At 39.0% G+C, this 72,089-nt stretch overlaps 1 long non-coding RNA gene across 1 annotated transcript; it reads left to right on the top strand.

Moving 5' to 3' along the window:
• The first annotated feature begins 42,942 nt into the window (after nt 1–42,942).
• On the top strand, nt 42,943–59,953 carry LOC307195666. Its single transcript, XR_013830912.1, has 4 exons — nt 42,943–43,334; nt 48,042–48,123; nt 50,397–50,487; nt 57,624–59,953. It is a non-coding gene; the product is annotated as an uncharacterized lncRNA (long non-coding RNA).
• Nucleotides 59,954–72,089: the final 12,136 nt, after the last annotated feature.

The raw sequence follows: 72,089 nt of genomic DNA, 5'->3' as shown, positions 1-72,089 counted from the left end.
GAGTCTTACCTCCTGCCTCCCATGTGGTCACGGCCATTTAAAAACAAGTCTCTATACCAGGTGTGTCATTCAATTACGGCCTGTATTCCAAATCCAGACAGCTGCCTATTTTTTATGGCCTATGAGCTATGAATAATTTTCACGTTTTAACTGGTAACATTTTAAATGGTTACCTAAGTACCTAAATAATATCCTCAATTTTGCCTCTTTGGTCTACAAAGCCTAAAATATTTGCCATTTGGCTCCATAAAAACAGGATTTCCAGCTCTGTTCTAAGCTATCAAGATCTTCAATGCACTCTTAATATAGCTATAACTCTCACACATGTACCACCCTTCCTTCATGGGTCCTGGAAATTTCGACTGCACACTTCCAAAATCAATCACGCACCTAAAAATAAGTTGTGTACATTTAACCTAGCATACTTAACTCTTTTCTTTTAGGAGAGTTTTTCAAGTAATCTTGCCCACAGTATTCTTCAGAACTTCATTAATAATGGCAAAAAATTGGGCTTCCCTGGTGGCGCAGTGGTTGAGAGTCCGCCTGCCGATGCAGAGGACACGGGTTCGTGCCCCGGTCCAGGAAGATCCCACGTGCTGTGGAGCAGCTGGGCCCGTGAGCCATGGCCGCTGAGCCTGTGCATCTGGAGCCTGTGCTTCGCAATGGGAGAGGCCACAACAGTGAGAGGCCCACGTACCACACACACAAAAAAAGGCAAAAAATTAAAACAACTTAACATTCAACAAAAATGGGAATTGTTCATAACAATTATAGAGGCACATACAGTAGAAAACTATAAACTGTTATTGAAACAGTGAGACATAACTTTTTATTCTTAAAGAACTATGTTTATTTAGGTTCCTTTTGTTTAAATAACTATATTTCTGTGTATGTATGTATACAGTCATGTATTTATATACACATACATTATTTGTATATTTATAGAAACATATGAAATACATACCTATACACATACCTCTGATTTATATTTGTATACATACACAGGAATATAATTATATATTATATATTTATATACATTGAACTGAAAGCTGGTGGTATACATATATGTCGTGTATAAATGTGTGTCTACGTGCATGTGTAGAAAAGCAGGTTGAGAGATATGGAAGCATGAGTTAGGGTTCAAGATTTTAAAAGTAGTTATGTGTAGGTAGTGAGGTTAAGGCCCATTTGATTGAAAATATTGCATATTTTTACATCAAGTGTTGTGATGACCAGATTCCTATGTAAATAAATTATAAATAGCTATACATACTCGTATGTGTAATGTATAATTAAAAGATATATAGTTTTATATATGTATTATATTTATATTATATAATACAATTATCTTATACTAATACATTATATATTGTGTTATATAGAATATATTAACTATAGTGTATTATATCAGATAGTAATAATTATATATTTCTATATTATGATATAATTGTTTTATAATCAATATTACAGGCTATATCATATTAATATTATGAACATATTAACCATATAAATACATTTATTACTCATATATTTTGTATATAATATATGCTAGGCAAAAATCTATGTTAATATAATACATAATTGTTATACATGAATATAAATATTAGTATATTACACTTATACATCAATATAATATTTAATATTGGTATATTTATATTATTTTTAATATATACATAGCTAATGCTCTTTAAAGCCATCTGCTACAAGTAGAATAAGACCAGGAGTAGGGCCAAAGCAAATTGTAAAAATATTAGATTACTTATATTCATTTATATGTCATTTTCCTGGAATCTGCACCTGGCTATTAGAGAGGACACACAGCAAAATCAACAAAAAGTGCCCAGGACATAGGATCCTTTATTCATTGGAACCTCAAAGGAAACACAGTGCTATTCAGTCCCCCTTCAAAGAGCCAAGAGCAAACCTTGAAGCACCCAGTAAAGGCCAATTCAAACAAAAAAGCTTTTCCACTTAAACTGGAAAAAGTTAAGTTCCCAAGAGACCCCCTACATCAACCACTGACGCTCATTTGGCAGTAAAAACAATAATGTTCACCAAACAACAAGAAACGCAAAACAATAGGAGTTTTACCAAAAACACAAAAAAGCAGCTAATTAGTGTCTTTCCTCTTTGAAAGAAGGGGGTGGGAAGTGGGCAGAAGACCTGATAGGAAAGATAAAAAGAAAAGGAAAAGGAAAATAACAGTTTCCAGTTTGACACTCAAGCTGTCTTCTGCATCCATTTCGTCAAGACCACCAAGTTAATGTGGAGGCTTTTTCCTCCTTCCCTTTTCTTTTCATGAGACTGATCACAACCAGCACGGCAGATTCCATCGAATTAAGGAATGCTGTTGCCTACATGTGTGAATGAGCTGTGAGTAAAGTACTGAAGTAGAGGACACCTAAAGTGAAACGTCTTCATGAATGTCCACGTGGCTGAGCAGCAAGTTAACTTTTCATACATGTGCTAAAGAAGAAGAGTTGGGTTTTACTTTATTTACTTTTCCCTGGACTGTGTTGAATGACTATCATCTACAAGTTCAGCCTACTTTTTGCTGAGGATTAATGCACTGGGAGAGCTGAGAGAAAACTGAACAGTAGAGCTGTCTTTTTCTTGACCAGTTCACCTTAGTTTCCCAAACTCTAAGTCTTTCCCTAATTCTTTCTCCTTTTTATTGTAGTAAAATGAACATAACACAAAATTCACCATTTTGTTTGTTTTTGTTTGTCTTTGCGGTACTAGGGCCTCTCACTGTTGTGGCCTCTCCCGTTGCGGAGCACAGGCTCTGGACGTGCAGGCTCAAAGGCCGTGGCTCACGGGCCCAGCCACTCCGCGGCATGTGGGATCCTCCCGGACCGGGGCACAAACCCGCGTCCCCTGCATCGGCAGGCGGACTCTCAACCACTGCACCACCAGGGAAGCCCAAAATTCACCATTTGGATCATTTTACAAGTCACTGTACCATTCAGTGGAATTTACTACTGTCACAATGTTGTGCAACTATCACCACTGCCGAGCTGCAAAACATCTTCATCAACCAAGAGGAAACATACACCCATTTTGAGGAGTCATTCCCTATTTCCCTCTCTTCCAACCCCCTGGCAACCACTGATGTATAATCTTTTCTGTGTGTATGGATTTGCCACTGCTGGACATTTCATATAAATGGAACCATACAGTATGTAGCCTTTCGTGCCTGACCTCTTTCACTTAGTTGCATCCATGATGTAGCATGTATCAGTAATCCATTCACTTTTATGGCTGAATTCCCTGATCCTGTTTTCTTCATACTGTTTGAATAACAGTTGGCCCAACACAATTCTGGTGCCTGTTTTCTAGCTCTGCCCTGTAGCTCCCTAGTTTCATGACACGGGGCAGCATAGAAAGAAAGACCCAAGGAAGAAAACAGCTAAGATGAAAAGGAAAAAAAACATTTCTCAAGAGAGCCAAATCTAAGCTAGATCCTCTCTAGGGCTAGAATATCCAGATCTGCTCAGGATGGGGATTGATTGTCAATTGCAAGAGTGGAAGAGTCAAAAAGAGAGCAGACCCTCAGAGGGCACAGTGTAGGGCCTCATATGCTTCCCTGATCATGTTAAGTATTCCACCCTTGACAGAAGGGCTCTTTTAATGCCTGACCCTGTATCTCACTGGGTAAAGTAATGTAGTAGCAAGGAAGGGGAAGTCTGGAACTCTCTGTTAAAGTGGACCACCATTTTCTCTGTGTTAACACTAAGTCTTAACTGTATCAACACACAAGCCTCTTCTGTTTTTCTCTATACGAAATATTATACCACATTTCATTTTCTTTCTTCAAAATCAAATGCTTAATTTCTTTGTTACAACCATTCCTCTGCTTTTCCTATCCAGTTATACGCATCAGAAACCTGGGCTCCTTTTGGGTACGTTCTCCTCCTACACACTGCAGCTGATCTATTATTTATAAATTTCTTAGACAAATAATGTTGAGTTACACTATGTCTTGGTAACTAAGAATAATACTGTGTAAAATTCTAATTCCCTACACCAGATATTTTTACGTATGTAAAACAGTTATTATATTAAGCAATCTGTAATTTGTACACCAGTATATTCCTCACATAATCTGAGATTTGCATATTCTAGTTCCTTCCAATTCTTCACCTTTATCTTGTGTACTTTCTTGCCTCTTCAAGCACAGTATATTTCTTCAAGCTTCTCTAGTGCAGAAAGCTCTTTCAGACACTTAGACATCATTGAAAAATGTTTCTTCTCCCTGAAAAGCCCACTCTCCTCAACAACGCACTCAAACTTCAGTAAAAACATTAGTCCCTCTCAAAGGATTTTTTTTGTTAATTTTTATTTCATTTTATTTTATGTTTTTTTACACTTTTATTGGAGTATAATTGCTTTACAATGTTGTGTTAGTTTCTGCTGTATAACAAAGTGAATCAGCTATATGTATACATATATCCCCATATCCCCTCCCTCTTGCACCTCCCTCCCAAACTCCCTATCCCAGCCCTCTAGGTGGTTACAAAGCACCGAGCTGATCTCCCTGTGCTATGCAGCTGCTTCCCACTAGCTATCTAGTTTACATTTGGTAGTGTATATATGTCAAGGCCACTCTTTCACTTAATCTCAGCTTAACGTCCCCCCACCACGTCCTCAAGTCCATTCTCTATGTCTGCGTCTTTATTCCTGTCCTGATCCTAGGTTCATCAAAGCCATTTGTTTTTCTGATTCCATATATATGTGTTAGCATATGGTACTTGTTTTTCTATTTCTGACTTACTTCACTCTGTATGACACACTGTAGTTGATCCGTCTCACTACAAATAACTCAATTTCATTTCTTTTTATGGCTGAGTAATATTCCATTGTATATATGTGCCACATCTTCTTTATCCATTCATCTGTCGATGGACACTTAGGTTGCTGCCATGTCCTGGCTATTGTAAATGGTGCTGCAATGAACACTGTGGTACATCTCTTTTTCTAAATTATGGGTTTTCAGGGTATATGCCTAGTAGTGGGATTGCTGGGTCATATGATAGTTCTATTTTATTTTTTTAAAGAACCTCCATACTGTTCTCCATAGTGGCTGTATCAGTTTACATTCCCACCAACAGTGCAAAAGGGTTCCCTTTTCTCTACAGCCTCTCCAGGATTTGTTTGTAGATTTTTTGATGATGACCATCGTGACGAGTGTGAGGTGATATCTCATTGTGGTTTTGATTTACATTTCTCTGATGAGCAGTGATGTTGAGCATCCTTTCATGTGTTTGTTGGCAATCTGTATATCTTCTTTGGAGAAATGTCTATTTAGGTCTTCTACCCATTTTTGGATTGGGTTGTTTATTTTTCTGACATAGAGCTGCATGGGCTGATTGTACATTTTGGAGATTACTCCTTTGTCAGTTGCTTCATTTGCAAATATTTTCTCCCATTCTGAGGGTTATCTTTCCATCTTGTTTATGGTATCCTTTGCTGTGCAAAAGCTCTTAAGTTTCATTTGGGTCCCATTTGTTTTTATTGCTATTTCTCTAGGAGGTGGGTCCAAAAGGATCTTGCTGTGGTTTATGTCACACAGTATTCTGCCTATGTTTTCCTCTAAGAGTTTTACAGTGTCTGGAATTACATTTAGGTATTTAATCCATTTTGAGTTTGTTTTTGTGTATGGCGTTAAGAAGTGTTCTAATTTCATTCTTTTACATGTAGCTGTCCAGTTTTCCCAGCACCAGTTATTGAAGAGGCTGTCTTTTCTTCATTGTCTATTCTTGCCTCTTTTATCAAAAATAAGATGACCATAAGTGAATGGGTTTACCTCTGGGCTTTCTATCCTGTTCCATTGATCTATATTCCTGTTTTTGTGCCAGTATCATAATGTCTTGATTATTGTAGCTTTGTAGTATAGTCTGAAGTCAGGGAGCCTGATTCCTCCAGCTCTGTTTTTCTTTCTCAACATTACTTTGGCTATCCAGGGTTTTTGTGTTTCCATATAAATTGTAAAATTTTTGTTTCTACTTCTGTAAAAAATGCCATTGGTAGTTTCATAGGGATTGCATTGAATCTGTAGATTATTTTGGGTAGTATAGTCATTTCCACAATGTTGCTTCTTCCAATCCAAGAACACGGTATATCTCTCCATGTGTTTGTATCATCTTTAATTTCTTTCATTACTGTCTTACAGTTTTCTGCAAACAGGTCTTTTATCTCCTTAGGTAGGCTTATTCCTAGGTATTTTATTCTTTTTGTTGCAATGGTAAATGGGGGTGTTTCTTTAATTTCTCTTTCAGATTTTTCATCATAAGTGTCTAGGAATACAAGAGATTTCTTTGCATTAATTTTGTATCCGCTACTTTACCAAATTCATTGATTAGCTCTAGTAGTTTTCTGGTGGCATCTTTAGGATTCTCTATGTATAGTATCATGTCATCTGCAAACAGTGGCAGCTTTACTTCTTCTATTCCAATTTGGATTCCTTTTATTTCTTTTTCTTTTCTGATGGCTGTAGCTAAAACTTCCAAAACTATGTTGAATAACAGTGGTGAAAGTGGGCAACCTTGTCTTCTTCCTGATCTTAGAGGAAATAGTTTCAGTTTTTCACTATTGAGGATGATGTTGGCTGTGGGTTTGTCATATACGGTCTTTATTATGTTGAGGTAGGTTGCCTCTATGGCCACTCTCTGGAAAGTTTTTATCATAAATGGGTGTTGAATTTTGTCAAAAGCTTTTTCTGCATCTATTGAGATTATCATATGGTTTTTATGCTTCAATTTGTTAATATGATGCATCACATTGAGTGATTTGCATATATTGAAGAATCCTTGCATTCCTGAGATAAACCTCACTTGATCATGCTGCATGACCCTTTTAATGTGCTGTTGGGTTCTGTTTGCTAGATGTTTGTTGAGTATTTTTGCATCTTTGTTCATCAGTGATATTGGCATGTAGTTTTGTTTTTTTGTGACATCTTTTCTCGTTTTGGTAGCAGGCTGATGGTGGCCTCGTAGAATGAGTTTGGGAGTGTTCCTCCCTCTGCTATATTTTGGAAACGTTTGAGAGGGATATGTGTTAGCTCTTCTCTAAATGTTTGATAGAATTCACCTGTGAAGCCGTGAAGCCGTCTGGTCCTGGGCTTTTGTTTGTTGGAGGATTTTAAATCACAGTTTCAATTTCAGAGCTTGTGATTGGTCTGTTCATTTTTCTATATCTTCCTGGTTCAGTCTTAGAAGGTTGTACTTTTCTAAGAATTTTGTCCATTTCTTCCAGGTTGTCCATTTTATTGGCATAGAGTTGCTTGTAGTAGTCTCTCATGATCCTTTGTATTTCTGCAGTGTCAGTTGTTATTTTTCCTTTTTCCTTTCTAATTGTGTAGAATTGAGTCTTCTCCCTTTTTTCCTGATGAGTCTGGCTAATAGTTTATCAATTTTGTTTATCTTCTCAAAGAACCAACTTCTAGTTTTATTGATCTTTGTTATTGTTTCCTTCATTTCTTTTTCATTTCTTTCTTATCTGATCTTTATGATTTATTTCCTTCTGCTAATTTTGGGTGGTTTTTTTTCCTCTTTCTCTAATTGCTTTAGGTGTAAGGTTAGGTTGTTTGGATTTTTCTTGTTTCTTAAGGTAGGATTGTATTGTAATAAACTTCCCTCTTAGAATTGATTTTGTTGCATCCCATAGGTTTTCGGCCATCATGTTTTCATTGTCATTTGTCTCTAGGTATTTTTTTATTTCCTCTTTGATTTCTTCAGTGACTTCTTGGTTATTTAGTAGCATATAATTTAGCTTCCATGCACTTGTATTTTTACAGATTTTTTCCCTGTAATTGATATCTAGTCTCATAGTGTTTTGAAAAGGAAAGATACTTGATACAATTTCAATTTTCTTAAATTTACCAAGGCTTGATTTGTGACCCAAGATATGATCTATCCTGGAGAATGTTTCATGTGCGCTTCAGAGGAAAGTGTATTCTGTTGTTTTTGGTTGGAATGTCTTATAAATATCAATTAAGTGTATCTGGTCTAATTTGTTCTGTAAAGCTTGTGTTTCCTTATTTATTTTCATTTTGGATGATCTGTCCATTGGTGAAAGTGGAGTGTTAAAGTCCCCTACTATTCCTGTGTTACTGTTGATTTCCCATTTTATGGCTGTTACCATTTGCCTTGTGTATTGAGGTGCTCTTATGTTGGATGCATAAATATTTACAGTTGTTATATCACCTTCTTGGATTGATCCCTTGATAGTCTTTATTTTAAAGTCTATTTTATCTGATTTGAGAAATGCCACTTCAGCTTTGTTTTGATTTCTGTTTGCATGGTGTATCTTTTTCCATCCCCTCACTTTCAGTCTGTATTTGTCCCTAGGTCTGAAGTGGGTCTCTTATAGACAGCACATATATTCGTTTTGTTTTTGTATCCATTCAGACAGTCTGTGTCTTTTGGTTGGAGCATTTAATCTATTTACATTTAATGTAATTATTGATATGTATGTTCCTATTACCATTTTCTTAATTGTTTTGGGTTTGTTATTGTAGGTCTTTTCCTTTTCTTGTGTTTCCTGCCTAGAGAAGTTCCTTTAGCATTTGTTGTAAAGCTGGTTTGGTAATGCTGAGTTTTCTTAACTTTTGCTTGTCTGTAAATCTTTTAACTTCTCTGTTGAATCTGAATGAGATCCTTCCTGGGTAGAGGAATCTTGGTTGTAGGTTTTTCCCTTTCATCACTTTAAATATGTCCTGTCACTCCCTTCTGCCTTGCAGTGTTTCTGCTGGAAGATCAGCTGTTAACCTTATGGGCATTCCCTTGTATGTTATTTCTTGCTTTTCCCTTGCTGATTTTAATATTTTTTCTTTGTATTTAATTTTTGATAGTTTGATTAATATGTGTCTTGACATGTTTCTCCTTGAATTTATCCTGTATGGGACTCTTTGTGCTTCCTGGACTTGATTATTTCCTTTCACATGTCAGGGAAGTTTTCAACTGTAATCTCGTCATATATTTTCTCAGACGCTTTCTTTTTCTCTCCTTCTTCTGGGACCAATGTAATTTGAATGTTGGTGTGTTTAATATTGTCCCAGAGGTCTCTGAGACTGTCCTCAATTATTTTCATTCTTTTCTCTTTATTCTGCTCTGTGGCTGTTATTTTCACCATTCTATGTTCCAGGTCACTTATCCATTCTTCTGCCTCAGTTATTCTGCTATTGATTCCTTGTAGAGAATTTTAAATTTCATTTCTTTTGTTGTTCATCATCATTTGTTTGCTCTTTAGTTCTTCTAGGTCCTTGTTAAATGTTTCTTGTATTTTCTCCATTCTATTTCAGAGATTTTAGGTCTTTACTATCATTACTCTGAATACTTTTTCAGGTAGACTATTTCCCTTTCATTTGTTTGGTCTGGTGCGTTTTTACCTTGCTCCTTCATCTGCTACATATTTCTCTGTCTTCTCGTTTTGTTTCAGTTACTCTGTTTGGGGTCTCCTTTGCGCAGGCTGCAGGTTCATCATTCCTGCTATTTTTGTGTTTATCTCCAGTGGGTGAGGGTGGTTCAGTGGCTGTGTAGGCTTCCTGTTGGAGGGGACTGGAGCCTGTGTTCTGGTGGATGGGGCTGGATCTTGTCCTTCTGGTGGGCAGGGTTCCATCCAGTGATGTGTTTTGTGGTGTCAGTGAACTTAGTATGATTTTAGGCAGCCTCTCTCTTAATGAGTGGGGTTGTGTTCCTGTCTTGCTAGTTTTTTGGTGTGGGGCATCCAGCACTGGAGCTTGCTGGCCATTGGGTGGAGTTAGGACTTAGTGTTGAGATGGAGATCTCTGGGAGAGCTCTTGCCAATTACTACTACATGGGGCTGGGAGGTCTCTAGTTGTCCAATGTCCTGGACTCGGATGTCCCTCCTCAGAAGCCCAGGTGCAACACCTGGCTGTATCACCAAGACCCTGCCATCCACATGCCTTGAAAGAAAAGGAAGAAAAAAAACAGATAGAACCCCAAAACAAATGGTCAAAGCAAAACTAAACAGATAAAATCAAACAAAGAAACATACAGATGCACACACTCATTAAAAGAAAAGACAAACAAGCAAACAAAAAAACAAAAATAACAGAAAAACGAACAGACAGAACCCTAGGTTAAATGGTAAAAGTAAACCTAGACAGACAAAATCACACAAAGAAACATACACACACACACACACACACACACACACACACACACACACACACACACTCATTAAAAGAAAAAAAAGGAAGAGAGCAACCAAACTCATAAACAAATCCACCAATGATAACAAGCACTAAAAATTAAACTAAGTTAAGCATAAAACCAAAAACAAATCAGATGCAGAAAGCAAACCCCAAATCTACAGTTGCTCCCAAAGTCCACCACCTCAATTTTGGGAACATTTATTGTCTATTCAGGTATTCCACAGATGCAGGGTTTATCAGGTCGATGGCAGGGATTTAATCCACTGCTCCTGAGGATGCACGGAGAAATTTCCCTTTCTAACCTCTGCTCACACAGCTCCTGGGGTTCAGCTTTGGTTTTGGCCCTGCCTCTGTGTGTAGGCCACCCTCAGGTATCTGTTCCCTGCCCAGACAGGAAAGGATTAAAGCAGCGGCTTATTAGGACTCTCTTGATCACTCAGGTCGGAGAGGAGGAAAGGTATGATAGTCATAATTGGAATGCGGGGTGAGCCTGCAGGGGGAGAAGCTGGCGTGACATTGCAACAGCCTGAGGCGTGCCTTGTGTTCTCCTGGAGAAGTTGTCCCTGGATCATGGGACACTGGCAGTGGCAGGCTACACAGGCTCCTGGGGGAGTGTGGTAGTGTCCTGTGCTTGCACACAGGATTTTTGGTGGCAGTGGCGACAGCATTAGTGGTCTGTGCCTGACTCTGGGGTCTGAGATGATAGCTGCAGCTCATGCCCATCTCTGGAGCTTGCTTAGGTTGTGCTCTGCTGTCTGTGGGCACACAGAGCAGGAAGCGCCTCTCCTCGCGCATCCCGAAACAATGGTTTCTGGCCTATTAGGCAGGTCCAGACTTTTTCCTGGACTCCCTCCCGGCTAGCTGTGGTGCACTAACCCCTTCACACTGTCTTCACTCCGCCGACCCCAGTCCTCTCCCTCGGATCTGACCCCCGATCCTCAGCTCCCAGTCCCCAGCCCCCCGGCGGGTGAGCAAAGCATCTCAGGCTGGTGAGTGCTGGTCAGCACCGAGCCTCTTTGCAGGAATCTCTCCGCTTTGCCCTCTGCACCCATTGCTGCACTCTCCTCCGTGGCTCTGAAACTTCCCACACACACACCCCGCCCCCGTCTCCGCCAGTGAAGTGGCTTCCTAGTGTGTGGAAACTTTTCCTCCTTCACAGCTCCCTCCCAGAAGTGCAGGTTCCATTGCTATTCTTTTGTCTCTGTTTTTTCTTTTTCCTTTGCCCTCTCCAGGTACATGGGGATTTTCTTGCCTTTTGGGAAGTCTGAGGTCTTCTGCCAGCGTTCAGTATGTGTTCTGTAGGAGTTGTTCCACATGTAGAAGTACTTTTGATGTATTTGTGGGGAGGAAGGTGATCTCCACGTGTTACTCCTCTGCAATCTTGAAGGTCTCTCTCAGATTTTTTCTTAATGGAAAACACGTTTGTTCTTTCACTCTTAGTCTCATAAAATACTATACATTTTTTGGATAGTATTCATCACAGAAAAATATGTTATTGTGAGATTTTATTTCGCATCTCTCTCCTCAGTACTTTGTAAGCTCCATGATAACAAGAATCAAATTTCCTAATGAATACCTAGTACTAAATTTGAAATACATAAGCATCTTGCTAAGATAGGAATTCAAAAATAATTCTATTGAATAATACTGATTTTGTATAAAAATATTTATAGAGGCATTACTTACAAAAGCAAAGGACAATAAAAAATGTAAGTATAAAAACTGGGGAAAGATGGAGTAAATTAAAGTTTATACCTAGGATTGAATTCCAGTCATTCACTACACATAGTGTTTCAGAAGAAATATTTAACAACATTAGTATTCTCAAGCATGAGAAAACATTATACTGTTTTGGTTATCATTTTCCTCTGGGCACACAACCCTCCCTATTGACAAAACTAAAATGAAATAGAATATTCTTATCATGAGCTGTCCAGACACTGAAATAAATACCCAGTGTAATTTTTTGCTCTTCAAGGAAACCTGAAGTCACATGGCTAAGTACCTGAATAGTCCAGAAATGGAGTACAGACATATATAGACCATCCAGTTTTACAGGGGGTTATCATAAAAGAGGACAGAATGGAGGAAAAAGCACTTAGTTTTCTGTAAAACTAGGCCACAGAGATGCTTGATGTATGGAATTACTGTGGATACACCTGGAAAACTGTCCTGTGTCCATTGGGAGCTGTGTCCATTTGGAGCCAGTCCTCTGACATGGCTCCCAATGGTCCAGTGATAAGGTGATTTATCTTCCTTAACTGTACACAAAGTGGTAAAAAGCATGATAATTACAATAAAAAACTCCCTTTCGTAAAGGTGGACAACGGGAAAATATGCAGTTGTCTATAATATACTTTACTTGTTGGACAGGGATACAAAAACTTCCTGTTCTGTCAGTGAAGTGATTTTCATAGCTTGTGAATCAGAGAGCTTTTATTCTCCTCTCTCAGAGTATAGCCATGTCTGTTGTCTCTGTGACCTTAGAGTGGACAGTGTAAAATTTCTTTTCTGGGTCTGCACCACTTTAGCAATGTACTTTCTGTAGGTGAAAATTCTTGGGACTAGTGTTCACTTTAGAAGGTTTAGCAATCATATATTCTAACCAGGCTTGGGGTCACTTTGGTATACATTTCTTCTAAAACTAGTTATACAGTCTACTTGTTTTCAATTAACTGCATGACTACTAATACACAATCAGCAATTATTTGGGCCTATGAATCTGGAAGTTTCTGGTTTATGATAACAAGCTCTGTGCTCTGTCTGTGCCATGAGACCTTAATGTAACACTTTCCTTTCCTCTTGGTCTCAGTTACCAGGTGATTTAACCGACTGCCTCTGGCACGAATATCGCTGCTTTAGACAGCTGTATCTTCACAATAATCAGACTGTGCCCTTCATCAGTCACACAATGCTTTACAGGAGGTGCTTGGAAGAGGTTTGGGGGGAACAAGTGTTTTGTTCTAATCTTATTTTCTCTCAAATTCCCAAACGTTTAGAGTATCGTTCTTACAAGCCTTAGCTTTTCTAAATTATCCAGGCCCCTGATTACTAAACTTCCAAATGTTTTGATTATAATCCATAAGTGAAGATGACCTCTCTTAGCAGAGACATATTTTTCTCGCTCAGATTTCATATGAGTCACTTGCAGACAAAAGTTTTCTCATATTTAAGGTGTTATGTAATGCCAAAGAAAAGATTCAACCTAGTTTAATCTCATAAATATTTCCTACTAGGATTCAGGATGACTCAGCCATCATCAAAAGTTGATACATCTCAATATACAATAGGCAATAGTTAAACAGAACTTTTCTGTAGAATAACTAGTATTTTCAGATTCCTGTGACAGAAAAATATTATCCTTATTGCCTTGTAACAATTTTACTCAATTCCATATTTTAGAATGTTATTTTCAGATTTCCATTTCTAACACAAATATTTTATTCATTTAGGATGCTGACTCAAGGAACTCTGATTCAAACAGCTTAAATATGATTGCTATGATTAAGCTGATACAGAAGAAGTCTAGGAGAAAGACAATCTTCAGAATTTATCAATTTAGGAGCTCATTAGTATTATAAAGGCTCAAGTTTTACTATCTCTCAGCTCTCCTGGCCACAGTATTGATGCCACCCTAAAATTGGTTCTGTACATACTTGTAGAATTACTGCCAAGAATGATCATGATTACCTGCATTTTCCTTCACATCAGTGATAGAAGAAGAAATGTTTCTGGAAATCATTGCTAATTACAGAGAAATGATTTTTCCAAAAGCAAATTTCTTTATGATTCTCTGTGATCTGAATTTCACTACATTTCTATTCCTGAAAAAAAAAAAAAGATCACTGACAAGTAGAATGACAGCTTAACCAGAATGTTTGATGAATGGCACGTTATTGGTTTCCAATGTGTCATCCACAGCCTATGGATATCCAAGCTGCCTGTGGGAAGGTTGATATCTAATCAAAATCAGAGTTGTATGTAAAAGGAAGCAATGCTATGGCTTAAGCAAACAACCATATCTACTGTGAGGACACTAGGAAATTACTGGATTTCTTGATAAAAAAATGTATTAAGGCTTAGGACATGAAGATTGATAGAACTGATGGAAATATAAGAGCAGTACTACCCCATAGGTAAGTACAGTAATCATAGGGACTCCATATATAGTTTTTCATGATTACAAGACATTCGGGAAATTCAACTAATTTTAGATGTATTTTCTTTGGAGAACTATGTTGTATTTCTTCCTACATTGTTTTACTATATTATTAACAGATATTGTTCCCAAGAACACACATTAATAGCTCTACTACATACAAATCTCATATTCTTAGAGTCTGTTTCCAAGGGAATTCTATCTGCTACAGAATCTGATTGGGCAATTAGATATTATCGCATTATCCACTACATGGTGTTTCTAATAGGATGAGTTTCTGATGATGAATAAACTCCTGGTCTTCCTTATTCCTGTCTGTACATGGTGGATTTTACCAAGGTGCTAAAAAGAAAACAAAATTGATATTAAGAATATAAACATACCTTTTACAAAATATATAAATAAGTGTATTAGAGTAGGTCTTAAAAAGAATACCAGTCCACAGTATTACTAGAGAGAGGATAAAATAACATAAAAGTTAATACATTGCTGAGACTGTAAGACGATAAGGCAGGCAATTAATTTCTCCCACCAAAGAAATAAAACACAAAACAATAAAAATAACAAAAGATGACTTGTAATCAGAGAAGTGATTTTAGTCAAAGAAATCTGAGACTGTCTTAGAGGAAAATTCAATATCAGTTTAGGAAAAACTGACTAAATCATGGACTTTTGCTAAGTTGGGGATGAATCTTACACCTGTATATTAAGTGCAGTCTCACTGGGGGCTAAAACAGGAGGGTACAAAAATGTGCCTATCACTAATGGAAGGCTGTAAGAAATCATATTTTTATGCTGTGGCTGGGGGTTAATAATAATATGCCCTGCATGTTTGCAATTACAGATCTCACTTGGGTCTGAATTTCAAATTAGAAGTAGATCTCTAATCATAAAAATCATATATTGATAAATTGAAGCTAAGCTCAAGATAGTTTCCCAGGTTAATAGTGTTCCTTGGAACCCAGAAGAAGCACATTTAAACCTATTTTAGAGGAAATTATTCTCTACTTAAGCCCTCAGAATTTCAACAAACTAAATTGAAAAAAAAATGACCTCAATATCAAATATGAACTATAGATGAAATGAAGTCAAACATAAATAAAAGTCAGCTAAAAAAAAGAACTGATATACATACCATGTCTTTCAATAAATCCAGTGATTTTTGAAAATTCAGTTCTAAATGTAAAGAAATTATATAAAATATTTTATAAAATAAAGACAAAATCAAGAAAAAGTCTAGATCTATTTGCAAAATATCCAATGAAGTTCTTAAGAAAGAAAAATGTTAAAATTAAAATCACAATAAATACATTAAACATGAGATTTAATTTAGCTAAATAGACAATTATTATTATTTATTTATGACATACCCAATTTAACAGGACATAGAAAGTCTGAAGTAGAAGTGACAGAAAGAATCTAAGGGGAGAATACTGATCAAAAAGAAATGGATTTAGTTATAATAATATCAGAAAAAGAAGTCAAAAATACTATCAGGGATTAAAAGATATTTACTATGATAAAATGTATGAATCATTAAGAAGACCTAGTAACTCCAGCTTCTCAAGCTTCTATAAATATAGCAACTCAGTCTTCACAAGGGAAAATTGAAAATCCACAAACTGGGAAATGTTCTCACACTTCTTTCACTTAATGCTATGTCAAAAAATATTTATAGATATAGATAGGTAGATGACAGATAGATGAATGAATGGATGTGTGTGTGTGTGTGTGTGTGCATGTGCACATGCATATGTGTATCTTATAAGAGTCTTGAATCAGCAACTGAATTATTGAATCTGACACTGACCTGGAGTAACATTCAGACACTTCAAAAACATCTAGATAAGTGGTCTGAGGTATCAATAACATCTATTAAACAGAAATGATACCCTCTCAAGTTGTTAGCATGAGAGATATAGAGGTCAGGTGATAAACTGAGTTCTGACCCAAGCCCAACTCACAGTGTGCTCACTGGTTCATAATGAAATTTGTGGATATTTATCCCATTCCTGATATATAAGTGGAAAAAACACAGTTAGTGATAGAACACCCCTTGTCTTGCTTTTCAAATTTGTGTAGGAAAGCCAAACGAAACTAAACTGAACTTGTCTCCCATTCCAACAAGCTTGAAATCAACAGCAATACTGCATTTCTGGAATTATTGAAGAGATGTGTATTACTGTCAAAGATACGAAAAATGTAGTAGCTGTGATTCCTGGATCTCCCCATTGAATTTGCTTACATGGCTTTAGCACAACAGTGATGGATCGTGGCACATAAACATGGACTCCTGTATATTTAACAGGTGGCAGCCTGATTTTGAATTGAAACTGCTATGTCTACATATGATACCCAGACTAGAAAAGCTTGTCATAGACATTATCATTGGAGATTTAGGTGTGCATCTATTGGTTTGGAAAACAATAAATATGTAAATTTTCAATCTCCATTAAGTGTGTGTGTGTCTATGTGTGTGTGTTTATATGGTAAGGACCAAGGACGATAGTTCCACCTTCGTGGTTTTATATAAGTATTATGTCAACTCTCTTGCTTTCCATATAATACTGTATATAGGGCATTTATGATCTCAATAATCCATAGAAGATACCAGTAATTTGCTATATTGATTACATCAGAGTGCTCATTTAACCCCTTTGGGTCCCCACGGGAGTGGAGGAAGACTGGACAGAGAGGGAGAAGGGGCCATTGAAGGTACAGTATTTACTATGGGATTTAACTCCTCAAAGGCCTCCCAGTAGCTTCAGATCTTCTCAAGAACCCTTCATGTCCTGCTGGTTTGCAGCAAGTGGCTCACAGCTTCAAGGCCTCCTCTGCCAGATGGAGAACTATTTCAAACATCCTGCCTCTATTTTGTACTGTAGCAATGCAGACAGCAAACCTGACCCCATTTTCAGGTTCTAAAGAGAAATTCTAAGTACCTGAAAGACTGAGGATCATGGTGGCTTTTATTTAAGATGTGGAGATAGAGAGCACATACCTGGACTTGGGCCTGCAGCAGCACCAAATTGCACCAAGAGTTCCCTTTATCTTCTCTCGCATCTCTGTTTCTCATTTTCTCTCTGCTGGATTAGCCACGGGGACTCCAAGTTCTTCATTGTGTGGTCCTGGTACCAGGATTCTCCTGGGAATTATAAAGCTATTCACCTTCTACATCGAGCACTTCTTATTTTTTCCCCAGAAGCATAAGTCATCCTTAAGAGGGGTCAGGGTGCTAGCTCTTAAATATATTTTAGGCATCCCTTTGTACATTAAATTCTCTTTCGGAGACTGCTCCTGACATGGGGTTCACCGTGCTCCCAGCTGGCCTCCTGAAGTTCTGCCCTGCCTTCCCCACCAGGTACAGTTCAGGAGCTGCCTACCTCAGGGTGATAGGTTCTCTTCTAGTTGCTTTATTCCTTTCCGTTTTACATTTAGAGAGTATAATTGGAATACATAAACTTCTCTGTGACCAGAGCTTTATTTGCAACCCACAGGTTTTGTTATGGCATATTTTCATTATCATTCAATTAATAAAATTCTAATTCCCATTGCGACTTTATCTTTGACCTACATAATGATCAGAAGTATGTTTTTAATATCCAACTATTTGGTAAAATATTGGTTGTATAGTTTTAAATTTCTTGCTTATTCGGAGTCTTGTTTTATAACCAGAATGTAGTCAATTTTATAAATGTGCCATGCGCACCTAAAAATTTCTGCGTAATATATATATTCCATCATTGTTGGTCCAGTGTTTTATGTAAATTTAGGCCAAAGTTTTTAATGATGGTATTCAGATCTCCTATAATCTGCTGATTTGTTGCTGTCGTTCTATGTTACTGATCTAGGTAATTCAGATTTTTCTATTTCTACTTAGATTTTTGGAATTTCCCTTCATATATTGCATTGAAGTTTAGATTTATAATATATTCCTTGTAAAGTAACAGTGGGTTTTATTATCCTGCCTTATCGCCAGTGATACTTTTTGCTTTCAAATCTATGTTAACATTAAAAAATCTTCTTCAATTTTGCTTACTGTTGTTATGACATAATTTTTGAATCCTTTCATTTTCAATCTGACTCTTGTCTCTTGTAGGTGGCATAGAATTCGGTTTTTTGTTTGTTTCAATAATCCTTGTCCTTTAATTTGAGTATTTACAGTTAATGTATTTTCTTATAGACCATTTACTCCTTGTTTACTATTTGTCCCACCTTGTTATGTTCCTTTTGCTCTTCTTTCTTCCTTTGAGATTTCTTCAAATTCCATTTTCCCTTGTATTAGCTTGTTATTTTTGCATAAGTAGCAGTTACACATGTACCATGACTTATTAGCTCTTTTACTGCTTCTCAAGCAATGCTGAGATCTTAAATTTCTTTTACTACTTTTTCCTCTTCCATTTGTTTTAATGCATTCTAATTTTTGATATATTTTATTATTACTCTTTTGTGCTGTTAAATTTTATTTAGGTTTATCCACTTATTTATCCTTTCTGTTATACATAATTCTTTATAAAGTCCTTATTTTCATCTGTGATAATCTTCCTTCTGCCTGCAGGTCTCCCTTTATAATTTAATTCAGTCAGTTCTGATGAGAAAATATTTTCTAAATTTTGTTTGTCTGCAAATTTCTTTATTTCATCTTTCCTTCCAAACAACATTTTCTCTGCCTCTAGAATTCCCAATGGGAAGTTCTTTTCTTTAGCACTTAAAAATGTTATTCCATTATTTTCTAGTATCCATTCAGTTTCACTGAGAAGTAAACTGTAATCTTAATCTTATTGTTCCTCTGAAAGTAATCTCTCTCTTTTTCGTCTGGCTGCTTCTAAGATGTCATGTTTTTCTTTGCCATTCATGAATTGTACTGTGGTGATCTTAGGTGTGGTTTTCTTTGTATTTGTTCTTGTTGCGTTTTTTTAGTGCTTATTGAATTTATGGCTCCATATATTCTTTTTAGTTTTAGAGAACTCTCAGCTGTTAACATTTCTGAAATATTGTTTTCACCCCAATCTCGGTCTCCTTTTTTCTTTGGACTCCAGTTTACACATATGATAAAAATGTTTACTGTGGCCCATATGTCTCAAATGTGCTTTTGTGTCCTTTTTATTCTTTTCGTTTCCCGTGCTTTAGTCTTAATATTGTTACTACTCTATCTTCCAGTTCACTTACCTCTCTTTACCTGTGTCCAATCCACTACCGAGTTTTAAATTTCGTATAATTTTTAATTCTATCAGTTCAACTTCAATCAGTTTATAGTTTCTAGTTGTCAAGTTAAATTCTTCACCTTGTCATCTATTTTCTTGAACTTGATAATATTTACCAAAATATGTATGAAATTTAATGTTTAGGTCATCTATGATTCTGATTCTGTTTTGTTTTTTATTCTAATTCTCCTTTTCTTGGTAGTCTTGGTTGTTCGTCAGTGAATACCAGATTTGGGATATGACAAGTTGTAGAGAATCTGAATGACATTACAGTTGCCCTTTGAACAACCTGTGTTTGAACTGCACAGATCCACTTATACATGGATTTTTTTTTTCGATAAGTAATACAGTACTACATGATCTGTGGTTGGTTGAATCCTCAGATTCAGAACCACAGATAAGAAGGGCCAACCATAAAGTTATATGTGGATTTTTGACTGCACAGGGAGTCAGCGTCTCTAACCCCTACATTGTTCCAGGGTCAACTGTATTTTCTTGAGGAGAGAATTTCCTATTCTTAGGTAGGGAGCAGAGGGGAAGATCACCTCAGTCACTGGACCAACTGCATACTCACTTTCCTAATTTTTAAGATGGACACACGAAAAAAAGTTCCACCTGTATATGCCACCTAACTCAAGCTTTTGGTAAGGATCATATGAAGTAATATGTGAGTGTCCTCTAAAAATTATAGGACTTTAAAACATTACTTTGTAAATCTATCTTACTTTTTTTAATATGAAACCTTTTAGGAATACCACAGTATGGTTGAAACATATTGGAGTTTAGGTTCTGAAATTTAGGATTCACATTTTATTGGACTTACCATGAGCCTTTCTTATAATTGATGCCAATAATGAAGTAAATAAGGGGAACTACTGTAATCATGCAAAGTAATTTTAAGTTGTTATTAGAAACAAAATTATTGTGTTAGTCTATGTCAGAAATGCTGATTATAATATAAGCAATTAAACAGTGTTGTATTAATAGAGGATAATTGTATTCAGTAAATAGAACCCTTCTCATATTAAAAGGTAGAGTATGATTGTTTTGGGGGGCATTGAACCGTGAGAATTTCCATCAAATTTATTTTAAATGGAGCAAAAACTTGCCTGAAAAAGTCCTTATATATGAGTGCATAAAAATAATATAGTTTCAATTTCAAAACACAATTTTTTTAATTTGGGTTATTTTATTTCTAAGAAACCCTTATTCAAGTTTCAGTCACTATATTTCTATATAAAAATCACAAGTGACATGTGTTGCTTCTGCTTAGATAATTTAACAGAGGGAATGCCTTTAACTCTCTCTCTCTATCTCTCTGCTCCCCCACCCCCTGCATCTGCCAGCTGGATGTCATTTCCTAAAAAACAAAAAAATCAGCAGCTGTATGCTGAGGATGATCCGGTATCTACCATCACCACTGACTTGCTTTGGACTCTTATGTGACCCAGGAGTAAATCTATTTTGGGGTTAAGCCACTGAGAGGTGGGGGTGACTTATTAAAGCTATTGGTATACCCTAATTCTTAAACACCTTATCTTCATTTAATCAACAAATATTTACTGAGCATCCACTAGGTGACAGGCACCCAGGGGAAAGGAGAGGACAAAACAGACAAGATTCTGCATTTACAGGGCATAGCTTGTGTGGAAGATACAAACATATATTTATGTAATCAAAATAATTTTAGATTATGACTCAACCCATGAAATAAGTAAACCAGGTTATAGAGTAGCTTGGTATCCTTTGCCTGAGCAAATGCATTGTTTAGCTACAAGGGGACTTTGAACATAGCATATAAGTGATAGGTCTAGTAAAATAAGTATTTATTGAATTGAAATTATTTAATCTCTTCTGGATGAGCCACCATTCCATTTGTAGCAAATCACAGCTGTCAGACGTTTTCTATCCTTCTCTTTTCACCCTGTATCTCCATTCTAGAAGTGATCAGTGAGCATCTTTCTAAAGTCTTGCAGAGATGTAGAATGGAGCAGCAGGTGAAATATTAATTTCAGGATATGGGATATGGGAACTGGCTAGAAAAATATCAAAGATTGGTCATTTTTTCCCATACTTCCCTAGTTCCACAAATATACCTGTTTACTGCCCCAGAGCTTAGCTAAAAGGGAGAAAAGGAAGGCAGGAATATATACTTCAATTTTGTAGTTACAGACGGAGGAAAACTAAACATGGCTCTAATTGTGATGTGGGAAAATTTGCCTTTTTTTTTAACCACAAATTTTTTGTTTATTTTTATTTATTTATCTTTTTACCACTTACACCCTGTTGTTTTGTGGACTTTCATATGAAATGTTTGAGACAAAAAATATTTTAATTGGAGATAGGAATAATTTTGTTTCCCTCATTCTGGATGGATAGTGACATAAAAAATTATCTTGTATTTGGACAATTACTTTTATAAAGCCAGTGACTGTTATCATATGACTGGCATTTAGGTAGAGATTTCATTTTAAGTGCTGTCTTCTGGAAAGAAGAAACACATTATTGCACTGCAGGTTAGAGTTGGTGCTTCTTCATTTAGAAAGCTATTTTACTAGATTCTCCTTTGGACCAGTTAGCTGAGAACCAAGTCTTTGGCTTTGCTGCCAGCAAATAATAGACTCTACAAGGATTGTTTTTAAATCATTTTTCATCTGACAGAAGTGTCATGTTAACATTGTCAACTGAAAAAAATGTGCAGCCTAAAAGTTGAGAATTATGTTTTATTTGGTGGACAAAATTGAGGACCTAAGTTGGGGACACAGCATCTCAGATAGCTCTGAGAGACCGTTCAGAAGAGGTAAGGGAGAAGCCAGGATATACAGGACTTTGCAACAAAGACCAGGCAGTTTGAATGTGAAAAGATTACTGTTAATTAAAGAAAACCAGGTATCTCAAGTTAAGGAATTTAGTGCTTTTCTGTGTATGGGAACATGCAAACGTCAGGGCTCATTGAGATTATTCCTTTGATATGCATCTCAGCTATCTGGGGCCAGTCCTGTGCTTTCTCATCTTCAGTGTCCTCAGGATGCACCTTCAGGAGGTGGCTGTAGCAGTTGACTGGTAGATGGCAGGCATCCTGTTTCTATCCCGAGTTCCCTCAGGGCTCACCCTCAGGCTGCTGTAATGTAATGGCTTGAGGCTGCAACATCCTTTGTTTACTGATATGGAAGGCAACATTTTTTTTCATTGATAACATTAAGTTCAAAAAGTTGTTTTTGTTTAAATCAGTTTATATACTTATAGTATTGAGATGAATATCGCAGTCCCCCAAATAAAGGATATCAACTCTCTTGGCAAATGTATTCTGTTTTTCTGGTAGTATATGGATATTTATTCATGAATATTTGATAGTTTAAATATATTTTGAATGCTCATTAAATATTCATATATTATGCATTCATTGTGTGATAAATTTAATACATGTTAAAACGAATACAACTTTCAATTGAAATAAACTACCTGCAGGTCTCATCCAGAAGCTTTGGTTTTATAGATTGCCCATGTAAGAGGAAAACTCTCAGAGTGCTTGTGGATTCGTGAATGTCATAAATTTCACCGGGAAGAACTGTTCAAGTGCTTCTGCCTGTGGAGTTAATGGCTGGCCTACTCCTCAGCTCCTGCAGTGCCAACCCCTATAGCCCCGAGCCTACTGTGTCCACAGGGTGGGTCTTTACTGAATGTGTAAGTAGACCCTGAGCACTCGCTGTGGGAAGTCTTGTGATACAAAGCCTCTTTCTCAGATTCAACAAAAGATGCTGCTGTGAGGAAAGGTGTTAAGAGGTAGGGGAACATGAAGTGTGATAGTATAGTAAAGTTCATTGAATGGTGGTCATGGGGATTTTCTTATTTTATTATTTGCCTATTCTTGTATAGTAACAGAACTCCTTATTTTCTTTTGGGAACCACTCTTCCAATCAGGTGGTTTCTGCATGCTTGACACCCACAGTCCCCACCCCCCATGGCTCACAGGTGGTCATGTGACTCAGACCTGGCTAATCTGAGTACCACACACTGTCCATAGTGCTTAATCCTCGGTGTTTAATACATGCAAAACCATTGAAAACCTAGAGAATTTGTTTTAATTTTTATTTCTTCTGGAATTATTAGGAAATATGTTGAATCTTTTTGCTGCAATCACTAGCTGTAAGAATCACTTGAATCTAAGAGTCATTGGGGAACACCTTTATTACCACAAGGATTTCGAGTATCTGAAAGGGTGAAGATAACAAAGAGGAAAACGGATTTAAGAAAGACAGAGATGGAGTTGTGTGACATAGTTGGAATCCATAGATTCAGAGTGCCTGACATTTCTCCTGTTCTCTATTATTTCCATTTAGTGTGTGAGCTCCTTTGAGTTTTCAGCATTACCTGCAACTGAAAGCCTCACTCATACAAGAATGTTTTGTTGCCTCATCTTGAAACAGGATTGGAAGTGGAGCAGTGTTTTCTGTTCAGTTTTAGATGGGTTTTTTTCACTATTTTTTTGCTATTTCAAAGTAGTTTCAAATTTACAAAATTTGCAATAATAAAAACAGTGTGAAGAAAAACCATTGTTTACACAGACTATCCAGCTTTACCTGTCTTAACACTCTAGCCAATTTGCTTTGCCATCTATTCTTTATCTCCCTCTCTCTCTCCTCCTGTTTTTCTCCATCTTTCTCTCTCTAACATATATATTATAACATGTTATAACATATATATGTCTTTGTGTATATATATATACACACACACACATATACATGACATACACACACCACATACATACACACATATATGTATATATGTGTATCTATATAAACACACAGAGTATATATGTAAGTAATTATATATATACATATGCACATAATATTTTGAGCTATTTTAGGGTAAGTTACACATGTATAATAGTTTGACCCTTTATCCCTAAATATGTCAGTGTGTGTTTCCTAAGAATAGGGTTACCCTCTTACATTTTCACATCATAGTACAGTTATCAACTTTATAAATTTACATGAATATAATCCTTTAATCTACAGTGCATCTTTCAATTTTGTCAGTTTCTTAATAATGTCTTTATAGAATAACCCCGACCAACTCCTCCAGGAGACAGTCAACTGGGTCTGTGACGAAGCTCCAGTTAAAACTCTAGAAACCAAAGCTTAGGTGAGCTTTCCTGAATGCAAATTCTTCATGTCTATTAGCACACGTCATTGATGAGAGGAGTTAACACTGCCCATGACTTCACCAGGAAAGGACAGCTGGATGATCCATGTTTGGAGACCTTCTAAAGTCTACCAATTGCATTTTTTCCTTTGTCTGATTTTAATTGGTATTCTTTCATTGTAATAGGCCATAGCCATGAGTATAATAGCTTTCAGCAATATTTGTCAGTTTTTCTAGAAAATTATCGAACTTGCGGGTGGTCTTGGAGATCTCTGAACTTGTAATTTGTGTCAAAAGTGAGGGTGATTAGGGAAATGCCCAGACTTTTTAGATGGTGTCAGAAGAAAGGGTGGTATTGTGGACAGTTCTCTAGCATCACAGTATTACATTGACCTGCCCCCACCCCCTGCCCCAGCTATCAGAAGTGCCCTGTGGTACCTCAGACACCTGGAAAAGGTCACCAAACTTCAGTTTGCTTACACTGAAATTGCCTTTACTGGGTGGGTTCTGTAATTTAATCTCAAACAAAAGATTGCTCTCAAAACACAAGCCTATTTCTTTTGTTCTGAGGGTATTTTAATAGTTGTCTCCAAAAGATGTGAGGACATGTACCATATGCCCTGCTCTACTAGATAGCCTAATGACAGTTTTGGGAGAAAGCTTTCTGGGTGCAGCTCTTATTACCTCATTGCTGACTTTATGAGTTAGTGGGAGGTAAGGAAGAGCAATTGGATAGGATAAGACATGCTGGGTTTAAACCAATTTCTACCCCCAAAACACCTTTGGAGACTTTTCATACTATAATATAGCACGTGCTTGAGAAATAGTTAATATTTTTCCATAGTGAATCTTGCTAGTGAGGGAGGGAAATACTACTAAAAGGAATAGCAGTCTAAAAATTGATTCAAACAAATGTACCATTAGAAGCATGCAGTTAAAGTAGTGAGTAAAGATGTGATGCTTTATTTCTTACAATTCTTTCTATGAACATCCATACTTCAGGACCATAAGAAGGATCAATGGGTGTTCTTTCTTTTTTATTAAATTTGTAAGTCATTGGAAAATATACAAGTCCACACTTCTTTGCTCATATCCCGTTCATCTGTGAGAGAGGGTGAAAATAATGGCTCAAAATGGTTCCCATCTTTGTCAGAGTCATATATCCTATTGATTGCTTGTTCCCAACAAATGGTGATGAGCCATAAACTCTAAAGCCCTCCATGCCCCATCTCCTTAACATTCTCCTCATAACAACCAGAATCAGGTCCATTCTATCTGCTTTTGTGATTTTAATCATTAGTTTGTAACTTTAATACCATCCATTTTGCTATCAACACGGTAGGTAAGGGTTTTTTTGGATGAAGAAAATGAACCTTTTGCATTTTAAAATTGCATTTAATAATTTAGAACCACCATGGGTTTCTGTTTTTAGAAACTATAACCAGATCTCATATCGGCAGATTTGATTATTGAAAGCACAGAGTAAAAGTTGCATTATAATGTATAAAAATGTTGATGAAGAGCAATGGAGTGCTGTGTGGTACAGCTTTGATTTACAGATCAACTAGGGTGGCCAGTTATTGATCATTACCTGTGAATTATTGATACCCTGAGATCAGTGAAATGGTTTCTTTTCAGCTTGTCTCAGTTTACACTTCCTTCAAAGAATGCAGGTTTTGTTTGTAGGACTGTCTTTGTTTGACTTCCCTGAAACCTAATGGTTCACAGTACTTGTTAGAAGAGGATTCTATTTCATCTTGATATTTTAGGTAAATAAAAGTGTCTCCTTGGAAGGGAAGTCTTTCCGTTCAGTGTAGTAGTATTACCCCTTTGTATCAGATTCTTGTAGGGTCCTGGTTCTTTTAATATGAATTTGCCTTAATCATGTAACTACCTTTCCCACTTTTCTTGACCAAGTGACATTAGAGGTATTCTTTTCTTTTCTTCCTTCCTTCCTTCCTTCCTCCCTCCCTCCCTCCCTCTCTCCCTCCCTCCCTCCCTCTCTCCCTCCCTCCCTCCCTCCCTCCTTTCTTTCTTTTTTCTTTCTTTCTCTTTCTTTCTTTCTTTCTTTTTCTTTCTTTCTTTCTCTTTCTTCCTCCCTCCCTTCCTTCCTCCTTCCCTCCCTCCCTTCCTCCCACCCTTCCTTCCTTTTCCTGTCTTTCTTTCTTTCTATCTTCTTTCTAATGTGAAAAAGTTGTCAAGTGACAATTAAAACCATCATTATTTCACCCCAAATCAGAACCTTGAAACCACTTTTGAGTATACACTCCCCTTTACTCTTCTTGTGCAATTAGTTATCAAGCTGTATTGATAGTTTTCCTTGATATCTCATCAGTCTTTTCCCCCTTATTCTAATTGTTGCTACCATAATTAAGCACTTGCAATAATCAGCTATTTTCACTATCTGGAGTCCTGGCTGATGTTCTCCACTTATAAATTTCAAAGGTTCAGCCCCTGAAGTTGAATGTAAAATACTACAATCAGATTTTGATCTGATTTTTAGAGGAAATCTATGATTAGAAAAAAGTTAAGGATTCCTTCTGTAAATCATCTTCTGGCACATTGCTTTAAATTTTTAACATTATTCTATACAAGTCTGTATGGATGTTCAGAGTGGACAGCTCATCTGTGCAATAGGATGTTTTATTCTAGATCAAAGAACAATTACCACTCTTAGTATGTGAGATATTTTAATGGTTATATTTAAACAGTTTCTTTTCTTTAAAGTTTTTGTTGTCTATTCAAAATCATCAGTGAACTCAAATGCCAATCAACAGGGGCTTGGTTGAATCAATAATGCTGTATCTGCAAAGTAGAATACTATGTAACTATTAAAAGAGATAAATCTACCTGGCTTAACATAGAAAAATCCCCAAGATGGATTGTCAAATAAGAAAGCAAGCTATGAGGGATTTTACAGTAGATACACAATTTAGTTGAGAAAATAAGTATGTGTTTACATACGTACATCTGTATGTACAGACAAAGTTTGGAAGGCTATACCCTATTTTATTAAAACAGCTACCTCTTAGAAATAAATGTAAATAGATTTTTAAAAATTTATACATTTAATTACTGATTGCAATTTTCATTAGGAGCTTGTATCACTTTTATATGCAAAGTTGAAAGAAAAAAATGACATAACCATGAGCGTTTGTAACTATACAAGCAAGTCTAAAGTTAATATTCAAAGCTCCTCATAATTTAGCCTCTGCTGATATTTCCACCATTACTGTTCACTTTGTTAGGATCAGTTGCAGTTTGCTTCTGGTTTACTAACTCTGTTTTGGCCAAAGCGATCTCCCTTCTCCCGAATATGCCTCATGTGAATGCATAGTAATGTCTCTGAACACCTCCATTCACAGGGATGAATCCTGGCCTCCTTTACATGTTAGCATGTGTTCTTGCATCATGTTTTCACATACCTAACACTCCTGCCTACCGATACCAAGAGCAGAATTGTCTGAATGACAGGGATTGTGTACCACTGCCATTCTTTTCTCCAGATCCCTGCACAACCTGTAATTTACATAATTTATTTAGATTGCCCCATATTTTCTTTTTTTTTCACATGTTTATTGGAGTATAAATGATTTACAATGTTGTGTTAGTTTCTGCTGTACAACAAAGTGAATCAGCTATATGTATACATATATCCCCATATCTCCTCCCTCTTGAGCCTCCCTCCCACCCTCCCTATCCCACCCCTCTAGGTCGTCACAAAGCACCAAGCTGACCTCCTTGTGCTATGCAGCAGCTTCCTACTAGCCATCCATTTTACGTTTGGTAGTGTATATATGTCAGTGCTACTCTTTCACTTCATCCCAGCATCGCCTGCCCCCTCCCCTGTGCCCTCAAATCCGTTTTCTATGTCTACATCTTTATTCCTGCCCTGCCACTAGGTTCATCAGTATGGCTTTTTAAAATTCCATATATATGTGTTAGCATACGGTATTTGTTTTTCTCTTTCTGACTTGCTTCACTCTGCATGATGGATTCTAGGTCCATCCACCTCACTACAAATAACTTAATTTCGTTCCTTTTTATGGTGGAGTAATATGCCATGTATATATATATGCGCCACATCTTCTTTATCCATTCATCTGTTGATGGACACTTAGGCTGCTTCCATATCCTCACTATTGTAAATAGAGTTGCAATGAACATTTTGGTACATGACTCTTTTTGAATTACGGTTTTCTCAGGGTATATATCCAGTAGTGGGATTGCTGGGTCATATGGTGGTTCTATTTTTAGGTTTTTAAGGAACCTCCATACTGTTCTCCGTAGTGGCTGTATCAATATACATTCCCATTTACATACAAGAGGATTCCCTTTTCTGCACACCCTCTCCAGCATTTATTGTTTGTAGATTTTTTGATGATGGCCATTCTGACCAGTGTGATGTGATACCTCCTTGTGGTTTTGATTTGCATTTCTCTAGTGATTAGTGATGTTGAGCATCCTTTCATGTGTTTGTTGGCAATCTGTATATCTTCTTTGGAGAAATGTCTATTTAGGTCTTCTGCCTATTTTTGGATTGGGTTGCTTGTTTTTTTGATATTGAGCTGCTTGAGTTGTTTGTATGTTTTGGAGATTAATCCTTTGTCAGTTGCTTCATTTGCAAATATTTTCTCCCATTCTGAGGGTTGTCTTTTCGTCTTGTTTATGTTTTCCTTTGCTGTGCAAAAGCTTTGAAGTTTCATTAGGTCCCATTGGTTTATTTTTGTTTTTATTTCCATTTCTCTAGGAGGTGGGTCAAAAGGGATCTTGCTGTGATTTATGTCAGAGTGTTCTGCCTATGTTTTCCTCTAAGAGTTTGATGGTGTCTGGCCTTACATTTAGGTCTTTAATCCATTTTGAGTTTATTTTTGTATGTGGTTTTAGGGAGTGTTCTAATTTCATTCATTTACATGTAGGTTGTTTATTTGAGATGTTTCTTCTTTCTTAAGGTAGGGTTGTATTGATAGAAACTTCCCTCTTAGAACTGATTTTGCTGCATCCCATAGGTTTTTGTGTCATCATGTTTTCATTGTCATTTGTTTCTAGGTATTTTTTAATTTCCTCTTTGATTTCTTCAGTGACATCTTGGTTATTTAGTAGTGTACTGTTTAGCGTCCATGTGTCTGTATTTTTTGCACATTTTTTCCTGCAATTGATATTTAGTCTCATAGCGTTGTGGTTGGAAAAGATACTTGACACAATTTGAATGTTCTTAAATTTACCAAGGCTCGATTTGTGACCCAAGATGTGATCTATCCTGGAGAATGTTCCATGAGCACTTGAGAAGAATGTTTATTCTCTTGTTTTTGAATGGAATGTCCTATAAATATCAATTAAGTCCATCTTGTTTAATGTATCATTTAAAGCTTGTGTTTCTGTATTTATTTTCATTTTGGATGATCTGTCCATTGGTGAAAGTGGAGTGTTAAAGTCCCCTACTATGATTGTGTTACTGTCGATTTCCTCTTTTACAGCTGTTAGTATTTGCTTTATGTATTGAGGTTCTCCTTTGTTGGGTGCATAAATATTTACAATTGTTATATATTTTACTTGGGTTGATCCCTTGATCATTATGTAGTGTCCTTCTTTGTCTCTTGTCTTTGTTTTAAAGTCTCTTTTGTCTGATATGAGAATTGCTACTCCAGCTTTCTTTTGATTTCCATTTGCATGAAATATCTTTTTCCATTCCCTCGCTTTCAGTCTGTATGTGTCCCTAGGTCTGAAGTGGGTCTCTTGTAGACAGCATAAATATGGGTCTTGTTTTTGTATTCATTCAGCCAGTCTGTGTCTTTTGGTTGGAGCATTTAATCCATTTACCTTTATGGTAATTGTTGATATGTGTGTTCCTATTCCCATTTTCTTAATTGTTTTGGGTTTATTATTGTAGGTCTTTTCCTTCTCTTGTGTTTCCTGCCTAGAGAAGTTCCTTTATCATTTGTTGTAAAGCTGGTTTGGTGGTGCTAAATTCTCTTAGCTTTTGCTTGTCTGTAAAGGTTTTAATTTCTCTGTTAAATCTGAATGAGATCCTTGCTGGGTAGAGTAATCTTGGTTGTAGGTTTTTCTCCTTCATCACTTTAAATATGTCCTGTCACTCCCTTCTGGCTTACAGAGTTTCTTCTGAAAGATCATCTGTTAATCTTATGGGGATTCCCTTCTGTGTTATTTGTTGTTTTTCCCTTGCAGCTTTTAATATTTTTTCCTTGTATTTAATTTTTGATAGTTTGATTAATATGTGTCTTGGCATGTTTCTCCTTGGATTTATCCTGTAAGGGGCTTTCTGTGCTTCCTGGACTTGATTAACTATTTCCTTTCCCATATTAGGGAAGTTTTCAACTATAATATCTTCAAATATTTTCTCTGTCCCTTTCTTTTTCTCTTCTTCTTCTGGGACTGCTATAATTCGAATGTTGGTGTTTTCATGTTGACCCAGAGGTCTCTGAGACTGTGCTCAGTTCTTTTCATTCGTTTTTTCTTTATTTTGCTCTCCAGTAGTTATTTCCACCATTTTATCTTCCAGGTCAATTATCTGTTCTTCTTCCTCAGTTATTCTGCTACTGATTCCTTCTAGAGTATTTTATTTTCATTTACTGTGTTGTTCATCATTGTTTGTTTGCTCTTTAGTTCTTCTAGGTCCTTGTTAAATGTCTCTTGTATTTTCTCCATTCTATTTCCAAGATTTTGGCTCATCTTTACTATCATTACTCTGAATTCTTTTTCAGGTAGACTGCCTGTTTCCTCTTCATTTGTTAGGTCTGGTGGGTTTTTACCTTGCTGCATCATCTGCTGTGTTTTTACCTTTCTCCATCATCTGCATGATACTATGTATAGTATCATGTCATCAGCAAACAGTGACAGTTTTACTTCCTCTTTCCAACTTGTATTACTTTTATTTCTTTCTCTTCTCTGATTGCTGTGCCTAGGACTTCCAATACTATGTTGAATAATAGTGGCGAGAGAGGACATCCTTGTCTTGTTCCTGATCTTAGAGGAAATGCTTTCAGTTTTTCACCACTGAGAAAGATGTTTGCTGTGGGTTTGTCATATATGGCTTTTGTTATGTTGAGGTAGGTTCCTTCTATGCTCACTTTCTGGAGAGCTTTTATCATGAATAGGTGTTGAATTTTGTCAGAAGATTTTTCTGCATCTTTTGAGATGATCATATGGTTTTTATTCTTTAATTTGTTGATATGTTGTATCACATTGATTCTTTTGCATATATTGAAGAATCCTTGCATCCCTGGGATAAGTCCCACTTGATCATGGTGTATGATCCTTTTAATGTGTTTTTGGATTCTGTTTGCTAGTATTTTGTTGAGGATTTTTGCATCTATTTTCATTGGTCATATTGATCTATAATTTTCTTTTTTGTGTGATATCTTTATCTGGTTTTGGTATCAGGGTAATGCTGGCCTTGTGGAATGAGTTTGGTATTATTCCTCCATGCACAATTTTTTGAAAGAGTTTTAAAGGATAGGTTTTAACTCTTCTCTAAATGTTTGTTAGAATTTGCCTGTGAAGCCGTCTGGTCCTGGACTTTTGTTTGTTGGAAGGTTTTTAATTATAGTTTCAATTTCATTACCTATGATTGGTCTGTTTATATTTTCTAATTTTTCCTGGTTCAATCTTGGAAGGTTGTAATTTTTCAAGAATTTGTCCATTTCTTCCAGGTTGTCCATTTTATAGGCATATAGTTGCTTGTAGTAGTCTCTTTTGATCTTTTGTATTTCTGCGGTGTCGGTTGTTATCTCTCCTTTTTCATTTCTAGTTTTATTGATTTGAGTCCTCTCCCTTTTTTTCTTGATGAGTCTGGCTAAAGGATTATCAATTTTTTTTATCTCTTCAAAGAACCAACTTTTAATTTTATTGATCTTTGCTATTGTTTTTGTCATTTGTATTTCATTTATCTCTGCTCTCATCTTTATGATTTCTTTCCTTCTACTAACTTTGGGTTTTCTTTGTTCTTCTTTTTCTAATTGCTTTAGGTTTAAGGTTAGATTGTTTATTTGAGATTTTTCTTGTTTCTTGAGGTGAGCTTGAATTGCTATGAATATCCCTCTTAGAGCTGTTTTTTCTGTCCTATAGGTGTTGGACCATCGTGTTTTCATTGTCATTTGTTTTAAGGTATTTTTTAAAATTGCTCTTTGATTTCTTTAGCGATCTGTTGGTTATTTAGCAGTGCACTGTTTAGCTTCCATATATTTGTGTTTTTTACTGTTGTTTTTTTTCCTGTAATTGATTTCTAATCTCATAGCATTGTGATTGGAAAATATGCTTGATATGATTTCAGTTTTCCTGAATTTTCCAAGACTTGACTTGTGACCCAAGGTGTGATCTATTCTGGAGAACAGTCCATGTGCAATCAAGAAGAAAGTATATTCTTCTACTTTCGGGTGGAATGTTCTAAAAATATCAGTTAAGTCTCTCTGGTCTATTGTGTTATTTAAAAGCTTGTGTTTCCTTATTTATTTTCTGTCTGTATGATCTGTCTGTTGGTGTAAGTGGGGTGTTAAAGTCCCCCACTATTATTGTGTTACTGTATTTTCCCTGTTTTTTGGCTGTCAGCATTTGCCTTATGTATTGAGGTGCTCCTATGTTGGGTACATAAGTATTTATAATTGTTATGTTTTCTTCTTGGATTGATCCCGTCATCATTATATAGTGCCCTTCCTTATGTCTTGTAACAGTCTTTATTTCAAAGTCTATTTTTTCTAATATGAGTATTGCTATTCCATCTTTCTTGTGATTTTCATTTGCATGGAATATCCTTTTCCATCCCCTCACTTTCAGTCTGTATGTGTCCCTACGTCCAATATGGGTTTCTTGTAGACAGCATATATAAGGATCTTGTTTTTGTATCCATTCAGCCAGTGTGTGTCTTTTGTTTGTGGCATTTAATCCATTTACATTCAAGGTGGTTATTGATATGTATGTTACTATTACGATTTTCTTAATTAATTTGGGTTTGTTTTTGTGGGTGTTTTTCTTCTCTTGTGTCTCCCACTTAGAGAAGTTCCTTTAGCATTTGTTATAAAGCTGGTTTGCTGGTGCTGAATTCTTGTAGCTTTTGCTTGTCTGTAAAGATTTTGATTTCTTCGGGCTTCCCTGGTGGCACAGCGGTTGAGAGTCTGCCTGCCGATGCAGGGGACACGGGTTGGCGCCCCGGTCCGGGAAGATGCCACATGCCGCAGAGCGTCTGGGCCTGTGAGCCATGGCCGCTGAGCCTGCGCGTCCGGAGCCTGTGCTCCACATCGGGAGAGGCCACAACAGTGAGAGGCCCGCGTACCGCCAAAAAAAAAAAAAAAGCTATGAAAACAAAACCTATGGATGGAGACCTACATGAAAGATGGAAGAGTATAATAATGGCCAGAGTACATTATTCTGGCAGAAGCAACAGCCCTTAAGGAGGACAACTTTATAAATTACAAATTGGATTTAAATAGACAGGGAATTGAAAGTGGAGACATTATATTCTGCAGAAGATGATGGACAGGGGAGAACAAAGAAAATAAAACTGAGATTGTTAACAAAATACAATGCTAATCATATAAGTTAGGACTGAGTCCTTAACTTTCATTTTTATTAATGACTGGGTGAGTATAGATTACTGACTACACAGAACCAAGCCTGGGAACACATTTTATATTTATGATCTTTGTGACTAAAACTAGATTCTCCTGAAATTTAACATGACACTAGGACAATGACTGGCCAAGTTTTAGATTAATCACTCTTACACAAAGATTTTTCATTCATATAATCTCAAACAAATACTGCATCATCAATTAAGTTCCAGATCCTATGCACTCTGGCTGAAGATATAAATATCTTGCAAGCCCAGCGTCACTTTCCTCTTTCTCTGGTAACAAATCACACTTTCTATTATGACAATGGCCCCAGTTATCGGCCCAGGAATAAACACTTGACTCAGGAAGAGCCAATTAAAGCCCTCCTTTAGAGTTGATCAAGAGCTTTAAGGTTAGAGTATTTCAATCTTATGAAATTTTTGTAAAACAAAATTATTTCAAAATCTACTAATTATTCTTTAAGTTCTAGAAACTGCATTCTGTGACTAAGAAGACAATTTATTTGCTGTCGTTTCTGCTTTGCCCACTTTATGTTTCTGTTATTGTGAGATAAAGGCAGTGGGGAATGGCAAACCAATTCTGATTCATTCAACACATGAGTGCTTCTTAGGTACAAAACACCATTCTGAACATTGTCCGAGGTAAAAAGATAAATAATACCTAGCCCCTTATAATACCTAGCCCCTTACCCTCAAGGATCTTCCAGCTTAGCAAGGGAAATAAAACATGCACACAGATGACTGCAACAAAAAGAAGATAATGATTGCTGCCAGATGTTTGGGGAGAATGAGTAGAGCAAAGAGAGAACACAGAATAAGGCAACATTCAACAGTCAGCCAAGAACTATTTGTTGAGCAATTGCAAGCTGTGACCTGGAAATGGAAGAGGAGAACATAGATCTTCACATGGGCAGGTGAAAACTCAAGTGTTATTACTTGTAACACAGCTCTTCAAATATATTTTTTGGCACCAAGTGCCTACTAAATAGCCTTAAATTAAAAACTAAATAAGGATACAGTCTCTATCAAATATAGCCTGAGGTACTGATGCCTAAATACTAGGATCACAGTATTTGTGTTCCCAAGGATGCCTTTCTATGGCTTTGCTTCTTTCCCCCTTTCCAAATTAGCTAATGCTGCCGTAACAGGATATCTATTTCACTTGTTCCAGCCTTTTTGATCCAATGTATTGAATAGGTGAGTTACAAGAGGATATTTTGACTTCAAACAACAAAAATAAAATACTTTATAACTGAAAAAAAAGAGGCAATCTTTCAGGCACATGTGGATCCAGGAGTTCACATGTTTTAACCAGGTCCCTTTCTCTCTTCCCCACCCCTTCTTCTCTCTGCCTTTTCTCCTCTCTGGTATCTCTCATTATGGGATTCAAATATTTCCCTGTTTATGTGGAAGCTTCTGGCACAGCTGCGGGCTTATGCGCTCGCAGCTCCAGGGCTGGCTGGAAGGGGCGGGCGCATCACAGCATAAGGTTGCACAAGGTGTGCACTTATATAGCAGGGCATCACATCTATGAGTGATTGATGATCACATTGTATACAGGGGTAGTTTCGCGTAGTTTTTACATCACTTTTCTTGAAGATGGCAGTAAAATGGTATGTGTTTACAAAATCAAATAGTGTAACATTGTCCAAAAGATATACATAAAGCATTTAGAGGAAGGAGGCTCCTTTTTCTTTTAACTCCGGCACGGATTGTCTATTGGACAGTAGTAACCCTATGTCATCAACCTCTTTACTCCAGCAGAAGTCCAGGGATTAGCCCTGCATAACTCTTGTTAGCCTCTATTCCCTTCCTTGAACACTGTAGCCAGAAGGTTTTTTTTCCTCCTCAAACCTTAAGTATTGAAACCTGGAGGAGGGGCATGTCTGAAAAGAAAATGATGGACTGGACTCTCCCTAGAAGGAAGATAAATGGGTGGTCAACAAGAAAAAAAAAATCCTCTGTACCAGGAAACGTTTGAAGTTTTGTTTGGGTATCAAAAAATGGGTGCCCTACACATAAAGCAACAAAGGATATTGGTCTAAAAAGAACACCATGGCCAAAGGTGCATGGCCTATTTCAACAGAGGATTTGAAAGCTAAAAGTTAACTTGTAAAACATTCAATTCAATGTCATCATTTTACAGATGGGCAAAGTAAAACTCAGGCGCAGGAACAGAAGTGCCAAGGTCATACAGGTGTTTGGTGGAAGAGACAACCAACTTCCCAACTTCTGACTTTTTAGGTGCGTGTGTGTGTTGTTTTGTTTATGTGCAAGGATATTTTTCTTTAGTACACTAACATTACAACAGAAAGTATAGTCTTGTTTTGGTTTTCTCTGCGCCCTCAATTCTGTATAAGACAGTTTCGCTGCACTCCAACAGAAAGGCTCAGCAAGAGTAGAGACCACCATAAGCAGTACACGTGGGCACCAAGGGCAGATACATTGCCCTTCCTTGTGTAGGAACTAGGGCCACTTGTTGCTTTAATGGGCCAAGTTTGGGCTGGACCTGCAGGAGGGGACACCTTTGAAAAACAGCTTCCTAACTGCACTACAACCTGCTCTGGCATCCTGATTCCACTCCCCAAACCCCCCAAATCTTCAGCCAGAAAAAAAAAAAAAAAGAATGGATCACTGGATCACTGGATCGATGGGGAGATTTCTGTCTGCTCCTCCTACTGTCACCTCTTTCTTGCTATTTCCTACCCGAGGAAACCTGACATCAGCCCAAAAGCATCTCTGGAAATGGGCAGGAGGGAGCCTGTCAGCGCCAGAGAAGAAAGTGCGCTCTGCAGAGTTCTCAGTTGTTCCATCTCTCGCGATGAAAGGAAGAAAAGGAGCGAATCCGCCACAGATTTACTGGAGACCAGGGTTACTTCATCCGGCTCCGGCCACGGTAACCTCTGAAGACCAAAGATGCATTTCCATTCCCAGCATTTCTTGTTGGCATCTTTCCCTACAGGCTACCCAGTGCCTGGCCCCGGAGAAGTCTCTGCGTAAAGGTTCTTTAGGTCATAAATCAGGCTCCTGTGTGTATGTGTGTTTTTGTTAGGAAAAACTGGCACAGACGAATTAGCAGTAGAGACTGGGGTCTCCCTACTACCCTTCACGCTTGGCGGCATCACCTTCGACTACCTCGCATTCTCCGGGCGCTGACAGCCCCGGCTCCGGACCTCAGGGTTGGAAGCAGTCAGCCCCAGCTAGAACCGCCCTGTCCGGGGCTGATGCCACCCTGTGCCTAGAATGTGCGTGTGGGTGCAGGCGGGAGAGCGAGCGGCTTCTACAGTGAGACCGAAGCAGGAGCTCAGCCTTCGCCTGCCACCTGCAATACCGATTCCCTGGGGACCTCGAAACTCCCAATCGGAGGTACTCCCCCCCCCGCAGCCGCCCACCCATTCCCTCCCCCCTTACCTCAGCACGCAGCCCCTCCCTGCGTGATGATACAAAACCATGGGGAGGGTGGGCGCTGGGAAGGGTGGGGAGAGCCTGAGAGCGAGCGAGGGTGGGAGGGAGTGGGCGGAGGAGGAGAGGGAGCCGAACGCGCATTTAAAGCGATAGCCATCCTCGCTCTCTCCCCAGTGCTGGGCTGTTGGAGAGCTCGAGCTGCTAGCCACCGAGCGCGAGCTCGAGCGCGGCGCGCTGGCCGGGGAACCCGAGAGCGCACGGCGCCCCAAGCTGGCAGGCGCCGCGGGAGCCCCCACCCTCGCCGGCTGCCCTTCCCCGGGCGCCCCTACCCTCCTCGCCCGCAGGAGACCCTGGGCTTCCCCGGCGGAGCTCACCCCAAGGGGCCAGGACTCCGGCGAGCCCGCCACCGTCCCCTCGAGTGCCGCCGCCACCACCGCAGCCGCGGAAGCAGCATGGTCCAGCTGGGGAAGCTGCTCCGCGCCCTGACTTTGATGAAGTTTCCCTGCTGCGTGCTGGAGGTGCTTCTGTGCGCGCTGGCGGTGGCGGCGCGCGGCCAGGAGATGTACGCCCCGTACTCCATTCGGATCGAGGGGGACATCACCCTCGGGGAGCTGTTCCCGATGCACGCGAAGGGTCCCAGCGGAGTGCCCTGCGGCGACATCAAGAGGGAGAACGGGATCCACAGGCTGGAAGCGATACTCTACGCCCTGGACCAGATCAACAGCGATCCCAACCTGCTGCCCAACGTGACGCTGGGAGCGCGGATCCTGGACACTTGTTCCAGGGACACTTATGCGCTCGAACAGTCGCTCACTTTCGTCCAGGCGCTCATCTAGAAGGACACCTCCGAAGTGCGCTGCACCAACGGCGAGCCTCCGGTTTTCGTCAAGCCCGAGAAAGTAGTTGGAGTGATTGGGGCTTCGGGGAGTTCGGTCTCCATCATGGTAGCCAACATCCTGAGGCTTTTCCAGGTAGGGGGGCGCTCCCTCCGGAGCAGAGCGCGCCGTAGCTCCCCGCGCTCTTTATCCTGAAAGCTGGCTTGGACTCCAGGGGTGCGGGGTCTGGTCAGCCTTCGCTCATTTCCACCCTGGAGATCCTGCCGAATCCCTCCCACCTCACCCGAGGAGGTACTTTCCCTGCTTGATTCATTTCCCTTCCATCTCTCCCCTGTCCGCGCTCCACTCCATCCGGCTTGACATTCTGGATTTATGGCCCCATTGACAAGAAACAGTCTCCGAAAAACAAGACGATGATTTAAATGGGTTTGCATTCGAGTGAAATATGGTTCCAAAACAGGCTTGTAAAAGTGCCGGGCTCCTGTGAGAGCCACTTAGGCGCAAGGACTATGAAAGATGAGAAGACGCCTAGAAACTAGGCATTTCTCAACTCCCCAGCTTCCCTGCCCCAAGCCGCCCGACAAGCTGCAGCTCCCTTGGAAAATTTCGAGAAGAGCTTAGGGAGGCAGTTCTTAAACCGAAGGCTAGGTCTTCACCTACATTTGGACGTGAATTGCCCATTTCGCTCGGGTTGGATTTCCCGACCTGTAACCTGTCTCTGCGAGGGCATGGGGCGGAAGGCGTGGGGACTGTCCTCAAGCGGGGAGAAGCCACCCGCAGACGTGCCCCCAGGTGATTTGCTCTGAGCAGTTGTTTGCACCGTCTAAACTGCCTTTGCGATCCGGCCACTGGCAGGAGACGGGCGATCCGCTTTCTACTCCTGCCAGCTCAGAGCCCGGAGGTGAGCTCATGCTAACTGCGAAACACAGTCGCTTCTTCTGCACCCACCCGGTGCCCATCCTTTCCCACGACCTCCCTAACGCAGCCCCCAGCCCCAGTTCTGGGTTTTGAGGACGATTCTCAGAGCCAGAAAAGAAGGCGCCGGAGGGAGGCAGTAGGCTGCGCTGAGCAAGGCCGGGCGGTCCTCTAGCTCCGGGTGCAGGCGGGCAACGGCGGAAGATGCGAGGACGGCGGATCGGGCCCGCTGAGCCGTGGGCGGTGCTGCAGTGCTCTCTCACCGCCTGCTCCCGCAGCCTCGGCCCCACGGCTCCTGTGCCACCCTGGGTATAGATGGATGGCTTCTGGATGAAGAAATTGAGTTTCAGGGTCTGCGTGACTATGGGTTCTCTTGTTTCTCTGTCTTTCTTCCTGTGTGTCTCTCTCCTTGTGTCTCTTTCTCCCTTTTTTTTTTGTCTCTCTGTTTTTATTTTCTCCCTTTCAATTTCTGCCTCTCTTTTCCTTCTCTACCGCTATCTCCAAGTTTTTTGTTCATCTCTGTCTTGAAGTGATCCTTTCCTAATGCACAGCTCTCTCCCTGCCTGGTAGGACCCAAGCTCAGTTAGTCCCTTCTCCAGATGTTCTGGCTGACCCTTATGCTCCCTGTAGCTAAAAAGTTGGCTCCCTCTCAAGTGCCTTTCCTGAAGCATGTTGGGTTTCTGGAGGGGACTCCTTGTGAGATTCAAGCTGTCACTACATCAGCACCCAGGGGTATGAAGTTTGTGTTTGTGCCAGAAGGAGGGGTGCCTGTCTAAAGCTGCAGCCTGGTATGGCCCCTCTGAGTCTCTGAGCATCCCTAGCACCTGTTGAGTATGCCACCTCTAGATGTTTGCAAGGCCAAAAGTGCTTCTGGGCAGCCTTCACTTTGAGGTAATGCTTTCAGGAAGAGCCTGGGTTGTTGTAAGCAAAACCCAGAAGCACTTCCTTTACCTCTGAGCTTAAACTAGAGAACCTGAGGAGGCAGCGCTGCAGGGAGGATGAGGCCAGAGGTCACCTGAGAACCACAGGGGCAACTCACAGTATTTTTACTGGAGCTCTGGGGGTTGAAGGCACATTTGCTGTTTGACATTTTAAAAATTATTTTGGTGCCTTCACTTGGAGCTTGGGCAGTACTGCAGATGGGCCTGCCTGTCGAAAAAAGAGTGAAATCTTAAAGTCAAGAGAGAGCTTGCAGACTAGGCTGAAGGATCCCCCGTTCCCTGGGCTGGGAAGGAAAGGAACTGAATGCCAGCATTAGCAGTGTGCGTTGGGACCAAAACCATTCAGAGAAAACACTGTCATTTTCCTCTAATTTGCAAATTGCAGCTATTCATGTTGGATTGAACAGCTGAGGGAAAAGAGCCCCCAGTTTTCACCTGCATTTATTGAGAAGAGGCTGGTAGTAGGAGGGATGCACCAACTTGTAGCTTGTGCTGCAAGCTGGATATAAGCTTGGTGTGAGCATCCTGGTTAACCACTGCCCATGTTCAAATATACAGAGATAGATTCCAACAATCTCTTCCAGTATCCTTATTTTTGCATGTGATCTTAGAAGCTCCTGGCATGTAAGTCCAGTCCCCAGTTTCCCAGCCTCTGTAAACCTGCAAAATGAATAGAGAGAATAGTGGAACACAGACCTATTGTTCAAAGACACAGTCACTTTAGGGAAAGAGGAAAAGAACGGGTAGGTGAATCTTCTCTGGGATTGCAGGGTTCAGCTCAATGAAGACTGTCCTATATAAAAGAAACTCCTCTAAATGGTTGAATTCTTAGCTCTCCGGAGATTTGAGTTTTCTTTTCCCCAGTCCCTGTGGGTTGCTGTGGGGAATGTGCCAAACCTATCATTTGAGATAAAAATTTATGGTGAGGTAAGCTTCTAGGCTGGGGGAAGGAAGACTTAGTGACTGAAATGGGGGATGCTAAGCACTGGGGGGCAGGAAGGAACAAGGAGCTAGTAATGGATGTAACAAATGCTGCAGCTGCCAGCAAAGCCTGGATTGAAGTTCCTTCCTGAAAATGAGGACCCGGGCAAGAATGACCACTCAGATGTAAACAGTGTCTCTGACTGGGAATTCTCATCTGCCTGCCGGTGGGCCAGAGCTGAGCAAGTCCTTTCTCTCCTCTGTATGCACACTGAATTGGTTAGTAAGTGACATGTCAGAGGACATGAATCATATTCAGTGGATCTTTCAAATCCAGGAGTTTGAGGCTAATGAAATTAGTGTGTGGCCAGGGCTTTGCCAACTAGAATTAAGTCACTGCAGCCACCCTGCAATGCATTTTCAGCCTGAAGGGAGCATCAGAGAGGAATTTCGGGAGATTTGTTTCTGAGCCTGTACAAAATAATACTCTCCTAATGCTAAGAAAGATTAAATGTAAATTAATATTGACTACGAGTAACATATTTAAAAAATAATCGCCGAGTGGGGGATGGCTTAAAGTGGAGAGATTATATAATATGGTGTCCAAAGAATAAATCTCCTCTGACCGCTGTTTCATGGGCTATAAGTAAGATATATTACAATGGAAAGTAATGGGAACGTTTTTATTCAAGGCTTCTCTGCTATTGACTTGAGAGCAAACACTCTGAGAGTATAAATTACTCTTGCTATGTGCTGACTCTGAATGAACAATATTTCATGTGCAGTGACATGGTCTAAGCTATAGACTTGGAATTGAATGGCATCTGTTTCAATTGTTTCGTTCTCTCAAGAGCAACTAGATAGAAAAAAGTGGTCAATTTGACCCTTGTGGGAGCGTGCTGCAAATCTAAACCTGTGTCCCTCATACCATAAATGAAATACATTTGTAAACTTGTAAGTGTTTTCCTTCTGTTCATTGATGCTTGAGTATAATCTCAAACTTTGGGAGCAACATTTTATACATAAGTACTTGGTTTTCTTCCTTCTTTCTCTTTCTCCTCTCTCTCTCTCTCTGTTTCTCTCTCTCTTCTCCATCTTATGTAATTGGATAGAACTGGGCACCTAGGATGATGTGGTGTTACTATAGTGGGATTTTTTTTAAAAAAAAACAACTCTAACTTACCCTTTTAAAAATTTCATAAATACAGGTGTCAGTGCCATTTGGAATAGTCTCTATAACAATTTCTGTCTCCACATTTACTGTGTTTCAGCAAATTTACCTAACAGATGGTGAGTGGGCAATTTTTAAAGGGGCATTTTTTAAAAGAGCGGAGAGGGAAGGAATAGAGACAGGCACATTCTACATTTGAAGTTACCTCCACGTGTATATTATGTATGTATACCCATACAATTAAGAAGTCTTTGGATGTTTTATCTTCAAGAATAATTCAGATAATGGATTACTTGAATTATCATAAACATTTAGGGTTTAACAGATTTGTTACATATAGACGTTGTATCATGGATTTAAAAGACCATAGCCAGCGGGCAGCGGCGGGCGGAGCGACCGAGGGGCGGCGCAGGCTGGGCGGCGGGTGCGGGGTTCCGTGCTTCCTCGCGGTGGAGGGCTGGGGTTCGCCGGAGACGCCGGGTTGCTCCGCGTTGCCAGGTTACCGAGCGCGTGCCCCGCGCCCGCTCTTCCGCCCGGGCCGCCCTCGGCGCCGCCTGAGCCGCGGTGCGGGCTGCGCGGGGCGCCGGTTCCGCGTAAGCCTGGGTCGGGCGCTGCGTGCGGGACTCTCGTCGCGCGTGGACAGGGAGCGAGCGTGCGGGGGACGTAGGGCGCCGACCTGAGGCTCCCCGGCGCTCCGGCTCCGCTCAGGGCGCCCGCTCAGGGGCCTCCGGCGCGAGGCCCCCTTTGTGGTCAAGATGGCGGCGCCTAGGCGGGCCGCGCCGAGGTGGGCTGGTGCCGGGCCCGGAGAGGGGCGAGTCTGCCACGCCCAGGACTTGGACCCGGGGCTGGTCTCCCGTTTCCCGGGGAGCGGCGGGTGAGTGGGCGCGGCCGCGCGTAGGTCCCTCTCGTGGGGTGGTCAGCTCTCCGTGCGACCGCAGACTTCTGTCGTCTGATAGTCAGGTCTGGGGTGGCCCAGGTTGGAGGCGAGGGTGCTTGATTGTGGAAACCTGAGGGGTTTAAGGACTTTCTTGGGATCGTTTCAGACCCCAGCAAGAAGCTGAGCAGGTTTCCTCCTGTCTTCCCGGCTAAGTATTCTCGCTTCTCTGAAGGCGCCAGGTTTTCTGAATCACCTTGTTACCCGGGGGGATACAGTGGGTGGTTCTGACAGTGGAACGTAGGACCCGGCGCGGGGAAGCCTGAGCTGGTTCTAGTTACTTTGTTTGCAAAGCACTTGTCTTGTCTTTGGAATCTTTGTGTATGTAACCAACGTTGGGAAGGGCCAGCGTTTTCTCCTCCAAAACACTGCGAGGGGTAACTTTATACGTAAGAAACAAGTGGGCGTTCACATCCATCTCTTTTCCAGCCACTGAGTTTTGGTTGTGTTTCCTTTTTTTAAGTTTGTCTCGTTCTGAAGTGATAACAAAACAAAACAAAAAAAGACCATAGCCAATTACACAAAGTATACTCTAGTCTCAGTCCTGCCATTAATTAGCTTAAGTCATTTAATTTTTCTAGGCCTCATTTTTCTCATGTGATGTTTTTTCTTTGAAAAAGTATAGTTTCTAGAAGTCTCTAATCTCTGTGTCATAGTTCAGCTTGGAGAAAACCTGTTCTTATCCAAACTCCATGACATTGTATTTCCAGCTTTTTAAGGATATTTTCACACAGCTTTTTTAGTTAATATCAGTCTAGCTGACTTGTCATACTCAGACTTTCTCCCATATTCTTTTACCAGTGTGTTCCTTAGTCATTTATATAAAGACTGTTGTGGGAAAAATGACCTCCTGGGTCAGCTTACTGCATGGTCATCGACACAGGGCAGGGAGTAAGATTCTGTGGATTTTACAGAAGCAGATACAGGTTTCATTATCCATGTCCTCTCCCTTTTCATCTTACAAAAACAGCAGGCTTTTCTTGGAGAACGGCCAGATAATGCTATCCTGCCTCCTCACTGGCCCCGGGGATGAGTCGCCCAGGGACTGAACTCCAGTAAAGCAGGTGATTGGCTCATGGGTAGGCATCTGACCTTGGCTAAGTCTATCAGACTCCTCCCCAGGACTTTTCTCTCAGAGAAAAATGGAAGAATTGTCTTTTCTCTCTGGAATTTCTAAGCTGGGGAGATATGACTCTGGGACTCTCAGTGACCATCCAGCACAAGAAGAGACTTTCTGTAAAATAAAGTCTTGCGGAGGTAAGCAGGGCTGAGCGATGGAGAGAGAGCTGGAACCCTGCTGATACTCTGGAACTTCCAGATCCAACTGTATCTGAATATGGCTGCATCCCTGAATTTCTAGTACTTGTTTGTTGAGGTTGTTGTTATTGTTTGGTTTTTGTTTTTAAATTTCCTTTGACTATTTTGAACTTGTTTTCAGCCATGTGCATTTGAAAGCATCATAGCTAAAAGAGCTAATTTCCTACATTAATGTCAGGTTTGCTGAGTGGCATTCCTTAAGTGAAAAATCATATCCGCTATTTTCTTTAAATAAAATCCTTCTAGCTCAGGTTTGAGATATTCAAAACTCTGCCTCCTACCCCCCTCTTTCCAACATTTACTGTATCACCTTGAAGCATTTGTGACCACATCTTTCCCATCTAGACGCAGTTGAGAGAGAGAGCAAATACTTCTGATATAAACCGCAACCTGTACGCCTCCTACCTGGAAGCTTTAGAACATACTTGATTCTTGTCATTAAAGCAAATCTTTTGTTGTTGTCTCCAGGGCACAGAAGCATTTTCATGGCATAATGGAGTACAAAGTACATTAAGCCTAACTCTACTTCTCACCTTCTTTTACTTTAAATAGGCAGAAAAGAACAATCTCAAACACATTTTCCCAACAAATAAAATACATATACAATTATGTTTAGAAGACATTTATGCAACATATAGTTAGACTGATTAATTAATGGACCTTTCGCCAATTGGCACAGTAAATATATATGTTCAATGTGCTTAATTAAAAAGAAGACAATAGGGCTTCCCTGGTGGCGCAGTGGTTGAGAGTTCGCCTGCCGATGCAGGGGACACGGGTTCGTGCCCTGGTCCGGGAGGATCCCACATGCCGCGGAGCGGCTGGGCCCGTGAGCCATGGCCGCTGAGCCTGTGCGTCCGGAGCCTGTGCTCCACAAGGGGAGAGGCCACAACAGTGAGAGGCCCACGTATAGCCAAAAAAAAAAAAAAAAAAGAAGACAATAACATATTTTTACAGGTTAATTATCTGAGAAGAGTATTGTGCCAGCACACTTGATACTACAGTATTTCATGTTTGACAAGTAATCTTCTTTCAATTATATTTACTGCTAAATGTTTCTTGGATCAAGGTATTAAATTATAAGGTCAAAAGTAAAATGATATGAAATTACAATGATAAAGGGACACATATCCCACTTTATGAGAATAGAAGTTCTAATTTCTTTTCAATACTACTAGTAGTGACCACAGTACTAATTTGAGCCCTTACTATGAGCCACTGTGCCCATATACATTTAGTTCTTACAGTAGTTCTGCAAAGGGCATATAATAATCCACAGTGTAAAGCTGAAGAAAGTGCTTCTCATAGCTGAAAGTCACATAGCTGGTGAGTGGCAAAGTCTAGATTCAAACTTAGAGTCGTCTGACAATGCCCAGGTTGTTGACCACTATGTACACTGCTCAGTTGTTGCACCAATAAAGAAGTGCTTGAAATAATTATAGATTTGCCTACCCTGAAACTGCAGTGATTTAAAGACATCAAAGTTGCCAGTTGCTTAACTACATCTACTTACAGTAAGAAATTACATTTTATTTCATTTCTAAAACAAGATTAATTCTGCAGGCCCATCGAAACTTGAGCACACAAATCCTACCTCCAAATGAAAGATGCTTCTTTTCCATTATTCAACAGATGGCCCTGTACAGAGGCAATAAATATATAGTAGAATTTTCATTCAAATAAATGAGAAGAGAGGTTTCTTCTTGTCCTGATTCAGTGCCCATCATTATGGATTATGATGGCTCTTCCCAAACTTTACTTCATTCACTCCACTCTTTCTACAAAACTCCAGTAATGGAATCCATCATTCAGATATATGTGCAAAGCGAAAGGACTGTATTAATACAGTTGCTGAAAGTCACGTTGATAGAGCACAGGAAATACATCCTAATAAATGCAACATTAATGTTTGTGTGGGCCTTGGAGTGAGGGGTAGAAGAATTTTCAGTTTAATGGGATATTTTGCCTCTTGCTATGAAAGTGTGGCTTAATAGTCTTGTAATTGGTCATTTACAGAATCCTCCATCTCTGGGTTTCATGCTTTCTTTACTCTGCAGCTGTTGATTCCTTCTCTTGTTCTGGATGGAGGATAGCAACGAAGCCACTTCAAAGGGCTCAGCCTGCCTTTTTGTGTTATTGTTTAGATGAAGATATTTCCATTTATTAAAACACACTGTTTAAACATTTTTATCATGTTTTAAACTTGACTGTGTTCTGAAGGTATGAGCACAGGCAGACATAATGGGGGATGTTTTCCAGGAGAAAACATACTCTTATCAAAGGAATTATCAAAATTTTCATGTATGGAGTGAGAATCAAATTCTGGAGTTAGACCTGAATTTAAATTCATACTCACAACTTATTACCAGTCTCATCTTGATCAAACGGTTACCACACTTCTCATCAATTTCCTTATCTTTGAAAGCGGAATAAGAGAAGTATGCCTGGTGGAGTTACACATAAAGCTCATCTGATAGAATATTCATAAGGATTTTGCACAAAATACACATGGAAATATTTTAGCACCGAGTTTAGCATGCGATTCGTCTTCAATACATTAAAGAGCTATTATTTTATTATTATTATGCTATCATTAAATATCACTATTACTTAAATGTCATTATTGCTAAAATTGCTGTAAAATTACCACAATAACCCATGATGAATTCCCCTCTTCTGTTTCCTTTGTTTAAATGGAAAATATATATATAAATCTAGACAGAGAACACTTTAGTGATCCTATTCAGTGGAGTGAGAATTTCCATGGCACTGATTAAAACAAATCCTGAATTGCATGGACTTAAGATAGCAGAGAGGGGCTTCCCTGGTGGTGCAGTGGTTGAGAGTCCGCCTGCCGATGCAGGGGACACAGGTTCATGCCCCTGTCGGGGAAGATCCCACATGCTGCGGAGCGGCTGGGCCTGTGAGCCATGGCTGCTGAGCCTGCGCGTCCGGAGCCTGTGCTCTGCAACGGGAGAGGCCGCAACAGTGAGAGGCCCACGTACCGCAAAGAAAAAAGAAAAAAAGATAGCAGAGAGGCTAAGAGGTTTGAAGTTAGACATCCCCAAGTATGAATTCTACTGTGACCCTCTTCTAGCTCTAGAACCTTGAGGAAGTTGCTTAAACTTTCTGAGCTTCACTACTAGTTTCCTCATCTGTATCTTTTTCAGGACTATTTATCAAGCATCTTCCTGTTCTCTATGCTTGGACGTATCAATGAATAAATTAGACAAGAGCCTTTGCCTGCGTGCTCCTTCTTGCATGCTTTCTCCCTCCTTACACTCTCGTGTGGAAACGGATGTTATAAATAAATTCTACGCTTTGTCACAGGTTGATGGGCGCTACGGGATAAGGAAAAGGATGTGAAGCTCACTGAAGAGGCTTGGGTTGGGAGTGCTGGAGGAGTGTACAGGTAGGTTCTGATTTTTTTTTTTCCCCAAATTTATTTATTTATTTATTTTTGGCTGTGTTGGGTCTTCGTTTCTGTGCAAGGGCTTTCTCTAGTTGCGGCAAGCGGGGGCCACTCTTCATCGCGGTGCGTGGGCCTCTCACTATCGCGGCCTCTCTTGTTGGGAGCACAGGCTCCAGACGCGCAGGCTCAGTAGTTGTGGCTTACGGGCCTAGCTGCTCCATGGCATGTGGGATCTTCCCAGACCAGGGCTCGAACCTGTGTCCACTGCATTGGCAGGCAGATTCTCAACCACTGTGCCACCAGGGAAGCCCGGTAGGTTCTGATTTTAAATAGGGTAGTCAGGGTGGATTTTATAAGTTGACATTTGAGCAAAGACTTGAAGTGAGGGAGTTGTCAGAATGTATGAGGGGGAGACCACTCCCTGGGAACAAGAATAACCAGTCCCAAAACTCTAAGGCAGAAATATGCCGGGCAGCTTGGAGGAATATCAAGGAGGCCACCCTGGCTGACTTAGTCAGTGGGGAGGAAGAGACAGCAGGAGGGCTGTAGGTCGGATGTGTGATGGGATGGATTCGGTAAGTCCTGGGAGGCCATCACATGCATTGTGTCTTTTACTCTAAATGTAGGCAGCCAGGGGCAGGATTTCAGCCGAGGTGTGGCATGAACTGTCTCTTGTTTGAAAAGCATAACTCTATCTGTGGTCTTGAGGATGTGGGGAGAGAGTGGAGTCAGGGAGAATCTCGGGAGGCGACTACAGGATCCTCGAGGTCTATGTTGGTGGCCTGCACCAGGCTGCTAGCGGCTGGTAATTCTCAGAAGTGGCACATTGGGAAGGTTGTGACAGCATTTCGTGGTAGATTGAATGCAAGAATGGAAAGGAAGAGGGGGTCAAGGGTGAATTCGAGATTTAGGGCCTGGGGAACTGGAAAGGTGTGGTTACTGTCACCTAAGATGGAAAAAGTTTGGGGTAGAGCATGTTTGGGGGATTAAAGACCAGTTTTGGAGGTATAAGATTTGAGACATTTTTGTGACGTCCAAGTAGAGATGCTGAGTACACAGTTGGATACACAAGTCTGCAGTTCTGAAGAAAGGTCTAAACTAGAGATACACTTTAATACAATGGAGATATTAAGAATAATTACATGGAAGCGCTATTTTAAAGATAAAATGAAGTAATGCAATTAGCACTCTGTCTTCTCAAAACATTTAATAACTGTTAGCTAAAATAATTACCTGAAATGAAAAAATACCTAGTTTGTTTTGTTGTTTGCAGTAAAAGTGAATAAAATGTCATAATTATTTTAATAGTATTTGTGACACGGTAGTTTTAGTTAAGACACCATGACTACAAACATTTACAATAAACCTTTCAATCTCCTACTTTTCACTCTGATAGGGTACTTGGAACCATATTTTGTAAGGTTTAAGTTAGTTGTTATAGGGTACCTCTTTAATTAGAAGTAATTCTGAACTGTCTAGTTCCATGCAGTTTTATATACATATATGTATAATTATTATTTTATGATTTATCAAACTCAGTTGAAAATTTGCATCACTGATATACATTAGAATTTAAGCATTTACCCAGGTATTCAAGGAAAAAAATGTACTTGTCTTGTAATTTCCATAGGGGTACTTACTTTCACATCTTCCCTTCACTTTGCAATTGAAAACATGGCAGGGGAAATATTATCTTACTGGTCTTTGAGTTCCCCTTAGCTATCTGCAAGTCCTTAAACAGCCTTTGTGGCTTAACCAAAATTCTCTTCCATCTTCATTCCGCTAACAGATATTGGTCTAAGCATGTACTTATACTAAAAAATGCAGGACCACGTTGTCTCTACACATCTATAATTTTATGTTAACACTATCATTATGTAAGCTATACTTTAATTGTAATTATAACAGATTTTATGTCAACACACATCCATTTCTAGTGTTCATCTGGTGTTCAAGGGGAGAGCAGCATGTCGTAAATTTTATCAAAATGTAACATCTGAAGAATAGAACAGAGGGTAATTGTGTAATTCTGTATTCACTCTAATTAAGTTCAGTGGAGTTGGCATAATAGAATTAAGATGAAAAAAAAAAAAGACATTGAGGTACCATGGCTCCCTCTCCTAACACACCCTGTTTGTATCTGAGAGCAGAGACTCGGCACCTTTCTGTACAGAAATGGAGACAGGAAGAGGCCAGAGGATGAATGACAGGCACGAATGAGGTGGAACTTGAAGAGCAACATGGAAATGAAATACTTCTTTTGTATTTGGTAGGTGGGGAAAATGTACCAGTGTGTATGCCTACTGGGACCACGTTTTCCAGAACAGTTAAGCCCAGTGTCAACTATGCTGTCCCACCTTCCTCGTAAGTAGGAACATACTGTTACTTGAATCTTTGCTTCCTGTTTCTTGATACCTGGTTGAGAAGATTATCACAGGAACTGCATCTTGTTAGCAAATACACTGTTTTGAAATGATTGACACTCACTGAAGAGTGGCAACTCCAAGTTTGCTCTCTCTTGATCTTGGACTATTTAAGTCTGGAGTGCAGGAGTGGGTTATGGGGAAAGACCATTGGAATTCTTATGTCTTCAGCATAATGGTTATAGCATAATGGTTAGGAGTGTAGGTGCTGGTTCAAATCTCTGCTTTCCACTTGCTAACCATATGAGCTTGGGCAATTTACCTGATTACCTGAACCTCAATACTCCTGCCTATAAAATGATGTTAATAATATTTCATCCTCATAGACTTGTTTTCAATGTTAAAATGAAGTCACTTACACCAAGCACTTAATACAATGCCTAGAGCATTGTAAAGTCTATTATTATTACTATTACTACTACTACTACTACTATTATTATTATTACTATCACGATGCCAGGTGCTATTTTTCCTATTCCTTATTCCATTATCTTCTGCCCTGTCCCCCCATTTCTGTCTTGTTTCTGTACAAGGGTAGGTTTGTCACAGAGCATTTTCTTTCCCTAGTGTCTGACTCTTAGTCATCAAGGTGACTGGTCCACGACCCGGCATTCATTGCTGCTCGTTGAAGCAACCCATTTTGAGAAGGGGAGTTGGATATTGATGCCAAGTTGGGTCAAGGAGAGAGAATTTTCTCTCTTCTGCACTCAGAGAGCTAAGTGAAATATTCAGGCCTCAGAAGGAGAATCAGGCAAAGGGCAACATGCTTAATTTCATACCTTAGTGATTAAGAACAAGTCAGACAGGCTGGATTTGAACTCATTTCCGTCATGTACTGACAACGGGATCTTAGGTGCTTTTGTAACCCGTCTGAGGCTCAGTCAACATCTGAAAGAGACGAATAACATTATCAGGACCTAGCGTATAGCCTCGTTGTAATAAGTGAGTAAATCCTTTTAAAGCGTTCAGCACGTTGTTTGGCATATAAACACTTAATAAAATATAGCTTCTTTGACTACTACCGCTGCTAATATTATTAAGTAGCTGAGCAAATCTGAGGCCCATTTTTTTCTTAGATTGCACATAATCGTTTGGACAACCAGCTCACATTGATCAACCGTTGCTTATATATAAACCCCCATGAACCCAAAGGTGCTTTAACTCTCTCGCAGTCAGAGTCTGTTCTGGGGGCAGAAGCAACACCAGCACTACCCCCGTCATCTTTGCCTTTATTGTCACTACACTCGCCTGCTGTACTGAGCACTTTCTGTGTGCCAGGCACCAAATTTAGCCCTGCGTATGCACTATATCATGTAGTTCTCACACTCAGGTGGGAGACATTATCATCGTCCCCAATTTTCAGATAAAGACGCTGAGGTGTTGGAAAGGTAAGAAACTTGACCCACAGCAAGAGATGGAGCCGGAGTATTCAAACCCTTCTCTCTGACTTCAAGAACCCTTAAATATTAGCCTACTACTACATCCTGGTAAGAAAATCTGCTTCCAGCCACTCTGGTGAGAGTAGAAATGATTCTCAGTCCCCACATTCCTCTATTGCCCATGCCATCCTAGCCTCAGGACTAGGGGGGAAAGGAAGTGATCTCTTCAAAGAGCAGCCAAAGGGAACCTACTCCCTTCTGCCTTTTCGTAATCAACTAACCAATATTTTACTTCCTTCTTAAGAGTCCCCACATGTTCCTTTTGGTACTTAGCTTGGCGTTTTAGAATTCTGACATTCTGTACATGACTCATCCACTGTATTTCATGTTAATTTATTGAGGTCAAGTATAGGGTCTTACTCATCCTGAAGTTCAGTTATCCCCTGTCACATCTAACTCTGTTCTTTTCTTCTTGTAGGACATCTGCAGATATTTATTTGAATTTCGTTGAATTGTTCTCATCAATAGTACATTAAAAGTTATACAGAAAGTGCTTTCTTATAAGGAAAACCATCTAAATAGATTTCTAGCTGTTTACTTTTTATAGCACTATTATAGAGATTATAGATCTCCAGGTAATATTTTTTAGACTGAGTTCTTCATATCGTCTTATTTTTACATATAATGATAAATCTGAATTTTCTCTATCAAAGCTCCGAGACTTCACTGGCTCGTAACTTAGCTTGTTGATTATGTGTTGTTGACTTTTCCATTTACAATGATATTTGATCCTGGTAAGGATGGGGCTGGGTGGGAAGGTACATCTTAGGGCCATAAATTGGTTTTGTAGAGAACTAACATAAAGATCTAAAGTCTCATCATATTTCTGCAGAACTCATGAATCATTTTATTATAATTCCATTCATTCAGGGAGTATAAAACCATTTTCAAATTGTTATTCCTAATTTGTTCATCTTCTCTTCCTTAGTCTTAGTGAGAAGAGAGCAGGCTGAATGGAAGAAAATCATTACGACCACTGGGGCCACTAGGGTAGGCATCAGTCCCAGAGTTTTGTTTTCATCTCTCCGCTATTAATATTGGCTAATGTCTTGAGTGCTTACTTGGTGTAAATTACTTAGCCGACCATGGCAAATGGATTGTGTCATTTCATCCCCTGATAGTCATACAATTAATGTATGTATTATTATGATATCCCATAATGCATACATGGAACAGAGCCTCAGAAGTAGTTATTTGCTCATGAAAATATGGTAGATGTGGAATTTGGACTCAGGTCTGATAGACTCCTAAATCACTCCTAGTGATTTTTACCACTAAATTAAAGTTGTATACCTCTGGAGAGTAGATAGTTTCTAAAATTTCCTCAGCTGTAACGTTTTATAATTAAATTTTTGTCTGATTGCAAGCTTAACAATTAAGATGGGTAGGAAGGAATGCCAGCCTGTTGAATGGAATTTCCCTGAAATAAGCCTGTTTTATGACACCAGTTCACTCATTCATTCACTCAGCATGTATTGAATGTTTGCTCTGTGCAAAGGCATTTTAGGCATCACAGTGGAGCGAGTGCCCCTTCCATAGACTCTCCTGCAGCACTCAGAGAAGTCTTGGACTGGTTTGCCTGTTATGGAATGGGGCTTGGTGATAGAAGCCTGGTTTGTCCTCCACTGATAAAACTAAGACATACTCATATGAGTTTATAGGCATCTTGAAGCCGTGGGATAGTAACACACATGAATCTTACCATTTTTGCCTGGGATTAATGATATAAAGGCTTTGGATTTGGGTACGGAAAATGGGTGCAATTATGGGCGTGTTGGTTCTACATATATATGGACATGATGTGTCATCAGCCTGCAGCTACCTGCCGTTCCTCACTACTCCTTTTCACAAACCAAACAAGTACCTTCTTACCTATCCTGTGGATAAGCTCTTGACAGTGGCACTAGGGCCTCCCTCAATAAGTACATCATTGGCTAAACCAGTGGTTTCTCAGATATGCTCATTGAACAACCCTTAAGGTGGATTGACATTCCACTGCCTAGAATAGAATATGGTGTTCTTTAGAAATCGGGGGGAAAAAATAGGCCACCAGATGTACTTTCTTTAATTTAAATTGTTTATTTATATATATATATATATATATATATATATATGAACAATTGTTATATATGTGTATGTATATTTGTTCATATATATGAATGATTTAAAATTGAAGATATATATGTACATATATTTGTATATAAATATAAATATACACACATATATGTATATAAATATATATAAATATACACACACATATATATATGTATATTTAAATTTTGGCTTCTGTTAGCAAGTAGTAAATTAAATTATTAGCAGATCCATACTGCAGGGAAATAACCAATCAGATTTCATTCAATAGTTTTGTAGATCTATGGTTGTGATTTTATATCTGCAGGTATGTTTGCTGAAGAAAATATTTCTACCACTTTACACAAAATTAAATTCATTTAATACCAATGCAGCATGTCTCAAATGTCTTAATACAGTTTTAATCTTGAATCGCATCAGAAGTATGAAATTAGAAACATACCCCAAAATCATTTGAAGATATAATTACTTTCATTTCCCTTATACTTTTGAGACTTTTGAAAAATAAGTATTTAGTTGTACTTATCTGTTTCTGTCTCTCTAAGGATAGCAAACACTGAAACACAATTCTTTTTAAAAGTCAATATTAAAAATATATTGTCCAAGATGATCAAAACTAAGGAAGTGGCAAAGAAATTCAAAAATTTAAACTTTCAAAGGGTGCTTTTTTGGTGAATGTGTAGTACTTGTTCTTCTGAAGGAATTAATCTTTTTAAAAATTTAGTTAACTTATTTTTTATTGACGTATACTTGGTTTACAGCGTTGTGTTAATTACTGCTGTACAGCACAGTGACTCTGTTATACATAGGTATATACATTCTTTTTCATATTCTTTTCCATTATGGTTTATCACAGGATATTGAATATAGTTCCCTGTGCTATATAGTAGGACCTTGTTGTTTAGCCAATCTATATATACCAGTTTGCATCTGCTAATCCCAAACTCCCAGTTCATCCCTCTCCCACCTGCTTCCCCCTTGGCAGCCACCAGTCTATTCTCTATGTCTCTGATTCTGTTTCTGGTTCATAGATAGGTTGATTTGTGTCATATTTTAGATTCCACATATAAGTGGTATCATGGTATTTGTCTTTCTCTTTCTGACTTACTTTGCTTAGTATGATAATCTCTAGTTGCATCCATGTTGCTGCTGCAAATGGCATTATTTCATTCTTTTTTTTTATGGCTGAGTAGTATTTCATTGTATATATGTACCACATCGTCTTTATCCATTCATCTGTTGATGGACATTTAGGTTGTTTCCATGTCTTGGCTATTGTGAATATTGCTGCTGTGAAGATCAGGGTGAATGTGTCTTTTTGAATTATAGTTTGGTCTGGATATACGCCCAGGAGTGGGATTGCTGGATCATATGGTAGGTCTGTTTTTAGTTTTCTGAGGAACCTCCATACTGTTTTCCACAGTGGCTGCACCAACTTACATTCCCACCAACAGTGTTGTAGGAGGGTTCCCTTTTCTCCACACCCTCTCCAGCATATGTTATTTGTAGACTTTTTAATGATGGCCATTCTGACTGGTGTGAGGTGGTACCTCATGGTAGTTTTGATTTGCATTTCTTTAATAATTGGCAGTGTTGAGCATCTTTTCATGTGCCTATTGGCCATCTGTATTTCTTCTTTGGAGAAATGTCTGTTTAAGTCTTCTGCCTATTTTTTTTATTGGGTTGTTTGCTTTTATTGTCATCAAGTTGTATGAGCTGTTTGTATATTTTGGAAATTAAGCCCTTGCTGGTCGCATCATTTGCAAATATTTTCTCCCATTCTGTAGGTTGTCTTTTCATTTTGTTTATGGTTTCCTTTGCTGTGTAAAAGCTTGTAAGTTTGATTCGGTCCCCTTTGTTTATTTTCATTTTTATTTCTATTGTCTTGGGAGACTGACCTAAGAAAACATTGGTATGATTTATGTCAGAGAATATTTTGCCTGTGTTCTCTTCTAGAAGTTTTATGGTGTCATGTCTTATGTTTAAGTCTTTAAGACATTTTGAGTTTATTTTCGTGTATGGTGAAAGGATGTGTTCTAACTTCACTGGTTTATATAAGGCTGTCCAACTTTACCAACACCACTTGTGGAAGAGACTGTCTCGTTCCCATTATATATTATTGCCTCCTTTGTCAAAGATTAATTGTCAAAGATTAACTGAGGTGTGTGGGTTTATTTCTGGGCTCTGTATTCTGTTCCATTGATCCATATGTCTGTTTTTGTGTCAATACCACGCTGTTTTGATTACTGTGACTTTGGAGTACTGTCTGAGTCTGGGGTGGCTATGCCTCCAACGTTGTTCTTTTTCTTCAGGATTGCTTTGGCAATTCTGGGTCTTTTATGGTTCTGTATGAATTTTAGGATTATTTGTTCTAATTGTGTGAAAAATGTCATGGGTAATTTGACAGGGATCGCATTCAATCTGTAGATTGCTTTGGGTAGTGTGAGCATTTTAACAATGTTAATTCCTCCAACCCAAGAACATGAGATGTCTTTCCATTTCTTTGAATCATCTTCACTTTCCTTTATTAATGTTTTACAGTTCTCAGCATATAAGTCTTTTGCCTTCTTGGTGAGGTTTATTCCTAAGTATTTTATTTTTGGGGTTGTGATTTTAAAAGGCATTGTTTTTTTACATTCCCTTTCCGATATTTCATTGTTGGTATAAAGAAATGCAACCAATTTCTGTATGTTAATCTTGTATTCTGCTACGTTGCTGAATTCGTTTATCAGTTGTAGTAGTTTTCATGTAGAGTCTTTAGGGTTTTCTATATGTAGTATCATATCATCTGCATATAATGACAATTTTACCTCTTCCTGAAGGAATTAATCTTGAAGTTCTACTAAGACTTTTGGGATACCTGTTTTAATGAGCCACTACTTCCTGCCTGAGATTGCACTATGCACCAGAGATTCTAGAATTAGCATAATAAAACTAATAATGCACACAACAACAACAAATCTTCACAAACCTTCCTTGCAAGGAAGTAAAGTCCACTGGAAAAGCAGACAAGTGAAACACACGTTCAAAATGGCAGTGATTCTCAAACATTTATGTGCTGAAAAATCATGACAAGCATGATAACCAGGGCAATTACTAGACCCCTTCTCCAGCTGGTCAGGTGTAAGGTCCTGTAACTCTATTTTTGGTGAATGCCTCCAGGAGAGTCTGAGACAGATGTTCTCAGTTGTCGTCAACCTTTAGTGTGCATCAGATTTGCCTGAGAATATTGTTAAAACACAGATTGCTGGGCTCCAGTGCCAGAGTTCTAACCAGTTCCCAGGTGTGGCTGATATTGCTGGCCCAGGGACCACATTTTGAGAACCACCTTTCAAAACTCTGCAGTATGCGATTGTGTGTGTTGTGAACGAGACGGGCCCAGAGAACCAAAGGAGGGCAAAGGGACTCTGCCCTAAATTAGCCAAAGGTAACAATAGCAGCTAGAATTGGTTGACCCAAGAAAAAATTATAAGAACTTTACCTGCATTTGCTCATTTAATCCTTTCAGTAAGGTACATAGGTGCTACTTAGTGTTCCTCTTTTACAGGGGTGTCCAGAGAAGGTAACTACTTTGCCCACGTCCTAAACTGGTAAGTAACAGATTAAGAATTCAAGTCTAGGAAGTCTGATTCCAGAGCCCACACCTCTACCCTTTCTGCATGTAGAGAGGAGTAAAGGGTTGTCAGTGAAGCCTTCCTGGGGGCCCTGGCCTCTGAGTGTAGATAAAAGGATGAGTGGACATAAAGATCATTATTTGTGTGTGGTGGGGGTAGGGGAGGAAGTATCAGGGCTTCCAGAAGAGCCCACCCTCCCCATACATCTACTATAAGCAAGTCTGATGATCAGGAGTCTGGAACATGAGTATGACTATGGGATACTGAGAAGGGTTCTAGAACCCTGAGGTTAGAGTTCTGGATCAGTTAGTAGGTAACAGAAAGTGAATGAGTGATTTACCTTACTTTCCACGGGTAGCAGGAAGTTTGGAGTTAGTCCCTCTAGCGTTAGTCCAGCAGCTGAAGGGCATCACCAGGGGACTGCGTTGCTTAGCTCTTCCAGCTTCCACATCTCTAGCACGTCCACATAGCTTCAAAGTGACCCCAGAATCTCCAATAGTGTTCCAGCAATTTGGGCAGGAAGAAAGAAAAGGGAAAAAAAAAAGAAATTAAGTAAGAAAAAAAAGGCAGTGTGTAAATCAGAGAGCAAATTTTTTACCACAGATGGTCAGCAGACTTGCACTTAGATCTCATCAGCTCGGATTTTAAACTGGCCATCTTAGCCTTAAGGATAATGGGGTCTCCTAAACCAGGGCTCTGATAGTAAGGAATAAGGAGAGAGTGGTACTGATTAACAGTGCCTGCTGTCCCAAACAAATATTATCCCCAAACTATTTTTTTATCCTATATTTTACTTTAAAGAATGAAGGGGAAACATTATGTATCTGTAAATAGCCTTTTAGAAGGGGTACAATTATATAGTTATACAACCCCCTGGAGGGCTCCTTTTTTCTAAAATCTCTTTAAAAACTGTTCAAGGTTAAGGACATTTTTATCTTAATTTAGTAACTTGCAGTCGATTATCTTGGAATGACATCTCTCTCTGCAGATGTTCTGTCAGGCTTTAGAAAATTCTAGAAGTGGACAGAGAAGTGTTATGGTACATGTATTTGCAATATGCACGTCTTTGAAATGAAATCCATTTAGGGACCAAAAGGCATTTCATGTCTTTGCTATACATTTTCACATATTTGCCTTTCCAGAATTCCTTTGAGCAAATCTGTTAGATGTAACCCATCCGCTTCTCCCATCTGAATTCTTTATTACTAAACATTCTTCAGTATGCTCTCACTCCCCTCTGTCAAAGGCGTTTCTCTGGGTCCTCACCCTTCTCATCTCATATGTGAATGTGTATCTTAAACTGAAGCAACAGTCTGCTATGACTTCTCCATACCTTGAAGAACCCGTCTTTGTGGGGAAAAAAGTAGACTTACTAACTTAAAATGCGCGCAATGTTTCTGAGAATTAAAAACTAAGATAAAAACATAAGCAATGGAAAAAACTTACAGTTGGTCCTTTTCAAATACTTTATTTTACAGAGAAGGCAACTGAGGTTTAAAGAAAAAATGCATTAGTTAAACACTAAATAATAAACCTTAAACCTCAGTGGAGCAACACATGGACGGTTCATTTCTCACTCACTCAGGAGTGTAGTATGGACTTTGGTGGTCTGAGGGTCAGTTTTCTGCTCAGTTATTCAGGGACCCACCACCTTCATCCAGTGGCTCTACGTTTGTCCTAAAAAGGAAAGGAGAGAGGAAGCTGCAAGCTACAATTATCAACTCGTTATCCTTCAGAAATAAACTCTTCAGGTCACCTCTGGTCACATTCTTTGGAATAGAACCATACCCAGATGCAAGCGGAGATGGAGAATGTTGTTCCTATCTTGGTCCTAGTGATGCCTCTACAGGCTGGAGGAGCTAATTAAAGTGTAGTCAACAGCTCGTTGTTTCTGCCACAATGAGTGATTAGCCTAAGACTGTGGATTAATTATGTGTGTGTGTCACATATACATATACTACACACAAACATATATATGTGTGTGTATATATACATTTTTTAGCAAGAGTTGACACATGGGGCTTCTGCCGTATCAAAAGAGTACAAAATGCCTCTTGTTGCTTTTTCTTAATTGAAGTTGACTACTACTATCTATTTCCCTTCATTTTGCTACCTCCCCCCCGCCTTTCAGTATTATATGAAAATTCTGAAAGAAATAATTTCAAAGTTTCCAGTGCTTTTAAAGGTAATAGAATACTCAGACCTTAACAATTTTCCTGTGTGAAACTTTTGCCAGACTAAAATAGTTAACTTATGAAAAGTAAATTTAGATTGATACAAAAGAGAAAATAAGCTGATTTTTTTTTTTTTTACACAAATACCCTGAGCCAGGGTGGAAAATAAATGGAAAATTGGTGAATTTAGATCCTTTTGTTGTAAATTTAAATATTTTTAATTGTAAAAATAATACAGGCTCATTGCAGAAACTCCAAAATGGAAAGGATTTAAAGAAAAAAGGAAAAATAACTCAAAATCCCATTTCTGATAAATCATCTCTGTAACATTTTTGAGGGTATCTTTTGAAACTTTTTTGTGACGGGGTGCATATAAATACAATGCAAGTGTAAAATACCTTTAATTATTATATCAAACTACAATACAGTTCTATAAGATTTTTATTTAGTAATATAAGTATGATTACTCATCACCTAATAAAAATCTGCAGCATCATTTTTCATGGTTGAACAGCATTCTATTATTTATTTAACCAGTCCCTACTGTTCAACATTTAGATTATTCCTGTTTTGCTTTGCTAAACAATGAGACAAGCATCCTTGTTCATATGTCTTTGAGCATTTGTTTATTTCCTTAGAGTGGACTTCTAGAACTTGAATGGCTGGTTGTCAGTTCTGGTACATACTGACATATTGTCTTCCAGAAAGGTTACCGTGCTTTTTATTTCTACCAAGAATTTAACATCCAGTGTGGTTTCTTACACACACTCATCAGTACCAGTATTATCAGTATCAATACCAGTATTATCAAGTTTTTTAAAACTTTGTCATTCTAGTCAGTAAAACATGACACCTGAATTATTTTATTTGTATTTCTTTGATTAATAATAGCAAGGTTGAACATATTTTCATATCTTTATTGGCTGTGAATACTTTTTAGTTTGTGACTTTATGGCATCCATTTTTCATCGATGTATAAGAACCTTTTATATATCAATGTGTTTATTTTGTTTGTTGTAAATGCAATTTTTTTCTCTTCATTTATTAATTTTTATTTTGTGTGTGTTGAACTTTTTTAATACTGTCAAGTCTATTCAAAAACCCTTTAATGAACACAACAAATGTGGAAAATCAGTCATTCTCCTGCATTTTGTAATCAATTTATTTCCTTTTGGGCAGTATGGAAATGTAAGTTCTTATTTCATCTTATGGTTGGAAAGAATCTATTCCCTCGGAAAGGGATTGTAGTCTCCATGATGCAGTAATGGGAGATTTTATAGGGTAGGCAGGGTCTACAGAAGAAAAAACCCTAAATCACACTCCATTGGTGGTTGCCTTATTTATAAAAACGGCATTTGAGGTTGTGTGACTGCCATCAGGTAGGCAAAATTAATTTTTAGCATGAAATACTCCTATCAGCAAGAACAGCCTAGGATAGGCTAGCAGTAAGAAGTGAGGGGTTATGGGATTGGGGCATAGCCTCTGTTTCCTCCAATGCAGCTGGAAATTTAAACTCTGGGGCTCCTGCTTGATCCAGTCAGCCCAGCTAGTATGTGTTGCCAGGTAGGGTGAATAGACTCAGAGGTACAAGATCTCATCCTTGGTCCCCTCTGGAAATGAGCAGAGAATACTGTGTCAAGGAGAGGTGATCAGTCCATGGTCTGGAGACTTGGATCTCCTCACATAGTCCTTAAAGTCAGGGTGAGACAAAATGCCAATACAAATTATACTGATGACAGTATCAATGAGGTGACATTGAGTCCTTTGACCCAACGTGTGTCTGCAGTGTGCCATCCATTAGTAAATGGGCAAAGCCATTTGACAGATCTATCTGATACAGTGAATGAATGTGACACTCATATTTTGAAAAACTGAAACTGTATCCATTTGTCAAGAACAGTGGCTACTTGTTCTGCTTTATTCCCCCTGGTAGAACTAGATAACATTGCAGACAGTAAGACGTTCCGGCATTTCACCCTGGAGTAGCCCCAAAACTGAAGAAGCTGTCTTATCAGTAGTTAGCTCCTTGTCACCAAGAATATTAAAGTAGATTTGTATGATTAGCAAATTAAAGAGACTATAGTGCCTACCACTACTGTATTCACTAAGGGACCCAAGTTATTCTAAAGAAATCCTAATAATACATTAGGACCGTTTTGAATATTTTTATTTGATTAGCCATAATCTTCTAGTTATAACATCCATCACCATCTTGACCACTGAAACTTGGCCTTCTTTTCTTAGAGCCTAGCCCTGTGGTCTTGGGCTAATCACTAACCTGCTTAGATACAATTTTCTTCTCTATGAAGTAGAAACAATATTATATGCTTTGAAGGACTGCAGGAAGATGAGCTGTAATGTTTATCAAGTGCCTAGTAAGTAGCCTGGCCCATAATAAATACTTGGCTAGTTGTAGATGTTAGTTTCATTTTTAGTTTTATTTCCAAACATTGCTCTTTACTTTTGGAACTCTAAAATTTGTTTTGAGAGTGGAGGACTTGTTGTTTGGATTCCTCCAACACTCTCTGTATATTCTGTACTTCTATCCCTAGATCATTTATATTAATGGAATAAATGATCTTTGGTCTGGTGATTCCAAGGTGACGAGGAGCTAAGTGGAGGTTCAGTATACACCTGGAAGTATGGATTTTCATGCCCAGTGCAAATGTGGGAAAGGCATTATTCCCACATTATAAAGGGGGTAAAGACCTCCAACTTGAGGAGACTCTGGGTTGAGAGATGAGAGATTTACAGGTACTGTGTTTATCCTACAGGGTACCACAGGGGCTTTTATGTTCTGTAGCAAGAATTTGCACCTTATACCCTTGTAGTTAGAAGTAAAGCATACCACATAACTAATATCTAGTAAGCATTAGAGTTAGAATAAATACCATTTATTTAACGTTTCCTTTGTGTTAAGCATTTTACAGTTACAACATATGGATGGATACTATATTGTAATGGTTAAGAGTGTAGTTTTTTGAGCTAGATAATCCTGGATTGGAATCTCGCCTTTATTACCTCTTTTTTTTGTTTTATTGAGGTATAATTGACAAAATTGTAAGATAGTCAAAGAGTATATCATGATGATTTGATATACATATGCGTTGCAAAAGGATCCTTCCCATCACATTAATTAATACATCTAACAGCTCATGACACCTTTTTTTCTTTTTGTGGTGAGAACACTTAAGTTCTATTCTCTCAGAAAATGTTAGTTATACAATACAGTATTATTGACTGTAGTAACTATGTTATACAGTAGATCCTCAGACCTTATTCATCCTGCAGCTGAAAGTTTGTACCCTTTTACCAATCTTCCCCTCTTTTCCCCACCCACACCCCAGCCCCTGGCAACCAGTTTTCTACTCTCTCTTTCTATAAGTGTGGCTTTTTTTCTTTTTAGATGCCATATATAAATGATATCATTCGTATTTATCTTGTCTGGCTTATTTCATCAGCATAATGCACTCCTGTTTCATCTATATTGTCACAAATGAAAGGATCTCCTTCATTTTTTAAGGCTGAATAATATTCCATTACCTCTTAAATGAGTGACTTTTGGTACATTGTTTACACTTTCTAAGCCTCAGGGTTTCTTTTCTTCTGTAAAAAAAAAAAATATATATATATATATATATATATATATATATATACACTAACAGGTTATTTTCTGATATGTGGAATGTTTGTTGAATCAACAAATAATTAGTTGAGATCATAAATGTGACACTTAGCACTGTATTAACATTTATTAATACTCCCCCTGTTAATTTCTACAATAAATTGTATAATAAGTAACAATAATAATAGTACTACTAGTAGTTTTAGAAAATGCATAGGATGTGCCAGGCATCATATACTGTACTACCCTCCTTCATGTGTACCACAAGTTACATGTGGATATCATCTTCCACGTTGTTTCCTTTAAAGAAAATTGAAGCTCAGCAAGATTGAGTAGCTTGCTCCAGGTATGAACTCAGGTCTGAATCACTCCACATATAGGTTCTTAATTACTCCATGTCTTTAATTCCACATCTGCATTTGTTTGTTGTTGTTGTTTTTAACTTTTCAAGCATCTGATCTGAAATTCCTTCCTCTTTGGGGAATTTTCCACTTTGTGGGTCTTGATGAGAAACAGAGCCTTCCTCTCGTTATACAAGCTGAACATGTCAGATACACTGTTTACTCACGTGCTCAGTCTCCCTTACAGATGGAAAACAGTCGGACGACCTCGGGTTGGCCAACTGCACTCCTCTCTTGGATTTTGAATTACAAATAAATGATGTAAAGAAGCAAGGCCAGCAGTGCTGGGTCAACCTCCTGTTTCCTGTTCCTGCTTGGTAGCAAGGCCAGCTAGGACTTATAACATCACTTTGGCCTGATCCTATAATTGCAATAGCATAGCCTTGGCTTTCGGTTGTTTAGTCTGCTTCTAGTTACTGAGACCTAACCATAAACTACCAAAAGTTTCCTTTTCTGCTCAAATTAGCCGTATATGGTTCCTGATGATTACAGATAAGACCTTTCCTGATATACAATGGTGACCTACTTATCCAGGCAGATGTAACATCGTCCTGGCAGGGACAGAGGGCAGGCAAGTTCCTTGAACAGCTGAAAAAGAAGGAAAAGACCTAAGAAGGAAGAATTGAAGCCAGTTCTGCTTGTGTTATAATTCTACCCGCAGCTGCCTCTGTTTCACAGACCACATGCTAAGGACCATGTCCCTGCCCCTGTAACAGACGAGCAAAGTAGACCCAGGCCTTCCAACCCAGAGACCAGCTGAGCTGTACCGTGGACAATCTAGGATGTGAAAGACTTCACTCAATGTCTTTGTCACTTGACCCGTTGTTCCTCTCTTTGGGAAGTAGCTTCTTTGTGTGACAAGAATATGCTAAACCAACACTTAAGTGGACAGAGGTGAAAGATGCCAAAATTAGCTACAGAAAAAAAGGCTAAAGACTTGTATTTTCTGTTATTTGAAGGTGTTAAGACCCCACATAGAATATGAGTCCTTTAAAGGAAAGCTGTGAATGGCCCAGGGAATGTTGAATTTCCATGTGGCAATATGTTCTTGATCGGTCATGATGATGATGATGGTAGCATCAGTAGCATTTATCAGTGTTTCCTGGGTGAGAGGCACTTTATCCTAATGACCTTTTATCCCCATGACGACCCTGTGAAGTAGGAAATACTGTTTCAGCATCTTCAGGGTTTTTCTTTTTTTTTTTTTTTTAATCAGGAATTTATCCTAGATCACAGTAGGGTGGTAGAACGACCAGAACTGGACACTAGCCTTTCCTGAATTCCCAGAGTGTGATCTTAGCAGTTGTATTGCCTGATGCAGAGCCATGTAAATGTTGCCAAAGCAATGAAACGTGTACCTATTTCTAACGGATTCTAACTCAAGCTCTGGGGTTAAGTGCAGAGCAGTTGAGTGTGATTGTCTTTACAGACAGTAGATAACTTAAGAGAAGTTGTTTAAAAGTATATTTGCATATTGCACTACACTGTCATATCTGTGATTGGTTAGCTATTGAGTAACTAACACAAATCCCAATCCCATCTCTAATCTCATTCATCTCTTGTATGATATTTGACCTAATTGAGGCAGTTTTTTTTTGTTCTTTCCCACAAACACACATCGAACATCCAAAACATGCTTACCATTTGTGAGCATATTCTCTTAGTTATTTAGGAGTTGAGTAAGAGTGAGCGGGAAGGGCTTCCCTGGTGGCGCAGTGGTTGAGTGTTCTGCCTGCCGATGCAGGGGACGCGGGTTCGTGCCCCGGTCCGGGAAGATCCCACATGCCGCGGAGCGGCTGGGCCCGTGAGCCATGGCCGCTGAGCTTGCGCGTCCGGAGCCTGTGCTCCGCAACGGGAGAGGCCACAACAGTGAGAGGCCCACGTACCGCAAAAAAAGAAAAAAAAAAGAGTGAGAGAGAAAAAGACACATAAATATGAAATACGGTCATCATTTTTTTAATATCCTTTATGTTGTTAATCCCTCTTAGCATTTACTGCCATTCACTCATTTGTATTATTTGGGGTATAGCAGTTTATTCACACAGCATTTTTACATATGGCTTATCATTTGTATTCTATTTTAATAACACTAATAATTATAGACTATTGACAAACTCATCAGACCCTACATATTCATTTCAAAATCATGAAAATAAGGTGGAAAATGAGGTGTAAAGTGGAAAATCTATGTGTATGTTTTCATTGGTGGAATGAGCAGCTACCTGAATATCACTCCTTTAGCTTTTCCTTCAAATGGTGTACTTTTTCCTCCATGCATAGGAGTCACTTCCATTAGGTAAACAGTAGTCTTGAGGGCAAACCTCAGAAGTAGAAACAGGAGAACTTTTCAATTATGGTAAAATCAAACATATTTTTCTTCAGTAGTGAAAAAAAAATTCTTCATGAGAAGTTCAACCACCGTGAGTTACATGGTGAAAAACTTTCCACTTATAGATGCAACTTCCCCCAGAATTCTGAGAAATGTCGGTAGTAGAGAGGGGTGTTGCATACACCTGTTTCATTTCCCTCTGACTTTTCCTTCTCCTTTCTCTATTGACATTAAAATCTATAGTGAAAGCACGTAGTAAGCAGTCTAGGACAATTGATATGACATTTGATCTAAATCTCCAAAGTCTATTTTAGATGGGGATGCTATGAGAGTCATAGGAGGGGAAAAAATCTAGAATTATTCTTATGTGATCAAATGTACTAAAATAACAAAAACAAATCTTATTTCTAGCTAATGAAATAGCATTCCTTATATGATGTCATATTATGGCAGAAAAGAAATATATGCGTCTATTTTCTTCTATATTAAAAGTGCTAAGGAGTGGGGACCAATGAACTAAATCAATTGTTCTGGGTTCAAGTTGTAGTTTTTAGTAGCCATGCTTCTTAGCAAGTTTTCAGAAGCAAATGTAGTTCGTTTACTATCACCACTAAATGTGCAATTGTGTAGATTTGTGGGAAAAAAATCATTTAAAATGATTTGTGTGAATTTATCTATTCATATGATTATTCTCCCCAATCAAAATCTACTATATACTATGTTTTTCTTCTATAGCTTAAAAGGGGAATGTATGTTGAAACTTATTCAAATATTTATTAGGTGTCTACTAAGTGCCAGGCACTCTACTAGGCAGTAGAGATGTTGTATTAGAGGTGGAAAATGTCCTTGACCTCCAGAACTGATACTCTTGTAAGAGAAATACTGGGTCAAACTAAGTCAACAGTTTCTTTGGCTACAGAGCTTTTTACGAGTCTTGTGAATTATGAGTCTCTGATAAGGAGATGTAGTGGACAACAGATCCCAAATTTACTTGAAATCTTTTCCTTCATGGACTGTCTCATAGGATTTATGATCCACTGAACACACCTTGAGAGACACTAGTATTCTGCAGTGGTTAGTTGTTTTCTATTAAACAACTATATACTGAATCCATGATATTATTATCTGGATGTTTTGGAGGATACAATGATGTACATGGCCACTGTGATGATAAGGGGGTCCAGTTTAGTTAAGAAGAGAAACCACAGGAGTTATAACTTAATGTAACAAAGAAATACACACACATATACATATATTTATATGTAAATTACTATTTATATAGTGTACAATGTCTTCTGAAGAAGATAGAGTTGTTTGTAACTTGGGATCTCACAGGAGGTTTCACAGAGAAGGTAGACCCTGAGCTGGGCAGAATTTCAGTAAGTTAATTTGGTTCTGACCGTACGATAAAATCAGGTATTTGCACTGGTCAATCTGACCTTGATGGAACAGCATTCCATTTGCAGGGAATAGTGTGATCAAACATGCAGTGGTGGAGATTGCCATCAGATTGTAATATTCCAGTACCTGGAAAGTGTTGAAACATCTGCTTTCTCCACGGTCTAGAAAAGTGAATCTCAAGTGAAATGCAAGTATAATGGAGGCCAGTGCTCTTTGCTGTGTACACTGCTTTGAGTCTGCAACATGCAACAATGTAGTGATCTGTTTCAGATTGTCATTATTCGAGAGGGTTCTTAGTAACAGGAGTGGAAAAGGAAGACCTCTCTTCCTGTGTTTCTGCCCTATGCTCTTAAGCCAGAAAAGGTACCAACATCACTGACCTGACCTTGTCTCAGGTATCTATCAGGATCTACTAGAATCATTCTAGTGAAAGGTAACTAGACGTCCAAAGGACTTAAAAGGTACACTATAACCTTTGTATACTTTATATACCTGGTGAAACAAAAATGTCACCTGAGTGGTCCCCTTCCCTAGAAATACCAGTATGTTTTTCCAGTGCATGGCAGAACTTTGCAGGTAAAACTGGGATAAAGGTGAAGAACAGTCTTAAAATTCTAGTCCTTGAACAGCACCTAACACACAACAGGTTTTCAATAATCTTAGCAACAGTATTCACAAATAATGACCATCAGCGTAACTGCTCTTTCGTGCCAAAATACATTACCATATTACTTTTTTTCCTTCAGCTTTACAACTTGGGTTCTATTATTGTTTCCATTTTACAGATTAGGAAAGTGAGGCTCAGAGATGCTAAGTCACTTGGGCAAGGTCACAGAGCTTGTAGGAGATAAACCTGCACCCTTACTGTTGGATCCTACAAACCAGACCATAATTTAAGTCCTTCAAACTATACCTCAGAACATTTGAGTAAATTAATGAATAAATCCTCCTAGTCAGACTGACCAGATCATTATATTAGGTTCAGCTGTAAGTGGAGGAAAGTCATAATCATAGTTGGACAGTTAATACAGTAATTTACTTGCTTTGAATTTTCTAAATGATGTTTAGCTGGTAGTTTCATGATGATAACCATCGAATAAAAACAGGCATATTTTTGGTGTTTGGAATAAGATCTCATATTGAGTAAAATACATATTGATTCCTAGACCTATATGATGTGAGTAACAGATGACATTGAGATGCCATCTAGAAGTACTCCTGTGCAGTTCATCATGTCAACCCAGCTAATAATTTTAGAATGTTCAGAGTGAATAATATATGCAGCCATAAAGCATATTTCTAATCAATGCAAATAATGTTTTTCCTATGCTAAACCCAAAGTTAAGTTATAACACGCATCATAAGATTAATGGGCCATTTTTTTCTTCATCACTTTGCTAAATTACTTAGTCTGGAAACCATTCAGAAGGTTGCGAATTGGGGCTGAGCAGTAGTAGTGAGACTGTGCCTCTGATGATGAAACTATTTCCACCCCGACCCCTACCGCTCCCTTCTTGGGAAAGAAGGCATCATTTCTCCTAGAAAAAGTCACAGGTTCATAAGCTGGCTTGTGTAATACGTTTGGAGGAATAGTGTGTCTTTTAAGCAGAGCCTATCTCGGCATATAAAATAATTTTTACCTACCATTTAATGAAATTAACACTCACTTTGAGGCTAGGTCTTTTGCCATTTGACTCCTGGATCACGTCTATGGATATATTTTTTTCTTCAGACGAAGTGTGAACCCAATATAGTATCCATCATTCAGTCTATCTAGCTGATGTACATCATCTGAAGCACAAGCTCCCTGAGGCCAGGCACTTTATCTGCTCTATCAGTGTAGCCCTGATGCCTAGTGTCTAGCTTTTGGAGATTCTTAATAAACATTTGTACTGAATAAGGTATGTATATGGTGAGCAAAAGTTGGCTTCCCATTTTACCGTCAAGAGTACCCCACTCATGTTCTGTGAACACTGGATAGCAGAATCTTACTATGTTATTTTTCTGTTCCCTTTGCAAGTTTCCTGAAAGGGCATTCCTGTCCTTAGAATGTCCATCTCCTCCCATCTTCCTGGAGAATAACTCTTCTTTCTTAAATACTTAGCCCCATTATTGACTCTTTAAGATTGAATGTATTACCTCCTTACAAACAGAAAAATGCAGTGTTTTTTTTTTTTTTGGACATTTATCAACCAGAAAATTATTCTAACACCTGAAATTCTGGACCTAAAATGCCTGGACTAGTGGTTCTCAAAGTCTGGTACCCAGACCAGCACATCAGCTGCACGTAGGAATTTTTAGAAATGAAAGTCTTGGGCCCTGCTCCAGACCTACAGACTCGGACACTCTGGGGGTGGGCCCACTACCTGTTTCAGCAAGCTCTCTTGGTGATGCTGATGCATACTCAAGTTGGAGACCCACTGCTTAGACCTAGAGCTTAAGGTTTAGGCTTTGGACAGATCTGAGTCCTAAACACTACTGAGACACTGGAGTGACCACGAGCAAGTTACTTCTGGGAACCTCTTAGCATCTGTGTGCCTTGCTTAGCTAATAGTGATTTTAATTAATTAGAATAATGCACACGGTGTACTCGAGAGTAACCAAAGCATACTTTATGTTCCATAAATTCTAGCTGTTTACCATTATCATCAATCAGAGCTTACTGACAACGTCCTGAAGACATTCTTCTAATAAGTGTAATAATGTGGTTTGTAAAATTAACAGCTTAGAAGAGCATATTACGAAGTTCATCAGACAGGGTCTCAGCAGGAAATCAGGGGTACATCAGTAAGGATAAATTGAGCCCAATGTAGAGAATCAAGAGATAGTGTAGTGCCCTGGGTTCAGTAAAAGTGTGGCTACTTTATAGGAGATGAAAGAGAAAGGAAGCCTTGCTGGAGAGAGAGTCCTCCCCAAAGATGCTGTGACGCCCCACAGAGAAACACTATACATTAGTTGGGGGATGCGGCCGACTCCCAGCAATTTGGCAAGAATTAATACCCTAACTTCACTCCCCTCCTTCATTCCCTACAATCTTCTATTGGTTCTCTTCATTGGTGAGCCAAACAGAAGCCAGAGCAAGGACACTTACTAAGATAGGCCATGCAAGCCATCCATATAGAGTTGGGTGGAGAAAGGATGTGGAAGGGCAAATAGGACATATTTCCCGCAGGTGGTGAGCGAGCTGTAAAATCACTCGCCCTTCTAACATCATTGCCATTGCAGGAGCACGGAGGAGCAAGTGGTTAGTTCTGACTTGGCAGATCCAGGAGACTGCAGGACAGAACTGGTATATGAGGTGGGCTTTAAAGGTAGATTTGAATTTTAATGGAGAGTATGGAGTAAGAAATGGTGAAGAACCAAGGGAAAGGGAGATTCATTGCAAATGGAGAAAAGAAAAGTGGCATAAAGACAAGGCAAGTCAAGACTTATGGAAGAAATAGCAAATACTCTGCGTGTGACTGGAGCAGAGAATGGGTAGACGAAGGCTGGAAGTTAAGATGAAGTCATCCTTGAATAACATTAAAGTTTCCTCCTTTAACCTCAATTTCCACCTTCTACTCGCTTCATTAACATTGGAAAATTAAAAGTGAATTTGAGTGGGCTGGTGACAATGGCAGTATGAAGCAAAGAGAAGAGAATAAGAGTAAAAAATTTAGTAGTACCTTGGTGAAGCTGGGTAAATGATGGGTGGTGGTGTCACATCAAAGCATGGGCAAGTGATTGTGACAAATACAGGCTTATTTCTTGACTATATGACTTCAGTTAAGGTACTTAAGCCCTCTAGGCTGCAGTCTCCCAACCTGTAAAATGGGGATAAAACCTCGCTTCCTCCAAGGTTTCTGTGAGGATCTAATGAGCAATGGAAGTAAGAGTTGAGTCCAGTAATCAGTTTTTAATACATATAAACTAATGTGAGGATAAGGGTAGGAATACTTGCTATCATTTATTGAATACTTATTATGTGTCCAATATTGTGCTAGTCTATTTACATATCTTTTCTCACTTAGCTTTCTTTTCTCTTATCTGCCTTTCTATAGGCAAGAGATAACTGATGGCTCAGTTATGAGGAAACCCAGTTGAGGAAAATGTCAGAGGGAAAATGTACCAGAAAGTTAATTCCTAATGGATCTGTCAGCCTTAAACAGAGCATGTCTGTGCTAAAATGTGTAAAATGTCTGTGCTAAAACTACTTAATTGGACAAGTTTTGATAAAGTATTAACTTAATGAATAGGCATAAACAGCTTGGAGCTTTTTGGAGGGTATGTGGTAATATTAGTATTGGTGTGATGACTTTTGAAAGTTCTATGGCGTATAGAAGTCAAAAAGAAGACCCAGAAAGGGGGAAAACTCTCTCTGAAAGTTATTGGGGAAGTCTGGCTAGTAAGACTCCAAAAGGGAGAATCAGTAAGAGGCCAGGTTATTCATAGGCCTTCTAAGAATGTGTCCATGAGAAATATTTACAATG

The sequence above is a fragment of the Stenella coeruleoalba genome (assembly GCF_951394435.1).
Source record: "Stenella coeruleoalba genome assembly, chromosome: 12".
In the NCBI taxonomy this organism is placed as follows: domain Eukaryota; kingdom Metazoa; phylum Chordata; class Mammalia; order Artiodactyla; family Delphinidae; genus Stenella; species Stenella coeruleoalba.
Note: the sequence above shows the minus strand (reverse complement) of the source record. Positions and strands in the feature narration are given on the sequence as shown.